The sequence below is a fragment of the Rosa chinensis genome, chromosome 2, assembly GCF_002994745.2.
Source record: "Rosa chinensis cultivar Old Blush chromosome 2, RchiOBHm-V2, whole genome shotgun sequence".
Classification (NCBI taxonomy): domain Eukaryota; kingdom Viridiplantae; phylum Streptophyta; class Magnoliopsida; order Rosales; family Rosaceae; genus Rosa; species Rosa chinensis.
Window position 1 is genome coordinate 66231855 of NC_037089.1, and position 72089 is coordinate 66303943.

At 38.1% G+C, this 72089-nt stretch overlaps 3 protein-coding genes, 2 long non-coding RNA genes and 1 pseudogene across 11 annotated transcripts; 3 read left to right on the forward strand and 3 right to left on the reverse strand.

Moving 5' to 3' along the window:
• The first annotated feature begins 4831 nt into the window (after window positions 1-4831).
• LOC112184791 lies at window positions 4832-6183 on the forward strand. Its single transcript, XR_005807436.1, has 5 exons — window positions 4832-4997; window positions 5168-5270; window positions 5738-5866; window positions 6014-6056; window positions 6137-6183. It is a non-coding gene; the product is annotated as an uncharacterized LOC112184791 (long non-coding RNA).
• A 4560-nt stretch (window positions 6184-10743) lies between these two features.
• LOC112188118 (beta-amyrin synthase) lies at window positions 10744-18209 on the forward strand. The gene is made up of 18 exons (XM_024327166.2): window positions 10744-10959; window positions 13576-13761; window positions 14013-14102; window positions 14226-14423; window positions 14602-14686; window positions 14936-15102; window positions 15192-15380; window positions 15470-15583; window positions 15701-15820; window positions 15947-16069; window positions 16165-16263; window positions 16424-16480; window positions 16584-16630; window positions 16717-16860; window positions 16998-17175; window positions 17379-17459; window positions 17587-17670; window positions 17766-18209. Exons 1-18 carry the CDS (start codon window positions 10744-10746, stop codon window positions 17871-17873), a joined length of 2286 nt encoding a protein of 761 aa, XP_024182934.1. The 3' UTR covers window positions 17874-18209.
• Window positions 18210-23275: 5066 nt separating this feature from the next.
• On the reverse strand, window positions 23276-43807 carry LOC112184792 (annotated as a pseudogene).
• Window positions 43808-44720: 913 nt separating this feature from the next.
• Window positions 44721-46239, forward strand: LOC121051783. The gene is made up of 3 exons (XR_005806910.1): window positions 44721-45259; window positions 45394-45446; window positions 45637-46239. It is a non-coding gene; the product is annotated as an uncharacterized LOC121051783 (long non-coding RNA).
• Window positions 46240-51883: 5644 nt separating this feature from the next.
• Window positions 51884-52411, reverse strand: LOC112184794. The gene has a single exon (XM_024323034.1). The coding sequence runs from the start codon at window positions 52409-52411 to the stop codon at window positions 51884-51886; it is 528 nt and encodes a 175-aa protein (XP_024178802.1).
• A 5644-nt stretch (window positions 52412-58055) lies between these two features.
• Window positions 58056-63234, reverse strand: LOC112183886 (proteasome subunit beta type-6). 7 transcript variants are annotated; one of them, XM_024322202.2, is made up of 9 exons: window positions 62698-62761; window positions 62151-62224; window positions 61019-61277; window positions 60462-60610; window positions 60128-60382; window positions 59298-59492; window positions 58896-58963; window positions 58584-58667; window positions 58056-58394 (listed from the first exon to the last, which is right to left on the reverse strand). In XM_024322202.2, the coding sequence occupies exons 3-8, from the start codon at window positions 61227-61229 to the stop codon at window positions 58655-58657; spliced, it is 891 nt and encodes a 296-aa protein (XP_024177970.1). In that variant the 5' UTR covers window positions 61230-61277; window positions 62151-62224; window positions 62698-62761; the 3' UTR covers window positions 58056-58394; window positions 58584-58654. The 7 variants fall into 7 exon arrangements, with proteins under 7 accessions (XP_024177970.1, XP_040371049.1, XP_024177969.1 ...); XM_040515115.1 differs by having other exon boundaries at window positions 58881-58963; XM_024322201.2 differs by having other exon boundaries at window positions 58824-58963.
• Between the last annotated feature and the right edge of the window lie 8855 nt (window positions 63235-72089).

Consider the following 72089-nt stretch of genomic DNA (forward strand, 5'->3'; position numbering starts at 1 on the left):
ATTTTGCCTCATGTTATTATCATAGATATATGGTAGTCTAAGGTCCACTGAATTAGATGGTCCCTTGTACTCATGCTTTTATTTATGAGTTTAAAGCATTTGTAAGTGTGGACAATTGTTTCCTTGGTATCTGTCTAGCTGATTTGGTGTTTCCTTAAAGCATTTCTTCTGCTAATTACTTCTTCTAAATATATTGCAGAGAAACTGGGGCCTTGTGTGCAATGAAGGAAGTTGATCACATTCCTAATGATCTTAAATATGCAGAAAGTATAAAGCAATTGAAGCAGGTCCTTCCAAGTTTTATTGAAGCCAAAGGCAGTTGAAGGCTAAGAGCCATTGAGAATATGAATGTTTTTTATTCATGTATAACTAGCTAGGAATGCTCTTGTTTGGTACATTATCTAGTCACAGTGATAATTGTGATGTTTCTAGGTTACATTGGCACAGATGGAATACCAGCTACCTCGACTAACAAAATTGTGGACTCATCTTGAGCGTCAATCAGGACATCAAGTGAGGGATATGGGTGAGAAACAAATATTTATTTACTTTCCATTAAAATTAGAATTCTCTCTTGAAATTGGTTGGCTTGCAAACATGTTTGTGATGCTGGATTTATGTTCTCAAGGAGCTAGAATCTGTTAGAAAGCATAGAAAGCAATACCGGAATCAGCGGCTTTCAGTACCAGTCCCAGTAGTATCCTTGGTAAGTATATTTGTAGTATGCTGGATTCACAATTACGTACTAGTAAGTCAAATGTGATGTTGTGCATTATTTTGTTAGACTTCGTCTTGACCACATGCATTTGGTTTACTCTAATTGATTCAATGAAGACATAAAAATAAGGTCTTGTGCATGCATGTATATCGGAGAGGATGCAAAAGCATTAAAAATAAGGTTTTCAGGTGTCTAACATCACGTTGGTATTGTAATGGATCATCTGCCAAAAGTTAGAAACTAGACCTAACTTTCTTTGTTTGTGTTTCTGCCATGTTCTTTTTTTTCTTTTCTTTTTTTGCAGAAATATGATGTTGACACAACAACAAAGGCAACTGTCCTTGGCATCCAAGTTGGGTGTGGATTCAGGCCTAAGATTCCATGTAGGAGATGAATCTAGAGCTAATGCTGCACAAGATAATGAACTTTTCCATCAGAATCCTCAAGCATATGCTGCACAAGATGGAAATTGGATTGCTCGTATTGCAGCATTGCTTGTGGGTGAGGATCGAACACAATCTTGTATAGCTTATGAAATTGAAAGGCTTAGTTTAATGAAATGTTTAAATGCTTATAAAATTGTATATAGTGAATCGATTGGAGTTTGTTTTGATGTATCAAAGTTACTTTTAGCATTAATATAAAATTATTGTTCATTGGTAATAATCTCTAGCATTGATTTTGTATGATTTCACCTGGCATTGATCTCATACAACACAATACAAAACAATGTATCGTATGATTGTAAACAAGTGCAAAATTAAGGATTCTCCTACAACAGTAATTGGCTATTAGCCAATCTGATTACAATAGTCACAGCACAACAAACCAAATATAGTGGTTGTGTGAACTAACAACCAACAACAAAAGAAAACAAAGTTCTGTTGTGTGAGATTCATAACACACAACAAAAATGAAATCATCTCTGTTGTCTGAGTAATCAACAGACAAGGGAGATAATTTCACTTCAGTTGTGTGTTATTAATCTCAGACAACAAAGAATGAGTAATATGTTTTGTGTGTTACATACCTTAGACTACAAAGAATGAGTTATATCTGTTGTGTGTTATGAATCTCAGACAACGGCGGATTCCTTCTTCTATTCTCTGAATGTGTCGACACATCCCTACGCATGCCATGCCAGGCACATGCCTGTGCAGAATTCACACAATGGAAACAGGTATTCTGTTAAGCAAAGTATTGTCACACAACAGTGAAATCACCGTTGTGTGATTTTTCAATCACACAACACTCGTTTAGACCACAGTGAGGCTGGTCATCACACAACTCAAAATATATGTCGTCTGATTAACTTATTGTAGTAGTGTTTGGTACATGCCGTCAATAACTCCATTAGTTGGCATGCCATGTGGCATATTTTTAAGGGTAAAGTTGTCTCTTGACTATCCGTCTTTAGAAAATTATTATTTTTACATAAAAAAGAAAAGAAAATTGGTGGTGGAATCTTGACTGTAGATCCATCTTTGAAAAATCATTTTTGTTAAATAAAAACGAAAAAAAAATTCTGGTCATCATGGGTTGTCCATCTCACGAATCGGACCTCCCTCGGATGTAGAAGCACTTGTTGGAGAAGGCTTTGCTGGAGGTAGTGGTGAGGATTGTGGAGGCACTACAACAGAAAGTCTTTTTAGCGACTAAGTTTTTTGCGAGGAATTTATTTTCCTCAATAAATGACACATTTTACGAGGAATATTTCAGTTCCTCACTAAATGCTATTAAGTTTTCTACGAGGAATATATTTTCCTCACTATGTATCACTTTCTACGACGAATATTTCAGTTCATCACTAAAGGTGACCATAAGTTGGTCTCCCAAAACGTCATGTTATTAGCGAGGAAATATGAGACTTAGGTGACGAATTGTTTCATCGTGAAAACGGCATTCAGCGAGGAAATAACGATTTGTCGTTATTGTTTTGGCAGAAAACTGTGTAAGACCCGCCAAATTCAAGGGCGACAAAACTAGTTTTCCTCATTAAAAGTTTGTGCTCTACGAGGAATCATTTCCTAGTCAAATGCAGCAATTAGCGAGGAAATAACGCTTTCCTCATTATTAGTTTGGCCGAAAATTGTATAAAACCCGCTAAATTCAATGGCGAAAAAACTATAGTTTCCTCGCAAAAAGTCTATATTCTACGAGGAACCATTTCCTCGTCAAAAGAAACAATTAGTGAGGAAATAATGATTTCGTCGTTATTAATTTGGCGGAAAATTGTGTAAGACCCGCCAAATTTAACAGCGACAAAACTATAGTTTTCTCGCAAAAAGTCTATGTTCTACGAGGAACCATTTGCTTGTCAAAAGAAACAATTAACGAGGAAATAATGATTTCATGGTTATTAGTTTTGGCGGAAAATTTAGTAAGACCCACCAAATTTAATGACTACGAATTTGAGCAGTCGTCGCTAACAGTATCATTTAAGCGATGAATGATTTCCTCACCCCTTATACATTTAGCGAGGATCTATTTATTTAGTCATTCTAGGTTTTGTAGGGGAAAAATTTGTGGTATTAAAAACGAAAAGAGTGGGCATATCTTTTTTTAAACTTCCCTTGCACACAATACTCAAATAGAAAATGTAAGTTTCAATTAAAGAAAAAGGATGCAAAAAAAATGAATAAAAAAAAACGAAAAAAATAGGCCTGGTTAATTCACAAAAGGGACTCGAACCCTAGATAGCCACAGGCCCACAATTGCTTAACCAACTCCCTTGAAATTTTTATGTTGCATTAGGAAGACCTTTTTTTATTTTATATAAGTAATTGACTAATTACAGGAACAGAGACTTGTTGCTACTACGTTACCCGAACCACCTCAAGGACCCTGCTAATAATAAATAAGAAAATTTGAGATGAAGAAATAGATTAACCTGCGATAAATAAATATTTAAGTAATATTATACTACAAGTAAGTTTAATAATGAACCACATGTGCTACGTGTTCGTATTTGTTGTAATCAGTTTTTTTTTGCTTTTTAAGTGTGAAACGTGCTATATGATATATTTGATTTCACACTCATTATTCACATATATGAGCATTATTCATATTTTTGCTTTTAAAAATATGATTGAATATCATGAACTTCTCTAAAATCATAAGGCGTGTCTGTAGGAATGATTTCATAGTTACTAAACAAGTTAATAAACATCGATGGTCCTTCAGGATACTAATTTGGTACGTTAGTTTGTAAACATTAATATGAATGACTTATTTTCACTCTCCAGCTTTCTACAATTGCATGAGCTTCACTCTACTTTGTTTCTCTCCTACATAAGAATCACTACATTCCACATAGACAATAATACGACAATAACTCATTACATGACCTATATTGTATGTATGTGGATAAATTGTTGTTCAATAATGGAATTATGGAAGTCTCCCTTTTTGCAATTTTAGGGACCACACATGGAACTCACTATAAAATAGAATTCTGACGATGTAACCACTAATTTGAGAGATTATACGTTGGACATATTATGCAATACATACTTGACGATGCAAATTATGTTTAATTTAAGTATTTAGTTATAAATTATAAAAAGAAACATTTGAATCATTAAGCTATATGTTTGTGAATAGACACTTTATACCCTAAACCCTAAACCCCAAACCCCAAACCCCAAACCTTAATTCTATCTTTTTTTATTTTTTATAAACGGCATAATTGAGGATTAGAGAAAAATAAGGGATATATTCACAAATGGTGTATGAACTTTAGGCCATTCTACATTTTGGTGTACCAACTTTCAAAACTATCAGAATGGTGTATCAAGTTTGCTCCAATATTTCATTTTGGTGTACGCCGTTAAATTTTCCGTTATTTTTGCAAAAAAAAAAATTCCGTTATCTTTCCTTTAGCTTTGTCAGTTTTTTTTTTTTTTTTTGTAAAGATAACGGAAAATTTAACGGCTTACACCAAAATGAAAGATTGGAGCAAACTTGATACACAATTCTGATAGTTTTGAAAGTTGGTACACCAAAATGTAGAATGACTTAAAGTTCATACACCATTTGTGATATTTTCCCGAAAAATAAAAAGAACTTCTTTAAGCGGGATATTTGGGTTTTAATTGATCAAAGGCCGGGAGAAAAGAAAAGGCGCTGATCCAAAGGAAAAATAAACGAAGATAAAAAACCTAATCTTTAGATAGAGTTCTATCTTTTTCACACTATTCCATCTCTGACGGCATTCTCGTGTTGAAGCTCCGTCTCTGGCTCCCTCTCTGAATCTACCATATTTGAAGCTCTCATATCTGTAAGTAGGATTAGATTCATCTATCTTCCTCCCTGAATCTCATTCTTGTATAGCTTGATTAATCAAGGTCTTTTTATTTTTTGCTAAATCTAAATGTGAGATGTCGTGGTTTATATATTTGGTTTTATTTCAATTAAATGCACCCCAATTGAAGATCAATAGTTACACAGATTGAAGGGCAACTATTCAAGATCAATAGTTACACAGATGGGTATGCCTTCACCTCTTAATACAGACTTGCCATGAATGAGAAGAAGACAAGAAGCGTGAGAGGTATAGTTTCTTATTGTTACCGTCCGTGGTTGCATTAAATAGAATGGTCCAAGGTTGTTCCCCTTTAGTTACTGGGCTATCTCATCGTTATGTGCTACAGAAAAATGTATTAATCTGATCACATCAATTACTTGAGAGTGTATTGTGGTGACCTTAATTGTAAGGCTGCAAATAGTTATCTTGACCGGAGAATCCAAATCCTTTTCTAGTTCATCAGATGGGCTATGCAATGAATGGTTCTAAATTGTTTGCAGCTAGAAGATTTCTGTTCAATAATAAGTTGTGGCACTGTGGATACTTTTTATGAAAGGGCAACGTTTTTGAGGCCTAAAAAAGCTTTCTATCTCCCCCATGTTTTTGTCCAATATTATAATCCACGTTAAAATTGCATAGTGTTTGAGAGAAAACAACAGTTACATACTAGTTTTAAATTAACAAAGATTGTTCTGGTTTTCTTATGAGTCTAGGTCAAGGAGTTGTTGATTCAAGCTTTTCTCTGGCTGCACCACCAATTGCTCTGTTATTCTGGGTTTCAATTGGGTCTGTGCTACCATATTTTAGTTCCATGATTCAAGTTGGGTCTCAACTTTCACAAGGTCAGTTCGTATTCTCACTCTCTAATTTGGTGCCTGCATTTTTGGATTTCTGATTTTGGTGTGGTTTGGGTGATTTGGTATTTTGGTGCGTTAATTCTCAGTGACTAATGATAATTGGGCTATGGTATTCTTCTTCATGAATGACAGAGATTGTGCAAAGGGAAATGCAGGACAATTTTCCTCAGATATGGTAAGTCCAATGCTTATTCTCATATTGACTATTTTGTTATCTTTCTTTAGCATCATATCGTGTCCTTTTTAACATGTCAGGAGGTCTCTTTTCTCCTTTTCAATACCTAAGCAGTGGAAACTCTGTTGCCTACCTTCAAATCTGCTAAATATGCATAGTGTATGAAGTGAGTTATATTTGAACCCTGAACCTCCTTATTTATCAAATTTACAGATAAAGTATTTGTTAAGAGTCTATGAGTCAAGGATGGAACTTTTGAGAGCTGTAATTGTTGGAGCTGGGTACTATTTTGTCATCGCTAGCTGTTGCTAGTGTTTTTTGCTTTTTGTTTTTTACTTCTTGTTTTCAGACGTTTATGTTGCCTCTTTGTATAATGAAGTTGCTTAAAGTATATTTTGTTGCATTCTCCTTAACATTAAATCATATTTCTTTATCTTTTGCATTTGCAGAGTGGTGCTGGGTGGTAAAAATTCAGAAGTGTAGCACTGTAGCATCTCTCAAATAGTTAGGGTTCTTCACATATGGTTTCTTTTAGTGCTATCTCTGTTAGCTAGGTGTTCTTTTGAAGATTATTCATTACAAATGTTCAAGTGTAATGGAGACCAAAATTAAAAGGCTTGGAAATCCTATTTGTTTTTTTATTCGTAGATTTATATTTTCTTTTCGATGTTCAATGTGTTAGCTGTCTGTCAACATTTTCAGTAATATATGCATGTCAATGAGGTTTAGCGACCAAAAACCTGAGAGCTATTTATAACGACGAAAATATTTTTGTCCCAAAAACTGTAGTCCATACACCGACGAAAAACACATTCCTCATTGTTGAGTATCTTTATCGAGAAAACCTTTTCTCATAGAAAAGATACATTTTACGAAGAAACAAAATTTCCTTGCTAAAAACAATTTATAGCGAAGAAAAACTTGGTCTCCCAAAGCTATTTATAACGACGAAAATATTTTCGTCCCAAAAATTGTAGTTCCAACGTCGATGGAAAACATATTCCTCGTTGTTAAGTATTTTTAACGAGAAAACTTTTTCTCGCTGAAAGAATACATGGTACAATGAAACAAAATATCCTCGCTAAAAAAAGTTTACAGCGAGAAAAAGCTTCCTCACCCAAAGCTTATAACGACGAAAATTCGTCGCAGAAAAAGTAGTTTAAATATTTTATTTATTTACATTTTTTAATTTTAGTTATCATTGGCGAGGAAATAATTAATTTCGCGATGACATCTAGTATGTCGGAAAATATATTTAACGACTATTTTCTAATCGTTGAACTTTTTTAACAAGAAAAAAGTATGGGTTTGAGTGAGGAAAGAAATTGTCGCTATAGAATAACAACGAGACAAATAGATTTCATCACGGAAAGGGTTTGACGAGGACATTGTTTTTTCGTCGCTAAACCTTTTCTTGACGAGCATTCTCCGACGAATTGAAGACGAAAAGAATTTCCTCGCGGAAGTACTTCCGCGACGAAATGTCTGTTTTTGGCGAGGAATTTGTTTCTCACAAATGAGGTTTTTTGTTGTAGTGAGGTACTTCAAGGCCACGAGGCGAATAGGTGAAGGACAGTAGCCATATCTGCAGTGGATTGGAGAATTGTTTTCATTAGCGATTTGGAGGAAAGAGGTCGGGGCAGGGCTTTAATAATTTATGTAGCAAAGAACATATTTTTCGGTAATGTCGTTCGCCGGCCGCAGGAGGAGGAGGTCTCTGATGGTGGTGTTGATCATTATGGCGGTTTTACAGATTTGGATGGGCTAGTATAGAGGAGCTGTTTCGTAAGTTCTTCAGCGGTATATCATCGGCTTCAAAATGCAACAAAACTAAAAGGGATTCGAAGATAGCAAATGAAGAGTGCCCAAATCTTCTCCACAAACTATTTTATGCTAAATTCTTCTCTTCACCTTGATTTCAGACCATACAGCTGCTTCTTTTTTCTCACCTACACACAAATCAACTATACTAAATCAATTTCAACAACAGCAGAGCATGTTATCACCCATGAATACCAATGGTATGTCACCCAAAAATGTTGATCATCCTCTTTTACAAGCTCAATTTGGAGTTCAATCTCCTGGAAGGATGTTACTGAGGAGCGTGGAGCCAATCTCCCCAATGGGCTCTAGGATTTCAGCATTTGCCCAGCTTGAGCTAGCAATTACGCAGCCTCAGCTCAAGGGGTCTTGGCAACAACTTTTCCTCCATGGCTGGGTCTTTTGTAAATTCTGGGTCAAAATGGGATCTCCCAGTGGAAATCAAATTGAGAGAGAGAGAGTGAAAATACCAAACTACCCTCTAAAAATTGAATAATGACATAAGATTAATGGAGTTATTAACGGCGTGTATTTAAATGTAGTCGGGCTTTATAATCCAGGTACCAAAGTGCAGTTAGTGTAAAGTGAGGCACGTTAATTCACAGTGACCTTTAGTTCAGGTGTTCGAAAAATTCTCCCCTTTAGTTATTTTGGAGAGCATGTATAGTTTTTTTTTAATTTTTTTTTTATCTATTTTAGCAGCTAAGAGCATCTTTAGCAAAACTAGCCATTTTTTAGTCAAATTTTAACCAAAGTAGCTAAAAAGTCATTTTGACTAGTCACTTTAGAAATACATCTGTATCAGTGCTCTCTATTTTAGCATGTTTTGAATTTATATTATTTTTTAAATGAAGATTAAATAGTTTATATGTATTTACAAATTATATTATTTTTACAATATGAATATTGTAACTAGAATGGTTCTTTAATTAGAGCCCACTGACAAGCAACCTATTAACTCAAGATAGTTTACATCTATTCGGGAAAATGTTGTTAGCTGCTAACTCAAGATAATTTACGCTAGATTTAACCTAGCTGCACCAGACTCTTAGGTAGCTCTCTATTATAACTTTTAGCTATCTCGCTTCTAAATATTGAGAATGAGTTGAGGCTCTCTATAATTTAAAACATTCATTTTGACTTATTTTATGTAATTTATAAATACATTTAAACTATTTTAATATTTATTTAAAAATTAATATAAATTCAAAACTAGTTAAATAGAGAGCACTGATGCAGACATATTTCTAAATTTGCTAGATTTAGCGGTCACTATTCTAATTCCTTAGCTATTTTAGAGAGCATGTTTAGTTTTTTATCTATTTTAGCAGCTGCACCATACTCCTAAGTGCCTCTCTATTATAATTTTTAGCTATCTCTCTCCTAAATATAGAGAGCGGGATGAGACTCTCTATAATTTAAAACATTCATTTTAAGTTATTTTATGTAATTTATAGATACATTTAAACTATTTAATCTTCATTTAAAAAATAATATAAATTCAAAACTAGCTAAAATAGAGAGCATTGATGCAGACATAATTCTAAAGTGGCTAGCTAAAATAACTTTTTAGCTACTTTAGCTAGTTTTTGTAGATCTTCAATATGCCGCAATCATTCATTATGTCGCAGCTAGTCAACCGCGTCTATTCATTATGCTGTGGCTATTCAACTGCGGTTATTCATTATGCCGTGGTCATTCAACCATGATCGTTTATTATGTCTTGTGGGCCTGATCCACCTGTCTGCCACATCGGCTTTGACAAATTTATGTTCAAAATTAAAATTGTATAGCTCGGTTAAATCTAGGACCATAACGTAGATTAAAATTATTTAAACTTTAAGTGATTCCACACTTTAATTCTTTGCCTAAGGCTTTTACAATCTCAGGACTGGCCTTGATTCATAAAACTCTTTATCAAAATTGTTGTGCCAAAGTTGGACATATAGTTTGTAATTAAGGTAGTGATCATATGTAGTTGATAACAATTAGGAACAGTTTCTAATTTCATGGAGTTTGTGAACACAGCTAGGGTTCAGTCCTAATAGTTGGTCTTCTGCAAACCAAATCGAGGAGAGAGGATTTCTTCGCTTCAATTTCTAAATAGGAGGAGACAACGACGATTCTGTGAAAGGAGTCTTCACGTACAGGCAACACGTTATAATAATTCAATAATCACTTCTAGTGCTGGGTGATGATAAATCCACAATCATTTTAATGATTATAATTCTAATAAGGACTAGTTGAGAACTTTCTAATCAACGGTTTTGGGAGACTCACTTTTCGATTACATCATGGTAAATCAACCGTTAGATGTTTATGTATGCATGCATGAGTAGATCACTTTTGAAAATTTTCTTTCAAATTGCTAAATGTTACAAATTTGTCAAACATAACAGTTCATGTTCATAACTACTACATCACGATTGTTAATGTCTTAACAATTTTCAATTGGGTTGAAAATTGCATAAATGATCTACACAAATATCTAAACATCTAATGGTTGATTTGCAAAAATATGATAAAAAAAGTAGGTCTCACACAAAAGTCCTCATTATAGTGGTTCTCATTAGAAAGGCTCCCATGGGTGAAGTAAGCAAAAAAAAGAAATATAATTATAAATTCAAGAGGTAGAGAAGCTACAGACCTACACATGAGGCTCCTTAATGGATTCATATCGGAGATTCAAGTAGTGCCGGCCTATACGTACTCGTATCTATTTCCTACTCCTCTAGGCTCTAGCTATATATACCTATATGTCCTCATACTTACTTCTATACCTCTAGGCTCTAGCTATATATATGGAAGGCTAGAAGCTTACCTGCTTGTTCTATCACTAATCATTGCAGAGAATTAAACTAGAAAAATGTGGAAGCTTAGGTTTGGAAATGAAGGTGCAAATAATGACCCTTACAGTCCTTACTTGTTTAGCACAAACAACTTCTATGGGAGACAAACATGGGAGTTTGACTCGGCTGCCGGCACACCTGAAGAGCTAGCAGAGGTCGAAGAAGTTCGACTAAGTTTTTACAACAATCGTCACCAGGTCCAGGCTTGTAGTGACCTCCTCTGCCGAATGCAGGTAGTTCATTATTCGAATATGTTAATCAAGTTGTCTGTGTTATTTCTAATGTCTATCTGATTGTTTTTATGAGGCAGGTCTTTTTTCTCCTCTTAAGTTGTAATTTTTTTTTTCTATTTTTCTCAATAAATAAGGGTTGGAGAGTTTTCTCTTTTCAGTCCCCGTTCTAACCAAAAAAAGAAAAAGGAAAAGATTATAGATCGTGCATGCACCTCTATCTGTTAATAAACAATGGTGTTCACCTTGTCAATGACTGATCGGTCAAGAAAATTATGCTCAACCACATTTGGATGTAAATTCAATGGTGGAAATAATTATTTTTTAAGTTGAGTTATTTTGTTTTCCACTGTTAGATTTACAAGCAATGGTGATTGAGCATAAATTTCTTGATCAATTACTGACTAGGTGAATAATCTTGTGCTAACATATACGTAATTCATTATTGGATTTGCTGATAGAGTGTTTCCTAAGCCATTCATCTTGAGGTCTTCGCTTTTATCTTTGTTTAATAATATATTTTGATAGCGGCTATTGCCACCCTACCATTTTCTTTGTTCACCCTACAAATATTTGAATTATTGAAAGACTATATTTCCCAAATGCAAAATGACTAATAAGTACACTAATTTTTTAAAATTTAAATCTTTAAGTAAAACTAAATACATAACTAATTAAATACAAAACTACTTAATTTCTCTTCTGATAACATTAATCTTCATCTTCTCCATCCAAATTTCAATTTATTACAATTTTCTTTTTTATCTTTTTGTTGTGTTCTCATCGTTAATTCACTATTCAATTCACAATACCATTAGTGTTAACTTCATCAAAATATTTATAATACCTTTATAAACACCGAAAGTAAAAAATTTAAAACATGAAGAAAAAAAATCAATCTTTTTTTCATTGCTCATAGTAGCACTTACTAATTTTTTTATATGGATTGAAATAAACGAACATTAAAACTGAATGGAAAAAATAAAAAAAATGGAAGTAAATCCAATTATGATTTTATTAGGAAACTTTAATATATTTTAGGACGTCTTTTTAATTTATATAAATTAAATGAGAAATTTTCGTTAAACAAAATTTCTTTTTTAATTTGATATGTCATATGATAGAGGATATTCCTGGGAAGAGAAATGAGTTGGATAAGTAAATCTAATAATTAAAATTAAAATGTTGGGTGTAATGAGTAAGTAGGGTGAACAAAGAAAATTGTAGGGTGGCAATAGCCTCACCCATTGATAAATTGATTGAATTTGATGAGATACCATCTCCCTAAAAAAGATTTTGCAAAATCTTGGCTCATTGTTGATATTATTGTAACTAGCAACGTGCTTGCGTTTCTCGTAGGTGATATTGTGAGGTTCATGAAAAATAGGTTAACTAAAATAGTGGTTTTTTTTTGGGACATAAAATAAGTGTTGGTTTAGTTATTTTTTCAATTTTACACTATGTCAACTTATATTTTATTGGCTTAATTTGATAATTATGTTATTTAATGGTATTATTGGCACTTTAAAATTTGGTGAGGCCCTTTGACCCGAAAAGAGAGCCCGCTCCATTATTAATAGTACAAATAGAAACCGTCGCTATTTAATGGAGAGAGATATTGTTGCAAGGGATCCGGATTCTTTGCTATAATATTAGATGTTAGGATATACTAGACTTTTCACGTGAGTCCACCACGTCACCACAATGGAAAATTATAATATGTTCTGGGACCATATGGTACATGTGGTGCTTCATGTTGATGTCATTGACTCATATGGCTTGTATTTATTTATGATTGTTCTCTTCATTAAATTTTTTTTCTATCCCCTGCAAGGTCCCCACTTAATTCAAGTGATATTATTAGTTCGGATCACCACATAGCAATGCTATGTGGTAGTCCGGGATCATAGAATAATGACCTCACCACAGTGTACAGTACAATTGTAAGGCTCAAAATAAGAAAGATTTTGTAAATTGAATTTTGTATCTTTGTAAACCAACCCAAATAACAGGCGTGGGGCTGAGCCTCCTAGTTAGCCTGGGTTCTAAACCCTCTTTAAAAAAAAAAAAAAAAAAAACTCAAATTTTATTGAACACCAACCCAAATTGTATTGAACCACGCAAAGCATGATAGATTGTATTTAATAGCCATTTGAGTAAAGACACATTAGAGCAATGAAGGAGAGAGTGTTACGTACGTCAGCCGTACTACGTGGCGGTGCGGATGACCAATCAGTGCCCAGCATAAGGATATTTTAGGTATTTCACTTTTAAAAAGCATGGATAGTTTCGGAATAAGGAGAAAAATTTCTGGCTTTTAATTAGTCAGACATACCACATGTTTGGTACGCCTGACGTATGCAAGAATTTCTCGCACTGAAGAATTTAGAGATAACAAAGCAATTTTGTCCATTGAATCATTCAAAAATCTTATATCAACATCATTGGAATCAAACTGAATTCTCTATTTTATTCTTCTTCCATTTTTGATGTATCATTTTTTAGGGATTATTTAGTGAAATAAGCTTAATATGAGATCATGCAATCTCTCATCTACGTCCAATCTTTAGGATTATTTAGTGAAAATACTATTTTTATATTAACGAATTGAATTTGTAGCTTCTGGGAGAGAAAAAGTTCAAACAAAAGATTCCCCAAGTAAAGGTGGAGGATGGTGAGGACTGTACATATGAAAAGGCCACCGCTGCATTCAAAAGGGCAGCTACCTTCTACTCTGCCTTGCAATCACCTCACGGCCATTGGCCTGCTGCAAGTGTCGGTCCCATGTTTTATATTCCTTCCTTGGTGAGTGTGCAATGCAATTCCACAATATGCCTAAAACCTGTCTGATAAAATTCCTCAATAATGCACAAATTGTTAAGCTAAGGGCAGTTCTTCTGGTAAACCAGAAAGTTCAATTAAATCATTAAGTGCCTAACAATCAGTTGGAATAATAGTGCAAAGCATGCTAAAGATGAAACTAATACATCTGTCTTTTGAAGCAATTAGATTTGACTACTACTTTTCAGCTTTTCTTTGTTTGTATGAAAATGCAGGTCATACCGCTCTATATTATGGGGCATCTTAGTAAGGTGTTCTCTGCAGAGCATTATAAGGAAATGCTTAGATATATATACTGTCATCAGGTAAAGTACACAGAACTTAATTAAATGCCTTGTGAAATGAACATATAAGTTTGTTTAAATTTCTATATATTTATCATTTTTCTGTATGGTATCGGTAGAGCTTAAGAGTTTTGTTCGTTGCAGAACGAGGATGGTGGGTGGGGATTACACATAGAGGGCCCTAGTATGATGTATTGTACACTTCTGAACTACATTTGCATGCGTCTACTTGGAGAAGGACCTGACGGTGGTTTAAACAACGCTTGTGCAAGAGCACGCAAGTGGATTCTTGATCATGGTGGTGCAACACATTCATCATCCTGGGGAAAGACTTTTATGGCAGTATGAAAATTTTCTAAACCAGTACAGCTTAGTATACTATTCTCACAAGGATTAGCTGCTAAAATTCACGGCCGAACTATGTTTTTCTTCATTTGTAACTTTAAAATCGGATTTGTTGATAACTCTATAAACCAATGGCTTAATGCATTCTCTCTCAATTAGTTTTCTTCCACTGTAGATACTCGGTGTGTATGAGTGGGAGGGTTGCAACCCGTTTCCCCCAGAGTTTTGGATTTTCTCATCTTTGTTCCCTTTGAATCCAGGTTTGTTCAATTTCTTTTTACTGTAACTTGGTAAGTTCATCCATTTGATGCATGTTATAGTAATTTCCATCTTTAGCCAGTTAGATAACCGTAGGAAACTTGTCCAATCTATGTTGAGGAGAAAGGTAATTGTGACTTTGAACTGAATTATTTCCTAGCCTTGAAAGATAAGATTTTTAGTCCTTATTGAAGCATACATTTAGTTAATTTTATCTCTGTAGCTTTCTAATTTAGCTACTGTATGCTCAGCAAATATGTTCTGCCATGGCCGGTTGACTTTCTTGCCTATGTCGTATCTGTTTGGGAAAAGATTTGTTGGCCCCATCACCCCTCTCATTCTACAACTGAGAGAAGAAATGTACAATGAGCCATACAGTGAAATTCAATGGGGCAAAGTACGCCATCTCTGTGCAAAGGTGTGTATATATGATCTGCACCTTGTACTTTAATTCATAGTTCATACGAAAATGAGATGTTTGTAACACTCATCTATTTTTTAATACAGGAGGATAACTACTATCCCCATGGCAAGTTACAATGTTTGTTGTGGGATACTCTTAGCACAGTTTATGAGCCTCTTCTTTCTTGCTGGCCCTTCAATAAGTTGAGAGAGAAGGCTCTTCAAGAAACTATTGAAAACATTCATTATGAAGATGAAAATAGTAGATATATAACTATTGGATGTGTGGAAAAGGTAGTCACATATTTAATTGAGGAAAAGTTGGGAGACATTGTGTAAAAAAATCTAATTTTTGATAATGTAACCTCAATTGTTTTTGGCAGCCCTTAATGATGCTTGCTTGCTGGATTGAAGATCCGAATGGAGAATCCTTTAAGAAGCATCTTGCAAGAGTTATAGATTACATATGGGTTGCAGAAGATGGAATAACTACGCAGGTCTGCATAGCAATTTTCTACAGCTTTGAACTCAGGCTTTCACTTGTACTTCTCTATTGGAAGTGCTACTTGGGCCATCAAAGAATATACTAATTGTGATACTTCATATGTACGTAGAGTTTTGGTAGCCAGGCATGGGATGCTAGTCTTTCTGTTCAAGCTTTGCTTGCTGGAAATCTCACTGATGAACTTGGATCTGTACTTCAGAAAGCACATGAATTCCTAAACAAATCTCAGGTTTCCATGCTTAATGAGTCCTAAAAGCCTCCTCTTCTTGTTTTCTGTTAACCTTGAGCATCAAGCCTATATTTTCTTCTTCTATATTCGGCTGGCTATAATATTTATTCTCTTGTGACTCTATAGGTTAGGGATAATCCTTCTGGTGACTTCTTAGCTCGTTTCCGTCACATTTCTAAAGGTAGTTGGACTTTCTCTGACCAAGATCATGGATGGCAAGTGTCTGATTGTACTGCAGAGAGTTTGAAGGTGACTTTTCAATCCTGGGCTTTTCTGGAATTGAGGATTGAGCCTCATTTATAACGATCATATATTGCTTACTAGTTATATATGTGTTATAACAGTGTTGCCTACTGTTTTCAATGATGCCGACGCAAATCGTGGGTGAACCAATTGACTCTGAGCGCTTGTATGATGCTGTTAATGTCATACTTTCTCTGCAAGTGAGGACTAGATTGAAAATTCTACGTGTTTCTCTTGTTATGCATCTACATGTTTAACATTATAGATCTACATACTTACTCAAGCAACTAGCTCATTTGTATTTTTTTCATTAATTACTTGTCCTTTGTCACAAGTATTAATCTCTATGATTTGAATCAGAATTCAAATGGTGGTGTATCAGCCTGGCAGCCAACAGGAGCTCCACAATGGTTGGAGGTAAACCTGGAAAATCTTATATATGAGCAAAGAATTTAAAAAATTCTGTGATTTTGTTGTACGTCATTACATTGACATGCATATACTTTCCCTCCTTATTCAGTGGTTCAATCCAGTAGAATTTCTCGAGAATGTCGTCATCGAATACGAGTAAACTTCTTCACCCAACATTTCATTCTTTGAATCCTTATCTCTAGACATACATTCGTTGAATCCTAAACTATAGAGTCATGCAGGTATGTTGAGTGCACTTCATCTTCAATTCAAGCGTTAACTTTATTCAGGAAGTTATACCCTGGGCATAGAAAGAAACATATCGATGATTTCATCACAAATGCAGCATGTTACCTTGAAGACATGCAAACACCTGATGGCTCATGGTATTTTTTTCCCTTTGATTAATATATTTGAGACATGTTTATGTTTGAACTTTGTTAATTAAAGAAAAGAAGTAGATCGGATCGTTTCCAATAAAAAAAAAGAAAAAGTAGATTGACTAGTGCTACTGCTTTCACAGGTATGGAAAATGGGGAATCTGCTTCATCTATGGAACATGGTTTGCAATTCTCGGGTTGAAGGCTGCTGGTAGAACTTACAAAAATTGTGAGGCGATACGCAGAGGTGTTGAATTTTTACTCAAAATACAGAGAAATGATGGTGGTTGGGGAGAGAGCTACACTTCTTGTACCAACAAGGTGTTTTTTCTTCTTTCTTTTTCATCTACCTCTTTACATGAATATGAGGGGGGGTCTATTGGCATATTCCTAAAGACTTTGAGTGTCGAGTATTTAACTGTTCAGCTATTTGTTCTGAGCTGTTAAATATATAATTGGCCAAAGGAAAGCATAATATTCTTCCTTCAGGTAAAGTCAAATTATTCTGTGATATGGTTGTACAGATCTATACACCTCTTGAAGGCGAACGGTCGAATTTGGTGCAGACTGCAATGGGACTAATGGGATTAATTCATGGTGGACAGGTTTGTATTTATTCATATCTTATGTGCTAGCCAATTCCCCAGTATCTAACTATCTATACTTCTTAAAATATGTCTCCTCCTAAGTTGACAAATTGATATATTTTTCTTTTGGTTTTGTTGGTAATAGGCCGAGAGAGACCCTACTCCCATTCACAGAGCTGCAAAGCTTTTGATTAATTCTCAATTGGAAAATGGAGATTTCCCCCAACAGGTACCATTCTGTGTTTTGTTTTTATATACTGTGCATTGTGCAGCAGGGATACTATCATATTTTACTCATCTTTCCTCTCTTTATCCTTTTGACAGGAACTGGTGGGGGCTTTCAATGTTAATGCCATGTTACACTATGCAGCATACAGGAATATCTTCCCAATTTGGGCTCTCGGAGAATATCGTTCCCTTGCCTCCTTCTAGATATATGTATAGATGACTAGACACTATACCAATAATGCATTCAGACGACAGATGATATATGTCGTCTCATGTTTTCTATTGTGTATCCGGTTGTCATCTCTTACGGCATCAGACAATAGACATCCTCCGTCGTCTCACCTTCTTCAGACAACAGAAGTTTCGCAAGGCTTTGTTGTCTGAACAACCCAACTTTAAAGGATTTGGGACTTTTTGTGGTTACTAATCACATACAACGACACATTAATGTTGTTCAAATCAATTACACACTTCAATTTTAATAAAACCGCTGTTGTCTGAAATTAAATAAGAAGACATTTATATGTTGTCTGAGGTTACCAAAATAAAGGCTTGTTTAACAATATGTTGTTTGAATGTATTTTTAATGACATTTAATTGTTTATATAATTTGAAAATAACATCACTACGAAATCAAATTCTGTTGTTTGAAAGATCTTGAACAACAACAAAATTTACTCACTGTGGTTAGATTGGTTTTTCAACCTCAGTTCTACATGTTTGAAATTCACTTAAAATTGGGTAAACTATGCTTCATCTGTTGTCTAAATAGTTTTAAGAATTTAGTTTTATGTCTTTTATCTTGTGTTCCAACCACTGTTTTAAGTATTTCTGTTGTCAGATGGATAGTATAACTATGTGTAATCAACTACTTGTGTAGTTTGATTGAGGTCAGAAACCCACTCTTTTGTTGTTTGTATCAAGCTTTGTTATTGCATGATAATTAAATGACCTTTGCTTTTCTGTTGTTTATTAGAAGTATTTCTATTGTTTGATAATGAATTGAACTTCAGTTTTATGTTGTTACATGTAGTAACGACAAACAGTTGTTCGTTTTTGTTGTTACTGTATTTGTGGTACAACATATCATAAACCTAGATGTATTCGATTTGAACCATATCAAACCTCATCCATTTTGAACAGTCATCAAAGGCATATTATAGAACCTAAAATTAGCAAATTTCTCATTGCATCAATTAACCCACCAAAATACAATCCCATCAGTACCATAATACTAAACTAGCTAGCAGCTAGCTTTTACATTAGCCAATTTCAAGTATTGCTGTAATACCCCGAAAATCAGAATTAATTTCCGACAACTTTCTGAAAATGATTTTGTGGTTATGAGCACAAGTACGAAGTCAGGAGATGATATGAAATTATTTTCGGACAAATAATTTTCAGAAAACGTCATTTAGAGGCTTGCGAAAGTTGATTTTCTATACGTTCGGATTCTGTGAAAACTTTTTTCATGAAAACTGTAGAGCGTGCTGATATGAGTTCGTGGACATGTGGAACGCGAGAATCGGAGTTCATATGAAGAAGTCATGGCCACTAGAAAAAGTTTCCATTTTAGTTAAATAGGAAAAAAAATCCAAAAATACCAAACTTTCCATTTTCGGTAAGGGTCATGATCATTTGGCCCTTAGGCCCTAAACCTGCCCGACCCGGGCCTTGCATTAGGGGGGCCCGGCCCTACCCTTTTTAAAATAGGGTAGGGTATGGGCCATGAGAATGAAACCCGGCCCGGCCCTCCGGCCCTACCCTTTTGTGCCCTTTAGGGCCAAGCCCGGCCCGGCCCTTTAGGCCCGCCCGAATAAGCCCTAATAATTTTATATTTTTTATATTTTTCAATTATGTTTCTCTTTTTTCTATAATATGCAATTTATCTCTTCCTTTGTAATTGATTTCTTAAGTTTTGTTTTCTTTAGTTTTTATTTTCTTTGTTACATAACAATTAATATTAGGAGATTTAGAGAGATAGTTAATTGAATATAACCACCTTAACTAATAATAATAAATGTTATAAGTTAATTCCGGCCTACTCACAAACACACATATGAAATATGATCAACTAAAAACAATGTCTTATATTACCTATATAACCATTGAACCACATTTTGAGGAAAAAAAAAATAACATAAGTTTTTTTTTTATTAAACAAAATAAGGGCCTTTTCGGCCCTATTTGGCCCTATTTGGAAGGTCGGCCCGACCCGGCCCTTTCGGCCCTAATAGATCGGGCTTTTAGGGCGGGTAAGGGTTAGGATATTTAAGCCTCGGCCCGTCCCTACCCGGCCCTAAATTTTGTTGAATTTGACTAGGGCCAGGCGCCCGGCCTGGCCCGATCCTAAGCCCTAAAATTTAGAGTAGGGCTGGCCCTAGCCCGGCCCATGATGACCCCTAATTTTCGGAAAGCTTTATCTCTTTGTTCCCAAGCCCAAGTCGGGGACAGATTTTCACCGGTTAATTTCTTCCTCCTCTGGCCACCAATCGGAGCGCGACTTGTTCCATCTCTTCACCTCACTCCCCTCTCCAAGTCTGTGGAAGCTTTGTCGCCTGGGTCTAGCTGTGGATGGTGCTACGACTGCGAGAAGTGGTGGGGGCGCTGCAATTCTTGGCCTCATTGAAACTCACGTTTCCAGCCACCTTAGGCGAGGATTCTTGGGGGCTTTTGGAGCCCAGAGGACGTACAAGCTTTCTTCGAAGGTGGCTTGCAACGATTCAACTTGTGAAGATCAAATTTTGAAGATTGGGAATCTAGGGTTCTTCGGATTTCAAATTTTTTGAGGTAAATTCCGGCGAAATGACTTTGATTCAGACTTTGTGCTATATATGAATGTAGATGTACATGTTGAGAGGAAGAGTTTGACATAGGTCTCGCCGAGCAATTTGGAGGTCGACTGCAGCTCTGCCATTTTCTGTGGCGGCGTTTTCCGGTGGCTTCCCGCCATCTCAGAGGTAGTTTATGCTTCTCCTTATGATCTACTCGTCGATATGAGCATTTCGATATATAGTTTGTAATTTTTGGAAATCGTATGAGCATGTACGGATTTTAGGGTTTTCAGTTCGATCGGTGTTCAATCCGTCAGGATTCGGCCGTCCGATTGACTTGTAGCCTTGATATATTGATCCTAGAAGTATCCCAGAGATCTTAGGTGGTCTCTGATGAAGTTTCGCCTCAATTGGCATTACTTAATTTTGTGATTTTAAGTAGTGCAAATGGGGGTTCGAACTTTAATCATTTTTTATTCGTGTACTAAGTTAAGATCCTATTTTACGTAGGTGATTGACGGAGCATATTCAATACATTATCTCGGCTGTAAGAGAACACGCAGCAGGATTTAGAGGTGAGTAAATCTCACGTGGTTCATTTACGAACAGAGTTGCTTATTATTCAGAATTAATTGATAAATTGTAAAATCGTTTTCGTAAATGAAGATTTATTTTCAAATGATATGAACTTGATCGACTGCGATTCATAGGACTGCAGTTCACAGGTATGGTAAAATGAGTTTTCAAGTATAAAAATGATTTTCTCAAGTTTTGTGATCGTGGACTATAGTTGATATTAGTAGCATATATTCATGAGCGGATGACTACGTATATTTAGATATATGTATATATATATATATATATATATATATTTACGAGGAGTGTATATTGGGGCAGTTGTGTAATGAGGTGGAATTAACATGTTTGGTGAATTCGATGTTGTTACTGTCGTGATTTAATTTTCCAAGGAAATGAATGAGTTTTGGTTCTTTTGAATGGAAACAATTATATTATTGACGTTTCGTAATTGAGAGTAACTTGTTAAATTGTGTTGGTGGTTTGCGGTGTGAAAAAAATATTTTGAAATTCATTTCTATATTGTTTTTGAAATGGGAGTTGAGCTTTGAAAACAATATTTGTTGCAGTCAATTATATTGTTTTGGAAAGTGTTGAGGTTGTGTAATATTTTGAGTCTTGTGTGACTTATGTTTGGTCTTTGTATCGAGGGCCACAGTAGTGACCGAGGGTCGGTTATCGGAACCATGCCCTTGGCCAGGGTATGGTTACGATTCAGTTAGAGATCTAGTCTATCTGCAATTGTATGTCATGGTGGGTAACAATCAGGTTACTTGCAACTTATGAATACACGTTTTTAAAAGTGAGTTCAAGTGGTTTCTTTATTTTATTGTCCAATGAGAGACTTGAATTTCATATTAAATTGTGAGTTGAAAATAATATGATTTTGTCACTTTAGTGACGTATGTTACCCTTATGAGGTAACGTTGTCGAGTTTTGAAAACGAGTCATTGTATGATCGTCTTAATGGAGTTGAAAGGGTGATTTCTGCTTTATTTAAATTGTTTGATTTTATTATTGATTTCGGTTTTATTTGAATGGTTTGATTTTAATGTAATCTCTTGAACTAAGTTATATGCATGGATTACTACCTTTTGAATTGTTTGTTTTAATGTAATTTCCTGAACTAAACTCTATGCAGGGATTACTATGGTTTCTATTGATTGTTTTTAATGTGACCTTCTGAACTAAGTTTTTATGCAGGGATTACTGATTTTACTTATTTCAAATTCTGAGTGCAGTTGTGGTTTGAGATTTGTAGCGAGTAGTGAAATGAATTGTGATGTCATAAGTTTGACAAATGCTTTATGTTGAGAGGAAATGAGTGTGATTTAGTAGTTGTGTCATTGAGACAAATGAAGGATGATCTAGTAGATTGTTGTGTTTCAAAATGTTTAAAATGTTACTGGAGTTTAATTGTAAAATTGAAGTTGTGCGAAATTAGATGCATGAATCGAGAGTCAAAGCATGTGGGTTTTAGTTTGGGTTAACTTAAGTGAGCATGATATTGAGGGATATGAACTTGATGTTTTTATTGTGATAATTGCATAGTGATTCTGCTAGGCTGAGATGGTTAAAGCATATGTTATGTGGTTTTTTAGGTTTACTCGTACGAGCTTGCAAAAGCTTACAAGGTTTGTTGTTTCAACCCGGTGCAATATTCCAAGGTGTAGGGGTTATTGTGCAGGTCAGAGTTACAGTCATCGAAACTGAAGTTTTATAGTTGTTGTATCTTAGACGTAGAAGTGTATTTTGTTTTAGCCTTCCACTATGTAGAGAGTTGGTGAGCATGTTTACTTATTGAATTGTTGTTCAGTTTAATTTATAAACTCTTTGTAATGTAACATGTGACTCTAGAGAATGAGTATGTATTGCTATCGGTGAGCTCGATCGGTTGTTTATGGCTTAGTATAAAATGAAAAATCTTCTATGTGTTTTCTTGTGCTTGTTAAGTTTTCGAGTTTCGGATTTGAATTTATTTATTCGAAATTCGGGGCATGACAACTGCTATTGTTGTGATCAGCATAATATCTTGATCCTAATCTAACTAAGGGAAAAACCTAGTAGGCTTCATAGAGTAGATAGAGCAACCGCATACATAATATTGTTCAACACTTTCCATCAGTTTTGTCAAAATGCACAAAAGCAATTCCTAAACACTACTGCTCAGATGCTACCAGAAACATAAGCAGCTATATAAAGTCTGATACTAAATTTTCTGGAAATCAAACTTCAAACATGTTTAGCCAATTCCTCTCAGATCTCATCAATCTCCTTGCCTGTGTAGACCAGATTTGACCTATTTTCCCACTGCAACAAGGGAAACACAGAATGCAGTAAATTAAATATGGAAGGGCATGGGGCATGCACTATATCATTAAACAATAAAGTCGATATGAATGCAGTTGATCAGTCCTATCTTGATACCAAACTCCAAGTTCGATCTTGTCCTCTACAATATCTTTCATGTAACGCATATAGAGCAAGTTGGTGGACATAATAAAGCAGATTTTCAGCCATTAAGGTGACCAGTTCTTTCATGAAGCTAGGGTATAAGACCAATGCTTGTAAGGAAAAGCTCGACCCCTCTAATCATACTTGTAAGTATTTGCTTACTATATATTTGAGAACATTTGGTCGATCCACCAATGCTTCTTTTCTTTAAGCTGGGCAGAAGACTTCTGAAGACAAAATCAAAAACATGAGGAAAGATACAAGTTAACACCCGAAAGAATCTTTCTAGTAATCACACCATACACTCAAATGTCAAAAATAACCTTTCTCAATCTATACAATCTTCTACCCTGAAGCGCAAATAAGCATCGTACTGTAGGAGACGGAAAAAGCATTGCATAAAATGGCAGTCCAATGAGGAGAATCATATGTAATGTGTCAAAATGGAGGCTAATACAATAGAGAAGGTCATGAAGCAATCTAGAAACTAACAACTACTTGACTGCACTAAGTGATCAATTTTGTTTATATATATATTAAGTTTACAAGATAGGGTATTACCCATGGAAGCTTCCCAGCAGTTTCAAAAGCAGAATACTTGTTGATGGTAAGCCTGTGGGACTGGGAGTATGTTAGAAGTAGCAACTTCATGGGTGATGGGTTACCTCCAATCAACTGTTGGGATTGGATTAGCTCTCCAGGGAATAAAATATGTCTTGCTCCTACAAAGAAACAAATAGTGAGACTTAAAAGTTAAAACCAAGTTTCAGCTCATCCTCGAGATCATGCATACCTACATGCCCTCTGGAAATATATAACCTAATACTAATATCTTCAGCTTTTAATCACTCAAATTCAGAATGAATAGGCTTCCACCAAGAGACAAATAGGCCATCTAACTAAACCTTTTGTGTCCACCAAATCATGGCATCATCAACTCCCTCACAAATAATACGTAATAATAATAAAGCTGTTATTATTTAGAGTCAGATATATGACATCATTTGGTAAGAGCTTTGCAATATAACCTCTATATTCAATAAACACAATGTAAGTAACCAATTTGGCAGTTGCAATAGAATGATTATTTTGATAATCCAATCTCAACAAATATTAACTATAAAATTAAGCACAGAAATCATTTGCAGATTGAATCGAACTTGTTACATATATTAACCAACCAATTCAAGATATAAATAAGTTGCACCAAAGCAGACCATTACATCTCTATGCAACCATGATTTGGAGAAATTACAACAACATAGATAATTTGGTCTTCAGCTTTTTCCTATACTACTGATCCTCAGTTTTGTTACAAGAAATCATAAATCACTGTTAAAGCCAACATGAGCTCAGAATATAAGAGTAAATAACTTAATGACACTCTGAGGACAAAGATAATGGGAGTGGGAGACTAATACCTTTGGATAAGATTTTGTACCCCAAGCCATAGCAGATATCACCTGTAAGAAGAAAATAGTTCAGAGTAGTGTACTAATTTATGTAATGAAATATCTAGGTGAAGTTTGCAGTGTTTGTATACCTGAGCACCACCAGCTTTAAGGATGTGAGTTACACCAGCCTTCTTAGCACAGTAGAGTACTTCTATAGGGGTAAAAACAAAAGGCAATCAGCTCTCAAATTAGAATGTCCTCACGATGCATAGCCCCCATAGTAAAGAATCATACCTTGCATATACTGCCATCCTGACTTGGGGGAGTCACAGGTACAACGGTTTTAGATCCAGCAATCTGAGCAGGCTGGTGGACATAATAAAGCAGATGTTCATTAAATCGTTGTAACCTCATAATTGATCATCCTGATAAACAGGATGACCCACTATGAAAAGAAAAGTTTTAAGAAATACAATCAACTTACAACTGCAAGCACTAGAGCAGTAGAAGGTAAAACTGCAGTTCCTCCTGGAACATAAAAACCTACAGAACCAATACTTCTTGCCACTTGTTTACATTTAACACCCTGAAAAGTTTTGAGATACATCAAGGATTTGTTTACATAGAAGGATTTGGAGTAAATTATAGACTTGCCTTTATATTCTCAACAGTTTTCTCTGCTGACTTCTGGGCAAAATGAAATGCACATACATTGTCATATGCCACGTCAAATGCTTCTTTAATAGATGGATCAAGCTGAAATGCGGAATTAATGATTAGTTTCACCAAATTACAAATATACAATTATATGTTGTAAATGGTAATGACTATTCATGCAATAAGTATTGCTTAATATATGCGATTGACAAACTCGTAATGTATGGGATTGACAGACTCATAATGCATGCGATTGACATACTTGTAATGTGTGATTGATTAGTATAGCTATTATGTATTGCCTTTTGTATACATGATGTAACCCTATATAAACCTCATGGTGAGATGAATACAATACAATCATCCAATTGTCTACAACACGTTATCAGCACGATACTCTAACCCAAGTCCTAGCCAGAAAAAAACCCTAACACTTGAAATTTCTTTCACCAAAAACTGCCGCAAGCTCCTAGCCCTTGCTAGCCATACCGTGAGCTGCTCCTGCAGCCCTTGAGCACCCGTGTGCCTCCTACTGCCCCTGCAGTATGGTAGCACGCCTGCTGCCCCTGCAGCACAGTAGCACGCTCGTTCCTGTGCAGATCAGCCTGTTTGCACGCCCCGAAACGTCTTGATCAGGACTTCAGATCAAAATCCTTCCTTCATCAAAGTTGTTCGTCTCTGCCTCTTCTATCTGACCTCAAAATGTAGCCCTATTAGAGTCTTTTTGAGACATGTACACCATTCGAAGTGGGAGCTGTTCAGAAGCGAATCTGCTCTGAATTTCAACAAGTAAGTTTTAAAGATTAAAGTTCCTGCTTTCTTGTCTTTTAAATTCCTTTATTTTCTGCAGGATTTTTAATATACGAACATGGGTTTGATTATTTAATAAAGCGGAATTGTGGGGATTCACGCTTAACGAACTAAGAGTGTTCGTATGAACTAAGAGTGTTCATAATGCTCGAACTAAGAGCGTCCGTAAGCATCAAATTGTGACCATATTAAATCATTATTGTTTGGTCTAATCCAAAAGAGATTCTTGGAAATTGTTTTCTTGGTAGTATAGCTCGGAAATCTTAGTATTTTAGTTTTCGTGGAAGTTTAGCTCCGAAACTAATATATCTTCTCTTTTTATTTTCAGGATGTCAAATGAACCTAGACTCGACTTTCCCATGCTTGACTCAACAGGCACAGATTACTACAGTTGGGTAACCGATGTTGAGAACCACCTCACTTCAAGGGGAATATTACCCATAATCCAGGCACCTAACCTGGATGGTGTGTTCGTGCGAACACCTACAAAGCATGCTGAACCAGTTATCTTAATGCTACACCTTATGGACAAGGAACTCAAATTGGAGTATATGTCGATCAAGAATGCAAGAGAGCTATGGGTAGCGCTAGAAGAGCGTTTTGGCAATGTCCAAGATTCCCTCCTCCCTGACTTGAAGATTCAATGGAACAATCTGCGCTTTGCTGATTTTAAGTCTGTTGCTGAATATAATTAAGAAGATCTTCGCCTATAGTCCATGTTGAGGTTTTGTGGACAACCTATCACAGAGCAAGAGCTAATTGAGAAAACTCTCTCCACCTTCCCCGTTTCAGCCATTGTGCTATCAAAACAATACCGCACTAAAGTCAATGCTGGACGGATCATGAGGTTTCATCAGCTTATCAATCTCATATCTGTAGCTGAGAAACATGATAACATACTCATGAGGAATTATAATTCAAGGCTCATTGGAACTAAAAGCGTTCATGAGGCAAATTATAATGCACCCAAAAGAGGGCACAAGGAGCGGAACCCTAAGAATAAGGGATATGAGGGACGTATGGGTCTATATAACTGCCCTAACAAGGAAGAAAACCACAGTTTTGGTGCAGATACACGTGGTGGCAATGCCACATGTGGGAGAGGTGGTCGTGGTGGTGGCACCAACCCTCCTAGGGAACGCCCAAACCGTGCACCTCAGTTAAAGGGAGGCAACCACAATGACATGTGTCATCGATGTGGATCAAGTGAGCATTGGTTCAAGCAATGCAAGGCAAGCGAGCAACTAGCTTCAACATACAGGGCATATAGGGACCTGAGGGAGCAAGAAGTGTACCTTGCAAAAGAAGAAGAAAATGGTGGAGACATCCATCTCACCATAAAGGACTTCAAAGCTGACGATGAAGTGCACAAGGATGCCGTAGACTTTGATTAGATTAGTCATTTTATTTTTCCAAGAATTTTTGTAATGGCAATATGCCTTAGTCAATAAATGACAATTGTATTAAACTCTTTCTTATGTGGTGCACCCAATGAAATATGATGTCTAGGAAAGTCATTGAGATTAATGGTACTTAAGAGAGCCTCACTCCACCAACATCTCTCTCTACTTTCCTGGTCATATTTGATTGGAGTTACCAAACTGATAGAGTGACTACAATGTGTCTTAGTTTGATTTTATTTTGGATTAGACTTTTTAGGACCTTGGATGTAATCATTGGTTATCTTTATTTTCAGTATGTTTCCTGCAGAGTTGGAATGCCTTGTTGATAGTGGCACCACAAATACTATATTGTGACATAGGCAACTATTTCTATGGATGACACCTAGTCGATCTTCTGTGACTACAATGGCTGGACCATCACAATTGATTCATGGTCGAGGACCAACTCAATTTATGTTGCCAAATGGCACAAGTATTAATGTCACCGAAGCTCTATATGCTCCTAGGGCTGGAAGGACCCTATTAAGTTTTAAAGATATAAGAGCCAATGGTTTTCATGTGGAAACACATTGTGAGAATGGACAAGAGCTCCTTTGCATCACCTCTAATGACTACAGACATAAACGAGTATTAGAGAAACTTTTGTGTCGATCTAGTGGGTTGTATGCAACCACTATTCAAATTATTGAATCCAACCATGTCATGAGAGATGACTTATGGGATTATGACACATATAGGCTTTGGCATGACCGTTTGGGACACCCAGGTCGTGATATAATGATCCGTATATTAAAGACTTCACACGGACATCCTTTTTTCAAAGCGAAAAGAAGTTAAAACCAAAATTCGATCCAAGGTAGGGCTGGCGCCAAAAGTGGTATTGACGCCACCAATACCTCATTGGTTCCTTTTTCTACTTCTAAAGTCAATTGTGACTTCGTGGCTCAACCGAATACTTCTCTGGTTGCTTCTATAGCCCATCTTTCATTTTACAAAGCCAGCTCTTTAGTAAAATTAGGATCGAGACCATCCTATGCAAAGGACACTAAAGAAAATATTCCACTCTTACAAAGAATCCAAGGTGATATTTGTGGACCTATTCAACCAACTGGCGGACAATTTAGATATTTTATGGTGTTGCTTGATGCATCGACACGATGATCACATGTCATGCTATTGTCCACAAGAAATGCTGCATTTGCTAAACTCCTAGCACAAATCATTAAATTAAGGGCTCACCACCCTGATCATCCCATTAAGTCAATTCGTCTTGACAATTCTGGAGAGTTTACATCAAAAACGTTTGATGACTATTGCATTTCCATTGGGATTGAAGTTGAACACCCTGTTCCTCATGTTCACACCCAAAATGGTCTTGAAAGACTTCAAATGGTCACTAGAGCATTGGTTATGCGCACCAATCTCCCTGTTTCTGCTTGGGGCTATGCAATATTGCATGCAACTATGCTCATTTGTCTGAGGGCTACTGTCACTCAACCCTTTTCTGCGTCCCAGATGGTTACTGGATATGAGCCTAATGTCTCACACTTACGCATATTTGGGTGTACAGTTTATGTGCTAATTGTGCCCCTACAACGCACCAAAATGGGTCCTCAAAGATGATTAGGCATTTATGTTGGATATGACTCTCCAACCATTATCCACTACTTAGAACCCTTGATAGGCAATTTATTTACCGCTAGATTTGCTGATTGTCACTTTGATAAGACAGTCTTCCAATCGTTAGGGGGAGATAGGAACAATAATGTTCAACAGGAACGACAGGAATTGTCGTGGTCTGTCCCCACTTTGTCTCATCTTGATCCCCGAACCGCACAGTCTGAAATTGAAGTGCGGAGAATTCTCGATCTTCAGAACATAGCAGACTTTATGCCTGATGCGTTTTCTGATATCGCTAAAGTGACAAGATCACATATACCTGCTACAAACTTGCCTGCAAGGATTGATGTCCCTAAACATGGGAGGCCCAAAAGTTTGATGGATTTTCGCCCGAGAAAGAAAGCGAGTTTGGCACAGAAAGATCCATTAATCATCGACATAAATAGCCCGTCTCATGAAGATATTCCAGATTATGGTTATGTCCAAGAGACATCATTTGGGGATGCTCCAATGTCAGAACCAATTCCAGGGAATAGGGAGATCTCCATGAATTATACTAGTGTACATGAGACGTTGAATCGAGATTCTATTATCCTTGATGATGTGTTTGCATATTCTATTGCTCAAGGAATTATAGAACACAATGATATCGAACCTCGCTCCGTTGAGGAATGTCAACGAAGAGCAGACTGACCTAAATGGAAAGATGCGATCCAGGTTGAATTAGATTCACTAACAAAGAGATAGGTATTTGGGCCTATAACGCTGATACCCCCAAGTATAAAGCCTGTTGGCCATAAATGGGTCTTTGTTAGAAAGCGTAATGAGAAAAATGAGGTTGTTACATAAAAAGCCCGCCTTGTGGCGCAAGGTTTCTCACAACTCCCTAGAATCGACTATGAGGAGACATATTCTCCCGTAATGGACGTTATAATGTTCCGCTACCTTGTCAGTTTGGTAGTTTCCAAAAAACTTGACATGCAGCTTATGGATGTAGTTACAGTATATCTATATGGATATCTAGATTCAGAGATATATATGAAGGTTCCAGATGGTCTTCAATTACCCAAGTCAAGTGGCTCTAAACCACGGAGCGCTTTTTCAATAAGATTGAGACGCTCACTATATGGATTGAAACAATCCGGACGGATGTAGTATAACCGTCTAAGTGACTACTTGCTTGGGAATGGATATGTCAACAATGAACTATGCCCATGCGTGTTTATAAAGAGGACAAGTTCCGGATTTGCAATTGTAGCAGTTTACGTAGATGACATGAACCTAATTGGAACTCTAGATGAGTTAAAGGAAACTGCTAAGTACTTGAAATCCGAATTTGAGATGAAAGATCTTGGGAAAACACGGTTTTGCCTCGGACTAGAACTCGAGCACTGTAGTGATGGGATTATGATCCATCAGTCAGCATATACTCAAAAATTATTTAGAAGCTTTAATGAAGAAAAAGCAAAGCCTATAAGTACTCCCATGATCGGTGTAGTCTTGAGCCTGAAAAATATCTGTTTCGTCCAAGGGATGAGAACGAAGACTTATTAGAGGCTGAAGTGCCCTATCTAAATGCAATAGGCGCATTATTGTACTTAGCTCAATGCACAAGACTGGACATCTCATTCACAGTGAACTTGTTAGCTCGACACAGTTCTGCGCCAACACGCCGCCATTGGATTGGCATAAAGACAATCTTTCGATACTTGAGAGGTACGATTGATATGGGCTTGTTCTATCCCTACAGAGAGAAAAGAAATAACAAAAGTGTGGGATCGGACTCCACAAGGCAAAAAGCCACCTTCCGTGCTCCTCCTCCCTTCCATCAAAATGAAAATGATGTCTTGATGGGTTTTGCTGATGCAGGGTATCTCTCTGACCCTCACAAAGGTCGCTCCCAAACGGGTTATGTCTTTACCATGGGAAGCACTGCTATATCTTGGAGGTCTACAAAACAGACCCTTGTTGCTACTTCCTTAAATCATACAGAGATTATCGCTCTACATGAAGCCATGCTAGAATGCATGCATATGGCTAAGGTCTGTAGTTAGACACATTTGAGGAATTTGTGGTTTGAAGTCTACCACAGATTAACCTACATGCATTTATGAAGATAATGCAGCTTGTATTGAGGAAATGAAGTTAGGTTTCATCAAGGGCGACAACACCAAGCATATATCGCCTAAGTTCTTTTACAATCAGCAACAACAAACACCTCTAAATATTGATGTGAATCAAATCCGTTCAGAGGATAATGTAGCGAACTTGTTTACCAAGTCGTTACCTAAATCCACCTTCGAGATACATGTGAAGAGCATCGAATTAAGAAAGTTATCCAAACTCCCATAATTGTAGAAATCAGGGGGAGACCTTGACATCAGGAGGAGGTATGATGTCTACATGTTCGATCTCGAAGAGTGAATGACGTGTTGTGCTCTTTTTGCCCTTCAACCAGGGTTATTTTTGTCCCACAAGATTTTTGCTACCTGGCAAGGTTTTTAGTGAGGCAACCATCAAAACGTCATCACCGAGTTTGAGCGGCACAAGGGGGAGTGTGGAAGGATGTCGACTACTCTACATTCACGTGCGTTGTGCTCTTTTTCTCCTTTGACCAAGGTTGTTTTTTCCCACAGAGTTTTTATTACTTGACGAGGTTTTTGATGAGGCAACTTCAAGAGTATAGCAGAGGCAACACTATTGACATGGAATATCCAAGGGGGAGTGTTGTAAATGATAATGACTATTCATGCATTAGGTATTGCTTAATGTATGCGATTGACAGACTCGTAATGTATGCGATTGATAGAGTCGTAATGCATGCGATTGACATACTTGTAATGTGCGATTGATTAGTATAGCTATTCTGTATTGCCTTTTGTATACATGATGTGACCCTATATAAACCTCATGGTGAGACGAATACAATACAATGATCCAATTCTGTACAACATTATATTAGTTGTATTATATAGGCAATCTTGAAAACAATGACAGCTCAATGGGAAGAACACTTGCAGTTGAAGGGAAACAATCAGTTGGATTTACGGCTGCTATTGCAGCCCTTGCTCTCTTCTCTGTGTTTGCCAACTCCCCATTAAGGCTTTCAAAAATGTAGTGTAGTTGATATTCCACGGCCTAGAACTTAATAACACATTGCATTAATATTTCCATTACAGTAAGGCTCTCTGTAACTTAAAATGACATGGAAAAAGTAAGACACCGACTCTTTTATTCCATAACTGCTCAAATGAGTTAAATCTCTTAAATATCAACTTGGCAATTACAGATATAAAATGAAATCAAACTATGAACACCATAAATCTTTTTTTCTTCTTTTTTTTTTTTTTCTAAACAACATCCATTCAACTTTGCAAAACAAAAAATGCCCAGATCCCCAAAAAGGCAAACTTTCTGCAAAATCTACCAAACCAATACCACAATTCATTGCAAGCTCATATGAGCTAATTCCTTAATTCCAAAGAGAACAACTTACAAGGCGTCAATCTAGATCGAGTATGAGATATAGCAACAGATCCAATTTTTTAAATAACATTGTTTTAGAGAGAGGGTCTTACGTACGAGGAGACACATGGACACAGAATCACTGAGTGAGGGTCGGTGCCTGTAAAAGGTCGAACAGAGATGTGAGAGAGACGACAAGACTGAGTGATGGACTTCAGATGGGAAGAGAGACCGAAAGAAGAGTCACTGAGTGGATTGTGCCGCCAGACTGCCGTGCTGCTGACTTCGACGATCGAGGAGACTGAGAGTCCTAGAGAGAGGTCTGGGTTTTCGTCGAAGTGATAACAGCGTTGAGAGATGTACACATGTTGTCTATGTTAGGAATATGAAAGGGTGTTAGTGTAATTTTGTTATGCCTATAAATAGTTTGTTGATGTATTGTTCACAATTAATAGAGAATACACAATGTAGCCCATTCAGTTTTATACGCTTTCTCTCACCCCTTCTCTTCATTTTTCTCATCTTCTTGTTCCTTCGTCTCTGGTTCAATAGATCAGCTTTCAGTCTAAAGAGATTTAAAAAATGTAGATAACAAAAAACGAATTTTATCGTTTGCAGTGTGTCGTCTGAAGGCATTATTAACATAGTGAGATGTACATGTTTGCAAAACACTAATATATACTTGGTGAGAAATAAATATGAGAACGAAAGAATACCTATTTTTCATATCAAAAAATAAAGTTTTTTCAATCTAGTTTCTTGTGTTTAAGATTCTTCTTAATGTAGTCTTCGCCGCGCTCATACTATAACTAAGATTTGTTTTGAGTTCGTAACTTAGTATAGTGTGTTTTGTTTTCTCTTGAAGGCGAGTCTGCTTGACAAGAAAGAATTCAGCTATTGAAGTTGCTTGTAGTTCTTGAAATTCAACACTAGGCATCCAAGACAAGGAGGACCGAGGCTAAGCTTAGCCATGGAACAACAACCATGTCCAATTGCACTTAGAGCTTGGAGATCCTCATAATCTTGTAGGCAGGGAACAAGTGTATACAATACATGTATGTTTATGTAGAATACATGTATCTTATATATAAATTAAACTCCATCTTCAAATGGCCAGTTAAATTATTTTGATTGAAATAGCAATTTTATTAACTCAAAAGCAAATACATCAAACTGGGCAATGCACCTCACCTATTTGAACTTGATCACAAAAATGAAGAGAAAAAGAGAAATAAAAACTACATTCTTTTCCTTTTTATTCGAAAGGGTCCTTGACCCATAAGGACAAAAGTGCTTAAAATCTGTGTATCTCTCTCTCTCTCTCTCTCTCTCTCTCTCTCTCTCTCTCTCTCTCTCTCTCTCTCTCTCTCTCTCTCTCTCTCTCTCTCTCTCTTTTCCTGTATTTCATTGTTTATTTACTACTTTAAATATATTTTTTGTAAATAAAACAAAAAGCAAGGATGTATGTCAAGAGGCTAGTATATACAAATAGATTGTTGTTGAAGGATATCGACATTTAGTGTGCCTCTTCAAACTAGGGTTTAGTTCTAGAGTTGTAATTGGGGAGAAGGTTCTAGATTTCCTAATTATTCGGATTCTATTTCCTTGCATGACAAGATTATGTAATTTGTAAATCCCTATATAAAGGGCTCCTATTATTAATAATAGAATACAAACAATTCTCTCTACAATTCTCGAATCATATTTTCCTTAAACACGATATCAGCACGAGCCATAACCCTAACCCTAAAAGCCAAAACCCTAAAACAAAAACCAGAAAAAAATTTCTTACCAAATCTGCTGCAAGCCCCAGCCCTGTAGCCCCGTGCCTGCTGCCCCCGCAGCCCCTGCACACCATCTGCTAGCCCACGCTAGCGTCTGCTCTCCTACAACCCGCAGCCCTACAACCTGCCCTGCTCCGCTGGCACCATCTGCCTCGCAGCAACCCGTGAGCCTGCCTTCCCCAACCAGCCTCGCAGCCGTGTAGCACCGCAGCCTCGCAGTCCTATAGCCCCTCAGCACTGCAGCCTTGCAGTCCCGCAACCCTGCAGCACAGCAGCCCCGCAGTTCTGCTATTTTGCGCACCTACTGCCACTACAGCATCACTGCAGCCCCTGCTGCCCCTCTCATCCGACACTGTTGCAAGCCTCGCTTCACCATCTCCTCGGTTAGCTTCTCTCCATCACGCCTGCATCAACACGAGCGTGACTCAAGCTCCGAATTTCAACAAATAAGTTTTAAAGATTAAAGCTCCTACTTTCTTGTCTTTTAAATTTCTTTATTTGCTGCAGGATTTTCCATATACGAACATGGGTTCAATTATTTAATAAGCAGAATTGTTGGGATTCACGCTAAAAGAACTAAGAGTGTTCATAATCAAAGAACTAAGAGTGGTCATAATATTCAAACTAAGAGCATTCATAATCAATGGACTAAGAGTGTTCATAATATTCGGACTAAGAGCGTCCGCAAGCATCAAATTGTGACCATATTAAACATCATTGTTTTGGTCTAATCCAAATTTCTTGGAAATCGATTTCTTGGTAGCATTAAGGCTCGGAAATCTTAATATTAGTTTTCGTGGAAGCATTGACTCCGAAACTAATCCGTTCTTGTTTCTCCTTTTTAGATATCAAACTTAAACGAGCTCGATTTTACTCCATTGGATTCTACGGTCATGGGATATTTATTGCCTACAATCCAAGAACCCTGTTCTAAAGGAACAGTTCAAGACTCACAAACTGAGATAGATAATTCCAGGGCACTTACCCTGATGAAGCGCCACATGGAGATGACACTCCAGTTTGAGTACATGAATGAGAATAGCGCTAGAAACCTTTGGGTAGCGCTTCATGAATGTTTTAACAACATTCACAATTTTATGAACTTAGAAGCATGATGGAATTGTCTCTGCTTCTCTAACTTTGACAAAGTTATGGAATATTGTTCGGAAGCTCTCCGCATCAGACATTGATGCATGCCTGTGAAAAACTATCACAGAAGAACAATTGATTGAGAAAACCCTCAATACCTTCCCTGTCTATGCTATGAGGTCCTTTGATTTATTCCGGACTCATGTAAATGCAAGACGGATCACAAATTTCCATAAGCTAATTAGAGCTATGGCATGAGTTGAAAGGCACAACCACGAACTTTGTGAATGAAAAATATGGTAGGCCTCAAGATGGATACCATGAGCACTGTTCAATGGCTAGAAGAAGTCGCCATAGATGATATGATCAACATGCTCATGAAGGTAATCGCCAAAGTTGGCAAATACATGACCAAATGAGTCATGACGTTGAGGGTTGGGGGTTGGACACCATGGCGCCACTTTTGGCCATGGTAACACTATTCCAACACCAATGGTCCTAGGGACCATTTATATTGCGTCAATACGCCTCAATCAATAGAGCATCCTCTACATTATATTTTATGGAGTACTTGATCAATGGTGATCAAGACATCGAGTTCAAAAAGACTTTAAATCTGGCGATGAAGACAAAATGCGGCAGATTTTTATTTCGAATAGTCTTTTATTTTTCCAAAAATTATGCAATGGCAATTATGCCTTATCAATAAATGACAATTTTGTATTAACTCTTTCTCAAGTGGTGCATCCAATGAAGTATGATGTCTAGGAAAGTGATTGAGATTACTGGTACTTAAGAAAGCCTCGCTCCACCGACATCTCTCTCTACTTCCCTGGTCATATTTGTTTGGAGTTACCAAACGGATTGAGTAATACGATTTGTCTACGTTTGATTTTTATTTTGGATTAGACTTTGGTTAAGAAACTTTGATGTAATCATTGGCTACTAATAAAGTGTCGATTCTTTTACTTAATGTCTTGGACATACCTTAATTCGAACTTTATTTGAAAGATATAAAAGCCAATGGTTTTCATGTGGAAACACATTCTGAGAATGGACAAGAGTTCCTTTGCATCATCTCTAATGACTACGGACATAAACGAGTATTAGAGAAACTTATGTGTCGCTCTAGTGGGTTGTATGCAACCATTATTCGAGTCATTGAATCCAACCAAGTCATGAGAGATGGCTTATGGGATTTTGACACATGTAGGTTTTGGCATAAACGTTTGGGACACCCAGGTCATGATATGATGATCCGTGATACTAAAGACTTCACACGGACATCTCTTCTTCAGAACGAAGTGAAGTGAGAATCAAAAGTCGATTCAAAGAGAGCATTGCACCACCGCCGAGCCTTGGGGCACCGCCCCCATGCACCACCAGCCAGCCAACGCCAACGCCGTGATCCCCCTACGGCAAAATCATGGCTTTGACGCCATGTATGGAGACTTGGCTCCTCTCTCTACTTCTCAAAGTAAATTGTGATATTATGGCTCAACCAAAACCTTCATTGGTTGATTATAAGGCCAACCTTTCATTCTGTAAAGCCGGTTTTTTTTTAGGATCAAGACCATCCTATCCAAAGGACACTAAAGAAATAATTCCATTCTTACATACAATCCAAGGGATTTTGTGGATTGATTCAACCAACTTATGGACTGCTTAGATGTTTTATGGTGTTGGTTAATGTGCGGACACGCTGGTCACATGTCGTGTTGTCATCCATTGGTAATGCTGCTTATGATGAACTCCTAACCCAGAACATATGGCTACGGGCTCACTACCCAGATCATCTCATTCAGTCAATTTGACTTGATAATGCTAGAGAGTTTACATCGAAAATTTTCGATGACTATTGTATATCATTGGGTATTGATATCAAGTATCATATTCCCATGTACGCACCTAATTGGTCTCGCAAAAAAACCACCATCAAAAGTCTACGATGGTAGCTCGAACTTTGGTAATGAGCACCAATATTTCCGCTTGGGTTATGCAATATCTCATCCAGCTATGCTAATTCGTCTACGACTCATAGCAGCCACTCAACTTTTATTTTCATTACAGCTAGTGACTGAGTTCGAGTCTAATATCTCGTACTTATGCATATTTGAGTGTGCGGTTTATGTGCCAATTACACCGCCACAGCGCATCAACATGAGTCATTACAACGAATGCATATATATATATATATATACACACACATATATATATATATATATATTTGTGTTAGACATAAGTCTCTAACTATAAGTCCGCTATGTAGAACCCTTGACATGCGATCTCTTTTTCGCTGGATTTGCGAATTGTCACTTTGATGAGACAGTCTTCCCGTCATTAGGGGAGATTAGAATGTCAATGTTCAACAGGAACGATAGGAATTTTCGTGGTCTGTCCCCACTATGTCTCATCTTGATCCCCTAAAAGTGACGAGATCACATATACCTGCTGCAAACATGTCTGCAAGGATTGATGTCCCCACAAGAGGACATAGTGCCACCCAAAGGAGATGGGTACGACACCACTACCATGGATGGTGGTATGGTGACTCCACAAAGGTGGCATAATGGCGTCATAGGCCATGGGTTCCTCTAGAGAGCGTAGGAGACCCATAGGTTCGATGGATTCTTGCCCTAGGAAGAGAACGAGTTTGACACAACTTGATCCATTGATCATTGATACTCAAAATCCGTCTCATGAGAATATTCTGGATTGTGGTTATATCCAAGAGACATTGTTGGGTGACGCCCTCAATGTTAGAACCAATTCCTGAGAATATAGAGATCTCTACGAACTACACTAGTGTACATGAGGACGTGGAATTATTGAGACCAATGACATCGAACCTTACTCCGTTGAAGAATGCCAACGTAGAGAAAATTGGCCTAACTAGAAAGATGCTATCCAGGTTGAATTGGATTCACTAACGAAGATGAAGGATTTCGGACTTGAGATGCCAACACCTCCTAACATAAAACCTATTGACATTAATAGGTCTTCGTTAGATAGTGTGATGAGAAAAGGATATGGTAATCTCGCCTTATGGCGCAAGGCTTCTCACAAAACGCTCTGAAATCTACTACGAGAAGACATATTCTCTAGTAATGGATGTCATTGCACTCCATTACCTTGTCAGTTTGGTAGTTTCCGAATAACTGAACATGCAGCTTACGAATGTGGTCACTACGTATCTCTATGGGGATCTAGATATGAAATATAATGAAGGGTCTTGTGTACTTCATTTACCCAAATCAAGTGGCTCTTGACCACGGAGCGCGTTTGCAATGAGGGTGAAACGCTCACTAAAGTGACTACTTGATTGGGAAGAGATATGATGAACTATGCCCTTGCGTTTTCATGACAAGTTCTGGATTTGCAATTGTCACGGTTTATGTTGATAAACATAATTGGAACCCTTGAGAGTTAAGGGAAACCACTGAACACCTGAAATCCGAGTTTGAGATAAATGACCTTGGGAGAACACGGTTTTTTCTAGATTTAGAACTTGTTTACAGTGTCAATAAATGCTTTGCATTTTGATAAAGTCAAAGATGCACCCCCATGGTCATCTGTAGTCTTGACCCTAAGAGGGATAAGTTTCATCCCAGGGATGATGACGAAGACGTGTTAATTGCCAGAAGAGTCTTACCTAAGTGCAATAGGCGCATTACTGTACTTAACACAATACAAGACCGGACACCTAATTTGTTATGAACTTGTTGGCTAGATGTAGCCCTGCGCCAACGCAACGCCATTGGGCTGGTATAAAGACAATATTTCGTTACTTAAAATGTACGATAGATATGGGCTTGTTCTATCCCTGCAGAGAGAAAAGAATGACAGAAGAATGAGAACGGATCTCATTAGCCCAAGTGGCACCATCCAAGACGCTGTGATCGGCAAAAATCGCCGGCCACCCATCCTCCTCCCTTACATCAAAACGATGATGATGTTTTGATGGATTTTGTTGATGTAGGGTATCTCTCTGACCCTCACAAGGTTCGCTCCCAAATGGGTTATGTCTTTACCATGGGAAGCACCGCGATATCTTGGAGGTCTGCAAAGTAAACCCTTGTTGCTACTTCCTCAAATCATGCAGAGATTATTGCTCTACATAAAGCCGTGCGTGAATGCATATGGCTAAGGTCTGTAATTAGACACATTCGAGCAGCTTGTGGTTTGAAGTCTACCACAGATGAACGTACATGCATTTATGAATTGGGCAAATGAAATTTGATTTCATCCAGGGCAACAACACCAAGCATATATTGCCTAAGTTCTCTTACAATCAGCAACAACAAGCACTTCTAAATATTGAAGTGAATCAAATCCGATCAGAGGATAATGTAGTGGACTTATTCATTAAGTCGTTACCTAAATCCACCTTCGAGAAACATGTGAAGAGCCTTGGATTGAGAAAATTATCTGAACTCCCATGATTGTAGCAATCAGGGGGGGGGGAATGATGTCTACATGATCGATCTTGAAGAGTGAATGACGTGTTGTGCTCTTTTTGTCCTTCGACCAAGGTTATTTTTGTCCCACAGGATTTTTGTTACTTGGCAAGGTTTTTAACGAGGCAACGATTAAAGCATCATTACCAAGTTTGAGCGGCACAAGGGGGAGTGTTGAAGGATATTGACTTTGAGTGTGACTCTTCAAACTAGGGTTTAGTTCTAGAGTTGTAATAGGAGAGAAGGTTCTAGATTTCCTAATTATTCCGATTCTATTTCCTTGTAAGACAAGATTATGTACTTTGTAAATCCCTATATAAAGGGCTCCTATTATCAATAATAGAATACACACAATTCTCTCTACAATTCTCGAATCAAATTTATCCTTAAACAATTGTTCTATTTTAAGTTATTCTTTCTACATCCATTGATCTTCTGCTTGTGAGTCAAGGTTAATTCAAATCCTTTTGCTAAGGCAACTGCTCCAGAGTACGTACGATACTCTCCGCGAGCCCACAATGGGAAAACATTCCTATATCCTCCATAGTGTAACATTGTATTCCTCGTGAAAACTCCCACCAGTTCCTGCAAACCATACCAAAACTAACCATTAGTACTTGTCACTACAAATATATAAGATCATGGGATGGATAGTAATGTACTAAAAGAAGATCATGTCATTTTTCGTTTATGGGAAATTAGTTCCTAGCTACCTGTTGGGGAAAATCACCATCATCCAACTGACCGTTCATCAAGACCCTTGCAGCACGGTGAATAGGAGTTGGATCTCTCTCACCCTGTAACAAATAGAAAAAAGTAGCTATATTGAAAAATCAAACTTTATAAGAGAACTTCGAAGGATCAAATAGCAAGATGGGGCAAGGTTAATTGTTAAGTTGTTTATAGCATGCATGTCCAGACCTGTCGACCGTGAATTAGACCCATTAATCCGAGGGCAGTTTGCACCAGATTTGTACTGTCTTGAGCTGTGTATTTCTATATAAAATACAAAGCAGAAAGATAATGTCATCGGTTGTTATTCATGAAGAGAAACAAGAGAGAGTATCTAAAGATTTGAATTTAGTTATACATACAGTAGTAGAAGAATAGTACCTTGTTCGTGCATGACTTTGTGTTTTTAGCAAAAAGTCAACACCTTTGCGAACTGCCTTGCAATTGTGGTAGGTTCTTCCTGCAGCCTCTAACCCTTTGATTGCAAACCATGTTCCATAGAGAAAGTAGATATACCCCAGTTTCCATACCATGAGCCATCAGCGTATTGTATGCTTTCAATGTAGTTTGCAGCCCTTGTGATGAAGTTGTTGATCTCTTTCCTTCTGTGATTAGGATACAACTTCCTAAACAAAACTAAGGCCTGAATCGAAGATGAAGTGCACTTGACGTAATCATATTCAATGACAAGATCCTCAAAAAATTCGACGGGGTTGAGCCACTGAAAAGGGAAAAAAAATGATGAAAATATAATGTTATGATACTTGGACGATCAAAACATTGAAATTCTTTGTACTGCAAGATTTTCAGTATTTACCTCCAACCATTTAGGAGCTCCAGTTGGCTCTCATGCTGATACACCACCATTTGGACTCTGTAGTGACATTATGACATTGACAGCATCATACATACACTCGGCTTCCATTGGCTCGCCAACAACCTCTGGTGACATCATTGCAAACAGACAGCAGCACTGAAACGAAAAGATTATAAGGTCAGCTATAGATGAGGCTCTCAACTTTCTATTTGAGTTGAGTGAGAGTCTTGAATAAGTAAGCTCAATTACCCTCAATGCTTCTGCAGTGCAATCTGAAACTTGCCATCCATGATCCCGATAAGAGAAAGTCCAGCATCCTTTGGAAATGTGACGGAAATGAGCTAGGTACGTAGTCACCACAAGGATTGATCCTCACCTAAGAGGATTTATTATAGTAAGGATTTCTTATAGTAAACATACCATTAATTAAAATAAAGAATGTCTTTAGAGCTTAAATAGTTAAATATGATGCCTGGGATATCTTTAGGAAGTCGTGTGCTTTCTTAAGTACAGGTCCAAATTCATTATGGAGATTCCCAGCAAGCAAAGCTTGGATTGCAAGAGAACAATCCCAAGTCTGGCTGCCAAAACTCTGAATCTTGATTCCATCTTCACCGCCCCAAATATAATCATCAAGTCTAGGAAGATGCTTCTTAATTAAAAGCTTATTATCCGCTAGGATCCTCAACCCAACAGGCAAGCATCATTAATGGCTGTCCAAATGAAATGGCATCCATTATTAGATCATTAGAATTAACCAGCAGGAACATATACACCCAATCACCCATGACTAGGCCAGTTCACACCTTTTCGATACATCCAATGGTAATGTAGCGACTGTTCTCATCTTCATAATGGATTTGGTCAATGGTAAATTGAATAGCATTGTCTCTGATCTTCTTAAAGGGCCACCAAGCAAGAATAGGCTCACAAACATGGTAAAGAGTGTCCCACACAAAACGTTGTACCCTTCCCTGAGGATAGTAGTTATCTTCCTGCATTAATCAAATAATATGTATACCAGTCAGTTTAAGCTTGCATAATGGTATGGACTAAGCCACCAAAATATAGACTCGCCTTTGTACAATGATGGCACACTTTACTCCACTTAATTTCACTGTAAGGTTCACAGTAAATTTCTTGTCCCAATTGTTCAACCAGATGAGTGATTAGGCCAACAAATCTTTTTCCATAAAAGTAGGATATGGGTAGGTAAGTTAACCTACAGTAGCACAACATCTTTGCTGCAATGCACATGTGAAGTGGTACTAATAAGAAACAGAAAGTACTGAATAAAATTTTGCAGACTAATTAATTATATTTGTTTTTACATGGATAAAAAGGAAGCAGAGTGGGGTAAGTCCAGAACTCCGGGGGTATAGGGTTACTTCCTTCCCAATCATAAACACCAAGTATCTGTAACGCAACAAGTAAACTCAGCCAACGATATCATGCATGACACAAATCCAGCATAAAAGCTAGCTAGCTTTCGAGTATTTCATACCGCCATCCAGGTCTTTCCCCATGAAGCAGAATATTTTGCATCACCACCGTCAAGAATCCATTTCCGGGCCCTTGCACATGCATTATCTCGACCACCCTCAGTGCCTTCTCCAAGAATACGCATCATACAGTAGTTGAGACATGTGGTGAACATCATACTAGGCCCTTGCTATGTGCAATCCCCACCCACCATCTTCATTCTGATGATTGTACGAGTAGCGCTAGATTTCATTCTTATGCTCAGCAGAGAAAACAACATTGAGATATCCCATTGTGTATAAACTCATTACCTGCATATGAAGAACAAGGATCATAATCAGTCAGCTGTGAAATAAATTTTCACCAGAGACCCAACTTTTACTGTCATCTACTCATTTTTTTACAGTAAAAATCTATCGACTTTTTTTGCACGCTTACCAAGGGAGGACAGAAAAAATTTACACCAGCATTTTCAGTAGGCCAATGACCATGGGGTGATTGCAAGGCATTCCAGAAGGTAGCATTCCTCCTATAGGTAGCTGTGGCCTGATCAAATGTAATGTCATCACCTTCCCCAATTCTTACTGGAGGAATTTCTTGCTTGAAGTTTCTCTCTCTTAGCATCTGCAATTGTTCAGACAAATTTATTTAGTACATGTACTTTTCAACAAAGTGATGTCCTCGCCAACTTGTCAACTCTTTCAATCTTTGATCTACAAGTTTTTCGTAAAATTAAACACATGGCCCGGAAACCATTCTTCCTCTCCCTCCCTCTACCTCGGACTTCGTAAAACTCACCATGCACCCAAGCTAATTAGCTTGAACTAACTCAAAAAACTATATATCTCTAGGTTGAGCTGAACTTGAGCTCGATTGAAAAGATACAAATTAAGCATCAGCAAAGTGAGTTAAACTGATTTGCACACATCCACAATCAATAAAGTATAATCAAGGTCCAAAATATCAAGTCTCAAGGATATATCGATGGTTAATAAAACGGAAATTTCAATGGAAATATCAATCGATATCGGTAAATATTTGAAAAAGACAACGGAAATCTTGATAAAAGTATGGAAATTTTGAATGAAGCTATAAGCTAGAGATGCTTATTTGATCAATATTATTTTGTATTCTTATGAAAAGAATGTTGAACTAACTTCATTGCATATTTACTTGTTGTAAAATGAGATAAAATTGATATACGCTAACAAAATAACAATTATAGACATTTAATTTTATACATCTCATTTTTTCAATTATATGGATTGAAAGTTTGGAACACAATTTGAAAGCATGAAATTACACCTATAATCTTTAACACAACATAATTTATGTGTAAAAGTTAAATAGTTGAAAATAATTTATCTTTTTTTGAAAAGTAGTTTCATTAAATCCGATAACGATTACATCGTTTTGAATGACATCCCTTATAATGTTGGGAGCTAGTACAAACCATACTTGACTGTCACTATTTCTTAAAGCATGGGAAGCTAAAGTATGGGCAACTACATTAGCTTCTTGTCGACCATGAGTAACGCTAAAACCAGAATGGCCTTTCAACAATTGCCTAACCTCCTCGATCTCGACAATCTTGAGAATGAGAGTTACTAGCTTGAACCAAAAGTGAGCAATCACTTTCAAAAATTACCTCTTCATGGTGCAAAGACTGGGCAAGTAGAATACCATCTCGAAGTGCGAGAAGCTCGGCATGAAATGGTGATGTGAGTAGAGCATATGGTTTCATCTGTCCACCGATGAAACTACCAATGAATTAAAAAGCGCACCCTGAGGCTCAAAAAACTAAATTCTGGCTTGAAATTGAGGGTGTTTCAGTGGTTAGGCGACGACGCTGGTGAGGCGTCCTCCAAGGCGCTGAACGTGTACGCGCAGAAAAAAAATGAAAAATGATGTCGTTTTGAAACAGATTGAGTTTAAATCCTTTCTAGGTCGCGACCCCAGAGTATAGTGTTGGAGAGCCAATTTCAGCCCTCTCTGTTCCAAAAGGTAGCAAATTCGATCCCTAACCCAAAGTTCGAGTTAAGAGTTCGATTTCGATTCGCAGCAGGCTATTTGATGGTATGATTCCCGATTTCCCGTCTATTTATCTGGGTTTGAGTTGTTCCTGTCTAGACAATCATATATGTATCTGGGTCTGAGTAAATGTCTTGCTTTTGGGCATCATTTGTTTTGGGTTACTGTCAATTTTGCAGATTTTGGCCAAAGATAAAGTCTGCAGCAATTTCCTTGCTAGATTTTGGCAAAGGTAGTCTTCGTAAGCTTTGTTTTTTTTTACTTTTGCTTCTTTCTTTCAATTTTGCAGATTTTGATCTTTTAGATATTCTTGTTTGTGGGTTACTGTCAATTTTGCAGATTTTGTGATCCCATTGGAATTGATATAGATTTTGTTGGATTCAGTTTGAGTTTTAAGTAAAGACTTCAACTTTTTTTATTAGGTGATTTGATATTGTCAAGCTGAAATGGGCAACAGAAGTAGATTCTCTTCAGGAATGGGATTCTTCTTCAGCAGCGTTTGTGTGCTGTTCTCGGTCCTCTTTTGAAGTCACAGCTGGAAGATATTAAGATGGGTTGACAGTCCAGTTTTACCAATTATGATGGGTTGACTGTCCGGTTATAAATGGGAGTCCAGTACCATATTCCATAGTAATTGATACCAATTATATAATATTGTGGTGGGTTGTCTATTGTGTATGATACCACTTATATAATACCGGTAGAGTCCAGTACCATATTCCATAGTAATTGAGTGTTAATTTATATGCTCCACTTCAAGGAATACGGTGCGTAGGGAGATAGGGGGATTGGAGCCGCTAGAACAAGAAGATGCACATGTTCAAGCAGTGGAAAATATGGCTGCAAGTGAGAGTGGTAGTGCTCAAACTCCACTTGGTGCTGGTTCTACGAGTCAACCGAAGTCAAGTGGACCGATAGTCAAGCACCAAGTTCAAGTAAGTTTTAAGAAATGTCTATGTTTTTGTAATTGTGTAACTTTATGTGCAAATAATTTCTTTATCGATCTTTAGATCTTTGATTTCATATTTTATGTTGGAGATTTTGTTGAATCATATGGCTCTAGTACTTATTTATTATGAGTGAATGATAATTAATAATGTTCTTTTGGTTACTCTTAATGTGGTATATATAAGAGTAATAATTACATTAATATATGTCTTTTATACGTAAGGCTTATGCCTCACGCCTCAAGGCGAACGCTTTCTTGAGGCTCACCGAAAAACTCCTCGGCCTACGCCTTAGCGTTTTAAAACATTGGAAACTACCCACATCATTTCGCAGAACACAACCCATTCCACCCCGTCTGGAAGACGCTTGATACGCTCCATGGCAATTCATTTTATACCGGCTTGTTGCTGGAATCTTCCAACGTGCAGGTTGCTGGCTTTGTCCCTGAGGGCTAGCATTATACTTCTTAAACTCTTCATACCATCCAACAATTAACAACAAAGTTTCAGATGCATGTTTACGTTTCTGCTCCCACACTTGGGCACTCTTATTCTTCCATATTCCCCAAAGCAACATCAGAACCTTGTTTAGCTCTTCTTTAGATAGTGTTGGTACTATGCCCAGAAACCACTTTGAATAGAAGCAATGGCCCATCATTGCCAGCTCACACCAGCTCTACTCCACACCTCATGTGCATGTGGACAATTAATGAACAAATGCAAACTGCCTTCATAATTATGAGCACATACACTACAATCCAAAGCACCAATATAGCCTTTAGTACTAAGGCTAACTCGAGTAGGTAAGATATTGCTTACCAATCTCCATGCATGCAAAGCCACCTTACCGGGTACTTTAGCACTCCAAATTGCCTTCCTCATGTGCATCTGCAATTGTTTGGTGTGCGTATCAATAGTGTAAGAAAGACTTAACTTGCCGGTCTTCCTGCAAGCAAGGTGAGTGTCGACAACCGGTGTTTGAATTATTAGCTAGAAGTTGGTTATGGCTCCAGCGCGGGAATGAGCATTGGGGGATGGTCGTGAGCTACCGTCATGGTCCAAATTCAAAATTGTTGTTGGCGGTTAATGACTTAAGTGGGTGTTAACGAGCTGCTTCTGTGAGTTAACGAGGGTGCTGCACTGCTGCGTTATGAGCAAGCACAGTATTACCACTGGAGTGATTTTTTGTAGTCCAGAGCCTTCTCTTGTGGAAGTGATCACTAAGAGCCATGAGCAGAGATTGACGGGAGGTCGTGACCAAGCGATGAGGGGACTGATGTTGAAGCTTGCTGTTCTTTGGCATTGACCAAGAGCTAAACCCGAGGAAGAGGTGATGACCGCGATATGCTGTGTGCGGTCTGGCGGTGTACAGTCTGGCGGTGTGCGGTCTGGTGGAGGTCTTTAGCCAGCGGTGGAGCTTTGGCTAGCGGAGGAAGCTTTAGCTAGCTGAGGTGACCAGCGGAGGAAGGTTTGGCTAGCGGAACGGAGCAATTGACCGGTGGAGAGGAGCCATGGCCCGCGGTGCGGATCATTTGACCGGCGGAGCAGAGCCATGGCCAACGGTGTGGAGCATTTGACCGGCGGAGCGGAGCATTGTCCACTTGTTGTAGGTTGGCGGAGCACTCTCCAGCGGTGAATCTCGGCGGAGCGGAGCTTTGCTCAGTGGAGATTCTCAGTTATGCTGCCCAGCGGTGATGTGGCCCAGCGGAGGATGCCAGCAAGCATGGTCAGCGGTGCGGTGCCGCTGAAGGATGGTTAGCAGTGCTGGTGATGGATGGCCCACAGTTTTGCTTTCTCTTTCATTCAGTAACCTATTGTGCCGAGATGGAGAAATGGACGCTTGATGACCGGTTTGGCCGAGCGGAAGGCGCTTAGCTTGCTGTGCTTAGTGGTGGGTGTGATGGGTTTGTGCTATGGGTGCACAAAGATATCGCTAAGGTTTTTTTTTTTAGTTGGTGTTGACCTTTTTTGAGATTGTCGTTGACCATTGTTTGACCACTGTTGACCAACCTTGTCAGCATTGACCGGAGTTCGTTGGCGTTGACCGGTCCAAAGTTTGCGTTGATGGGAGTTGGGTGTTGACCAGAGTTGACCAACCCCTATTTGATGTTTACCAGAGTTCATGGTATGTGACGAAGCCTTTGTGTTGGCTTCCCACAGACGGCGCCAATGTTAACGTTAGAGTCCGCGGGGTCTCTAGTTAGCATAAAGAGAGAGAGAGAGAGAGAGAGAGAGAGAGAGAGAGAGAACGACACAAGCGAAGTATAGTGGTTCGTCTCCCGCCTTGGCGGGAGACTACGTCCACTTGAATATTGTACTAGTGTGTTGAGCCTTGCGGCCCAAGTGGGATTACAAAGTGTGAGCCCCATAAAAGTTTGTCGAGTTAAGCTGAGATCATTGGAAATTAATTTACGATCTCAGTAATGATTAAAGTGCTTGAGAATATTTTTGGAAATTTTCACAAGGTGAAATCCTTAATTTATGGATTGGATAATAAAGTACACGTCACGACGAATTCGTGGAAATTTTCGGAGAATTTTCTGGACACCCGAGCTATTTATAGCTATTTTATGAAGTTGTGGAATTTTAGAAAATAAAATAAAGAAATAGGATTTTCTGCAGTGCAATCCTGGCCGTTGATCTATCCACCGCTTCATCCTGGTCCTTGATTACAATTTTGGTTCAGGTATATAAAGCCCTTGATCAGATCAAGGACAGAGATTCAATCAGAAAACACAAGAGAGAGAGAGAGCTGGGAGCTCTGACCCGGACGCAGCGACCCGGCAAGTGACCCGACCAGAACTTCCACGTCCGGCCACCCCCCGACGGCGCGCGGCCACCAATAGCTTCGTCTCGTCATCGCCGTCACGCCTGTGGCCTTTGATCACCCATGCACCGGACGAGGAGGGAGACTCGACGGTGAGAAGCAGCGACTGCTCCGGCGAGTTTATGCAATTTCCGGCCACCTCTTGGGCCGCATTCGGTATGGAAGTTGCTCCTCTCGCCTTCCCCTACACGTTTATGTAACTAGTTTTTAAATTGGATCACGTTTTGATGATTTCGTTTCTGGGTTCATCTCGTTTCTGCCGTGTTCTTCGTTACCGGCGACTTTTCCAGCTCTTCTTGGCTTGTCCCGGCCTCTAATGCAACTGTAGACAAGGTATTTAGCAGCTAGCTAGGTAGATCATGTCGATACCCTCAGTTCATCCCCAACCCAGTTTCGACAGTGAGCTCGGGAAGCTGAGTTTGGGTTGGTTCAAGGGATTTCCTATTTCGAATGTATAATCTCAAACTAGATTCTTGTGTTAGTGATCAGAAATTATGCTACTGAGCTTGGTTTGATATGATGAAGTTGAAGGCTCTGTTATCGAATTGGTTATGTTGTCTAGAATTTTGATTATTTGAGTTGATGTCTACTGTGGACTATGTCAATTGTAATGGTGAATGAGTTTGGAAAGGGTTGCTTAAGGTGAATGTGTTTTGAAAATGGTGAATGTAGTCGGTCGATGTTTTGCAAGGTTTAATTTCCCATCGCAGTTAGTATTGAAATGATTATGTTGATTTAAATTGGAAGAGATTATATTTTCAGTTAAGGAGAAAAGTTAGGGTTGGGTGCCCTTAGTAGTTTTGGGCACACCTTGTGTGAAATGGAAGTAAGTAAAGAAAGGAAAATAGCATATTGGGTGGCCTTAGTAAATTTCGGGTACACCTAATATGTTTGAAATTAAGTCGTTGCTTGATTTACTTCGACATAGTCATAATTGGTCATATCGTAATTTCAAGTAAAATGTTCGATAATTAGCCCTCAAGTAAAATGTTCGATAATTTGGGCTAATTATCGAACTTATTATGGTTGGTCAAACAATGGTCAACTCCTGGTCAAACCAGGAAAAGTTGTCGAGATTTAATATAATTGTTCAAAAGATATTAACTATCGAAATGTCGGAACTCAGGACTACAGTTACCCGAGGAACGGAAGGTTCGCGACTCTCGTAGTATGTGAGAGAAAGCATTGGAATCCAGGTAAGGGATTCAGGACTCTCCTCAGTTAGTGATTTTCTCATATTGTTATTAAATGATGCATGTTAGTTGGTATGGTTTGGTCATGTTCAAATGCAATGCATACTAACCAAACCATGTGAGAAATCTGATGGCTTGAGAGCGAAGGGTGGCTCTGACTTCCTTGGGCTCGATCCCCAAAACCTCCAGAGGGTTAGTTACACCGGTCGGACGGTGAGCAATCGCAATGACGACCCGATTCGTATGTGTAGCTAGGTAGCGGACGCTCTCGCTACGCTTACCTGGTGATAAATTAAATTGAGGTAAGGTCGTGTAGTGGGTCTATGGGACCGGCCATCAGGTAATATTTGGATTTGGCGCCGTATTTATTTAAGCATCATTCATCAGTTTTCAAGTTGAAAAACATAAAAGTTTGTCATTCCTTTAAAATATTTGGTTTAAGCAAGTTTTCATACTGGGATCCCAAATATATATTTAGTGGTTGCAAACCTAGTCGTGGTAGAGTTCCTGTAAGAGCAGCGAGGACGAAAGCTCACCCCTACAACAGTGTGGATGCAGGTACTGTGCATTGGTGACAGGACAATAGTAGACGGAGCTGGGTGTGCGGAACAAGTTCAGTAAATTTTGTCGTTTAGACCTTGTTCTAAATTCTATTTCTCGAACTTCGTATTCCAAGACTTGTTGATAGTTAGCCTTGTGTCAATTTTGGTTGAGTTCTCATTTCCTTGAAGTTCGTACCTCGTGTGTGAGAATTCATTTCAAGTTCTAGACGAATGAAATAAATTTTAGCAACTCAAGGATTTTCACCTCAAAAGTATTTGTAGCTTCCGCTGTGTTTATACAAAAAGTTTTCAAACAAAATGCCTAGCGGTTCTCTAGAATGTAAATCGAGCGTTCGGTTTATGTTTTAGAGGCTCGCGGCACTGTGACATGCTTAAGATGGTGAGGTGTAGCTTGGGGCGTTACAGAAAGTATGTAATGGGATGGATGTTTAAGTGGGAGGAGGCATTCCTTTTATAGGTGAAGGAATGCTCTTCCTTTACATGATTTCAGATGTGGGACTCAAATATCACTATTCTAGTATAGAAAAGCTATGTTGTGAGGGCAACTTGGCAAGGCCGGAAATGTGGCTTCCCGGGAACGTATTTGCCACTTTCGGATACCGTAGCGTAGCTTGAACATAGAGTTACGGGATGCATGTCTCGGTTGGACCTCACCATGGCTTGTGGGTGTCCCAAAGAAGGTGTTGTTTATGCTTGGTGAGGTAGCAAACTAGCCTTGCTAGTAGAGATATCTACACCCACATTAATTCTCAGAAAGATTGACGAAACTGATTTTAACCCTAAAATTCAGGAGAGTAAACTGAATTTAATCCTTATAATTATTAAGGTATGGCTTGGAAGTGTTCCATCTTGTTGTGCTATTCGAAATGGGTTGTTGATTTGTGCGCACTGCGCACCCTCTCACTCATGGGCATCATAATAATTTATTGAAGTCAGGGTGTCGTCTTATTGGTATAAGCTTTTGGGATCTTGCAGTCTCAAGCTCCTTATATTAAGGTTCAAAAGGATTATTATTAGCCCATTATGAAGCATCATTGGAATTTTTTTTTTTTGTCAAAGAGGAAATTCATTAAATATGAATCAATTACAACGAGTTGTGGAAATAGCAATCACCAAAAGGTAGAAATTGCGTAAAAGCTTCACAAACTATACTTCACATTGAAAGTCCATATTGACACATTAATAGAGCCAATCAGGACCGACTCCAAACAAAGAGAATGTTGACTAATTTTTAAGGCTTCCTTTGCTAACCGGTGAGCAACTCTATTGCCTTCCAGTTTCACAAAGTGCCCACTACAAGAATTAAAATATTGAATCAGGGACTTGACTTCATCAATAATATGTCCCTCATAACTTAAATCATCAAAGCTATCATTAAAACTATTAATCACTGAGAGTCCATCACCTTCCACTTCAATACTGAGGAATTCCATGTGCAGCGCAAACCGGAGACCATGCAATAGTGCCAAAGCTTCCACAGATCTTGGTGGAAGCTTCCCAACTTGTGGGACTGCCATGGCACCCTTCATGACTCCTTGGCTATCTCTGAACATTACTCCCAGCCCACTCAGTCCATTCTTTAGATCACAAGCTCCGTCGAAATTCATTTTGAGGCGTTCTTCATGAGGTGGTTTCCAATTGACCCGAGTAGGAGAGGTTGCGGTCATTGTTTTCTGGGATCAAACCAACTTTTTCAAACTCAAACTGCCAGTCAAAAGCTACCTGGAATAACTCTCCTGGACCCATGCTTCTCTCCCCGTGTCTGTGGAGATTTCTATTACGCCAAATCCACCGTACCTGTTTGAGGCGTTCTTCATTTTCGTTTTAGTTATTTGTACATGTACCTCGTGAATGTAATCAATTAAAGACAGCACATATTAAAAAGGACCGAAAGGCTCTCCATGGCTCCTACTACTCCATATCACCATTCTACATTTTAAATATTGGATCGAGTTTTCTCCCAGCTGCGATTTTTTCAAGTTTTCTCCTCAATTTTTTGATCAAGTTCCCTATTTGACTCGAGACCTAAGGAGCACAAACTCCAACTAAGTTTTTTTTTTTTTTTTTTTTTCTCTCTTCTTTAAAAGATGATCAAAGGATTTCACTCATGCCCCCATGGTGACTCGAACTCATGACTTCGTACATAAGTAGTGGAAAAAAAAAATTAGTTTACTCAATTATGCTCGATTGCTAGTGAATTTAAATCTAATGATGGATACTGATAAGATTCTCAAAATTAGTTTACTTATCTCGTTATTCTTGACCGTTAGATTTAAATCTAATAATATATTAATAATTGTGCACAATTGAATAAAAAATTGATAGGTATCTATCTTCACTTGAAGTGATAGAATAATTACTTGTGAAGTTATAAGGCTTGTTAACTTGGAATTATTCTATGCACAGAGGAAGGCTTTTAGGTGCAATTAAGGTATATATAAAGAAACTTATGACAGCGTTTGGTCCCAACAAAGTTCTGCCAAACCCCATGAATGCAATAATGTTGCTCATGTTCTAGCAAAGGGGGTGTGCTAGGCTCACACTCATTTTGAGTGTGTATGAACCACATTCAGACATGTGTCAAATTCTAATTGATATTTAATATTAAATTATACAGTAACAATAAAAGCTGTTTTTAGATTTATTGTGTTCTTTCTATACCCCTAGTCCTTTCTTCTCAAAATCCGAGTTGCAGTTTAAACACAATTTCTCTCCCACTCAATCAAACACAACTCTCTGGAGAGAGTCAACTTCTGGAAAACAGACAAGACAATATTGGGGATACCAATATGAGATTGTAGCTGGGTCATATGGACACATTCGAGAGGGTGTTGATTATAGATTTCCCTTGGTACAATTCCTAGATACACCACCCTCTGCCTCTTTATTAAACCCATTTCCAGATTCTGGGTTTTCTTCCTTCTAAATCCCAATTCTTCAAACCCTAATAATCATGCCTCAATATTTTTCCCACCAAACCCACCTTCCTACAAGGTCATTAAGGACCACGCAATTGGGTTCTTGCTCATCGAACCATTTCCCCACCATGAAAACGTCGATGTTTTGAAGTTTCAGACCCACCATGGCAATGAGATCATGGCCGTTTATGTTCGCCACCCAATGGCCACCTCCACCGTTCTGTATTCTCATGGCAACGCTTTGATATTGGTCAGATGTATAAGCACTTTGAATTGAGAAGTCACCTCTTTGTAGAATCGCTGTAAATCTGTATGTAATTAGGATTTTATTTAATTAGGATATCCTGTAATTATGGAAAGTTTGTTTCCTAAAGGAGTTAGACTACTCCTTTGTGCTTGTATATATACGATGAATAGAATTATCAAATTAACCCTGAATTGAAGTATTCTTTTCTACTTTATATCAGAGTAGGTTCAATCCTTTGAACTTGTGCTACATCCTTTGAATCCTGAATCTCGAAGAACACCACAAACCGCTGCGTACTACCACTGTTGAAATCAAAGCATCCTGAATTTCAAACCACCATCACCCTACCTTTTTTAGGAAAAAGAAAAAAAACTTTTTTTTTCCAAAACATTCATATCCATCTTGAAACCCTTGAAAATCCAATCCTGCAAAAATCTTGAATTCCTCAATGATGCAATCAGAGAAACAGGCTATGGGGCATTCAGTGACTACCAAATTTTCTGTTATGGCTCAACGTAAACAGGGTCCTCCTCCAGGCTTCTTAGGACCTTCTCCACGCCTTCCTTTGGGTAAAACAAATCCATATGCAAATAAAAGGTTCGTTATCTGTGGGGAATTAGGTCATAGCAAGGAACGGTGCTATGAAGTGATTGGTTACCCTGATTGGTAGGACTTCACCAAGAAACTGCGAAAGAATCTGGGCAAGGCCGCTGTTGCTACTACAGAGGAAGTTTACCTAGACAATGCCTCTGCTAATGTAGCGCAGTCAGGTATGAAAGGTAAGGTTACTTTTAATAGTACATGGATAATTGATGGGTAAATTTCGCAAACAGTACACCAAGTAAAGGTCACTAATAATTCTTATACACAAAGTTTCAAACCAAACATTTCAGTACACGAAATCTGAAACTCGACCCACTATCAGTACACGACGTCAATTTTTGACACCAAAATATCCATTATGCCCTCAGTTATTTTTTTTTTTAATAATTTTTTAATCTGTTATTTTTTTTTCCTTCGTTTTATCTCTTTCTTCTTCCTTCTTCCGGGCTCACTCCCTCGCTTCCAACGCCGCCTTCCTCACCTCGCATAACAAAAAAAAATGACTCGAGTCATTTATAAATGAAGGAAAAAAATAACAGAAAAAAAAAATTATTAAAAAAAAAGAACTTAGGGCATAATGGACATTTTGGTGTCAAAAATTGATGTCGTGTACTGATAGTGGGTCGAGTTTCATATTTCATGTACTGAAATGTTTGGTTTGAAACTTTGTGTATAAGAATTATTAGTGGTCTTTACTTGATGTACTGTTTGCGAAATTTTCCCATAATTGATATAGGTGCATCAGACCATATGACCAATGACCCAAGTCTTATGAAAAACCTTAGACGTTCCCCTCAAGTTGTTGTCTCTACTGCTGATGGTACTCCAACTCTGGTCACCAAAGAATGTTCTATTGCTTTATCTGATACCTTAACCCTTGAATCTGTCTTAGTTTTTCCATCACTAGCTTATAATCTCTTATCTGTGGGTAAATTATTTTAGCTCTTGCATGTATTGTGACCTTCTATCCGTCTTTCTGTGTGTTTCAAGACATTCTGACTCGACGGATTCTTGATTATGGTGTTAGAAGGGGGAAATTTTACGTACTATCTGGATCTAACAGAGACTGGAAAGAAACAGAAGCATCTTTTGGGACACGCAAATCAAATCAACAATGCGAAGGAAGCTGTATGGTTATGGCATCGCCGTTTAGGTCATCTATCATTTAGTTATCTTAGGAAGCTGCAACCTCATTTGTTTTCAATTGTTAGTGATTTGGATTTCCACTGTGACAGTTGTGAACTGGCCAAGAGTCACCGAATTTCATATTCACCAAGTCTTAATAAAAGTCCTGTCCCTTTTATGAAGATTCACTCTGATGTCTGGGGTCCTGGGAAAATTCCTTCTCTTTCTAGAGCTCGGTATTTTGTAACATTTATTGATGATTGCACTCGCATAACATGGGTGTCATTACTGAAGAATAAGAGTGATGTATTTGGAATGTTTACCGAATTTCACAAAATGGTGGCAACTCAGTATCAACAATCCATCAGAGTGTTTCAGTCTGACAATGGTGGAGAGTTTGTGAATGGCCCTATGATTGAGTTTTGTCGGTCACATGGAATTCGTCATCAAACCTCCAATTCTTATACTCCTCAACAGAATGGTTTAGCAGAACGGAAGAACAGGCAGTTGATGGAAGTTGTTTGTGCTTCCTTGTTTGGCATGAATGGACCTCGGTCCTATTGGGGAGAAGCAGTGAAATCAGCAGCATATCTTATCAACTGTACTCCTTCACGGGTGATTGAGTTTCAAAATCCTCATCAGAAGCTTCATACACTTTTGACCATCCCTTCTATGCCTAATTTGGAGCCCCGGGTGTTTGGGTGCACAGCTTATGTTCATATTCCCAAGCCTCAACGCAGCAAGCTTGATCCCAGTGCCCGTAAGTGTATATTTGTTGGTTATGCTGACTTCCAGAAGGGTTATCGATGTTATGATCCTCTTAGTAGCACTATACATGTCTCTCTTGATGTTGTTTTTCGTGAATCCGAGCCTTATTACTCAGGGGGAGCTTCTCAGTCTTCCCTTCAGGAGGAGAGAGGTTGTGAAGGGAATCCTCATTCTATTATTGATTTTGATGTCTTTGAAGACTTGAAAAATTTGGAGGAATGATTTGAAGGTAGAAATTCGGAAACAGAAAACGCAGTTGCCGAACAGAGCATTGTGAATTCCGAAACACAAAATGTGACTACTAAACAGAGTGTTATGAATTCTGAAACAAAAAATGAAACTGCCTAACAAAGCGTTGTGAATTCCGAGACAGAATAGACGACTTTTCTGGATAGTTTGAATCAAAATCAAGACGTATCTGAAGCTCACACACAAGATATTCCCCCTTCTACATCACCAACTGAAGATCCTAGTCAGAATGATCCACCTCAGGTACCCCTAAACTTTAATGAGTCTTCTAGGTTAGAAAGTGTCGAACCGAGGAAATCACAAAGGGTTATCAAGGGAATTCCTAAGAAACAATATGAACCAGATATCAAAGCCAAAGCTAAATACCCTATAGCTAATCTTATGTCTAACCATAGGATTTCTGGGTCACATGCACTTGTTGTTGATAAATTATCTACTGTATCTATTCCTAGAAACGTGCAGGATGCATTGAGAGATCCAAAATGGACAAAGGCGATAAATGAAGAATTGGAAGCTCTTCAAAAGAATGCAATATGGGAGCTAGTACTTTTGCAGGTTGGAAAGAAGACTGTAGGATGTCGTTGGCACTACTAGAATTTTGTTCATAGACATCGGTTCTGGACCGATGTTAAACTAATTTTCGACCGATGTCTTAGTGGGTGTAGAGAAAAGTATAGACATCAGTATAAGCGCGTTTTCAACCGATGTCCCAGACAACAACCAACATCGATTCTAAAAAACAAATCGATGTATAATCGTTATAATCATCATATTTTTGTATGTTAGGTATGTTTAATTCTTCATATTTTCACATTTTATGCTTAATAAAGTATATGTCGAACAATACCTACGTGAACATTTGCATCGATTTCTATTCCAGAAGCGATGTCCAGTACACTTGTAGACATCAGTTGCCATGAGTATTGTTTGTTTGTGGGCCTTTTTACATGTAGCTTGGCACATTATTTTCTTAGGAACGATGTCTGTATCTTTAGGCGTCATCGGTTTTTTTTTAAGGACTGATGTTTCATTTAACACAGCACATCGTTTTCATTTAAGCAAAACGATGTTCAATGGTTTTATGTACATCGCTTGCTTTTTCTAGAACCGATATGTTGTTTCATTGTAGACATCGCTTTTGTTTTGTAAAATCGATGTGCACTGGTTTTGAGTACATCGATTCTGTGGACACAACTCGATACATTAATAATCATAAGACATCGATTTTCATTTTGATACTGATTTCTAATCTCTCAAGTGACTTCGTTTTCCTTGGCATTACTGTTTTGTTATGCTTTTATATACTTCACTTCATTTTGACAAGCGTGATGAGCTAAGTTTGCATCTAGCTACTGCTAGGAAAAGAAATGCATTTCATAATCATCCAAAAATTGAGGCTTTCCATTAATTTTCTTTCCAAATTCATGATTGAACATATGTCACAAAAGAAAACCCCAAAACCTACAAAGGCTAGCCTAGAAACATATGAGCAACAATCTACAAAATTTCAACACCAAACTTTGCTTCAAAGCAAAAACTAGCCTTGCTCAAAATTCATCTTGGTAGTCAAGTGCAAGAGAAATATGTATTAAGCTAAAGGTTCACATGAAGTGAAGTTAACAGCGGTAACCAGACCAATGTGACTAGATCACCTTAGCAGGCTTGCCCATCCATTTCACTTTCACACCCTAGCTCTTCATATTTGGCGGCCAAATATTTCACAACTTGTAATCCAAGGCCCTGCAAGAGAATGACAAAGTCAGTTTCACAGTGCAACATAAACCTAATGACAGTGATTTTTGGTATTACTAAACTAAACAAAAAGAAACACCGACATGAATGAACTTAAAAGGTACTAAAAAGGCAGTGAATCTCAATACACATAATTCACATCGGAATACCAAGTGAGAAAAAGCATGACCACTTTACCTTATCACTATCATATCTCATCACATTAGTGGTCAAAGCCATCAACTTTTTCTTGCTACGCTCTGGCATTTCTACCAAGCTAATCTGCACAAAACCCAAGAGAACCAAATGCAAATGCAAATGCACATCAACATTCAAATGAGTATTATGCAAAGATAGTCTCTATAATACTCAAACATTCTAAATCTGCACAGAAAATACTGAAAATTTCCACTCCAATTAAGATGCATGATGCCTCACCCCTCCAATTAAGGTAGCGAGGATACTGAAGAGGAAGGGTAAGATATAGAATCTAACTGAGAGTAGGATGACCTCAATCCGGTATCCATCCTGCCATAGCTGCTTGGAATTTGATCCTTGTTGCTGGTTGCTATAACTTCCTGAAAATATAGAAGAAAAGAATAGTGTGTTTAAACTCGAATCTTTTCTTACTAAAGATATTACTCAAAAAATTTGTTGTTTCAAACTTGTCAAAGACTTAACTCAGATACTGATATTTGATAGAAAAATATAAATTCAGTGATACTGATATTTGATAGAAAAATATAAACCCAACTGATAGTAGTGATATAAGTGCGAAAACAAGCAATTATATGAAATTAATAATATTTCATCCAAAAAAAAAAGGAACAACAAATTAAACCTCTTTGTCCTTTATTTATCTTTTATTTATTCAGTATAGATGGGCTTTTTCTGTTCCATTGGCAAGCATACCTGAATCAGTTGTTGAGCCGCTTGAACCTGTGATGAGGTGCCTTTTATTTCCACTGTAATTTCATCAGGTAGTCCCCTGCTCTCTTGTACAGTTAACAAGGCTCCACTACTACGACAAATAAATTCAATACTCCTTCCTTCAACCCCAATAATGTCCTCAGCATAAGACAGAGGAATTTGCATTGTTTGCGTAATCTGATTATAGAATGCAGCAGAGAAAATACTGTTAACATAGAACAGAAAAATACCCCAATGATGTCCTCGGCATAAGACAAAGAGGATTTGCATTGTTTGGGTAATCTCCCTATAGAATGCAGCAGAGAATATATTGTTATCAATATTTCATACATAGAACAACAAATACAAGACTGAAACAGAATCAATCTCAAGATTACAGGGTTCTTATTGCTTGTGTAGCCCTATTCACACTAATAGTTGTTTCATGAACAACAACAGAAATTCAGAGTATATATAGAGAAACTGGCATATGCAACACAGCCTGACACATTCTGGCACTATAGGTTTCCAATTGACAACAATGATTTCACAATATCCCCTACATCAAGACATTTGTTCTCAAGTACACCGAGTTCTTTTGTAAAACATACAACTTCATAGTGAGTGCATGACCTCAGATTTAGAGCTTAAAACATGACACAAATATTACTAATGATACCATGTAAATCAGGTTTAGGACTAGAAAAGCTAAAGCTAAGAGAATAAAGTCGACTGTGGTTGTGTGTTATAGTGCAAGTCAAGACATAAATGAGCTTTGTTACTGCAACGTAAGAAGTATAAGCTAAAAGGATGAAACAGTAAGAAAGACGAACCTGAGTAACAATAGGAGCACTAGGACGGCCAAGTCCTGAAGAATGTATTGAAGAAAGAGAAGCCTCTTGTCCATAAATGGAAAGTCCAGAGGATGGGAGTTGTGATTCCAATTGCGACTCACGGCTGAGAAACAAAGATTCCCGTGTAGCTGTGAGAGGATAATTAGTGCCACCTCCAGTTTGAGTTGCAGTATGAAGCAACGACTTGTCAGCCCAGGGATCTGGTTGGCGTTCTTGAGAAACTGGAGCAGTGTACTGAAGATGCACCCATAGTCAATAAACAACAATGCGAAGAAATTAAATCACAGAAAACATCAGCAGAATTTAAGCTTACAATTTTCTCAAAAAGAGGAAGAACACTATGATCAACCAAAAACTTCCTCAGGTGAGACACTACTGCTTCTAGAGCTTTGAGCACCTTTAAGGTTTCTCCCTGCATTTCAATAATCCTCTCATCAGCGGCAACATAGAATGGAACCTCTTCTGCCAGAACAAATATTAGGTATCAGATGCCTTGTTTAGAGAAGTAAGAATATCATTCATTCGAAGAGGCAAAAGAACTTGAGAACAAACGACAACTAAGGATAACAGGTATAGAAAATACTGGAATCAAGATCACCGATTGCAAATCTAAGCTTTAAAAGTAAAGCACAAAAGAAAAGAATGGAAACTTAAATACAAGAATCATTTTAGTTCCAAATTTCTGTAAGTGACTCCTTGCTAATTTGAAACGGTGATAACCACATAAAATAGCTACATGATAATTATACTCTGCATTGGAGAAAAAAGGATAAGACTTGAACACTGGTAAGACAATGAAGATAAGATACAGAAACCACTAATATTTTACTGATTAGAGAAAATCAACACTGTGCCACACTAAAAGCATACCTCCAGACAATACTCGCACAGAAGCAGCGGTACTCTCCTGTATAGATTTGATTAATGATCCTTGTTTTCCAATTAAATTAATCCCTTGTGTGGATGCTACCAACAAACGGATGGAACAGAATACAACTCCAGCAGCACCAAACAACTCTGCCGTGCCTGCACTCTTAGATAATCCAGCGACACATTTGAATACTCTTATTACAGCATCCATTGCAGGGGAAAGAGGAGCCTCTGGCTATTCCCTTCCGGAGATCAGCACCTAAGTAAACAGATTGTATCAGAAATGTTGTGACACAGAATGATACCAATGTAGACATTTAAGTCAAATTGCTAGTTGAGGTGACATGTATCCATGGAAGGTTGCTAACGTGTCAATCTCAGACGCAGAGCATGAAAAGCATTCAATACACACCCTTATTAGTTTTCTAAACTCTTGAAAAGTGCAACTAGAGAATTGCAGACTTGTCAAATCTACAACAGAACTGTAACTTTTGGAGGTCTTTCCTAAACTTACTAATATCTTGTCTTCAAGTAAAAAAGTTGATATAACAAATAATTATGTAAGCTAAATAACCTGTTCAAAATCAGATTTATGTTATACCATTTTGGAGTACTAATATAATTTGATGATAACGCCAAAAGTAAATACATCATCAGTTAACTAAGCAACCTGCAAACCAACTAACCAACAAATGAAATCACACACAATTGTATCTCAATTCCCACGCAAGTACAAAGAACTACAGCCAGAGAAACAGTGATAGGACCACATTGAGATTAAGGAATTAAGTTTCCCATGGGAAAGGAAGTATAAAGCTAGAGATTAGCTCAAGTCTTTAATCATGCACAGAAAGCAATCTTTTTTTTCCATTAGCTTAATTAACTACTGAACATTAGCTATCACAGCAGAAGCTTGAAAGATATCATCACTACCTAAATGTAGTGTATCAGATCCATAAAAATGAAAAAGTTTAGAATCTCCTTTAATTTTTTTCTATGTAAAGCATTCAAGTCATTTAGGGGATTAAAATAAAACCAGGTCAAGTCCCATGAAACTCAAGTACTTTTCATGACCAATTTGTTTCGAGCTAATTACTGAACAAATAAACTTCAAACATCAAGAGACTCATACCTCCGCTTCGTCCTTGGTCATTCCTTCTCTCCATGCTTGATCAAAGAATCCATACAAGTAACTGGAGCCAGAACCTATAACACAGAAAAATATGTCAGGTCAAACCACAGGCAAAAGTATCGCATTAATTGAACCTCCCTCATAAAGTGGAAATCATATCCAGTTAGAACCAAAGCATGCTATTGAAATCAGTTCTCACGATATAAAGAGAACAAGGCTATGACATATCCTGAGCTGAGCCTTCAATGCAGTAGATACAAGCCAATATAATTAACCACAAGATGAATTCCTGGCATGTAATCCAAACGTATACTAGCCAAATCCAAGATTATGACAATCCATAAAGTTCACAAGTATTCTAACTTGAGACCATAACTCACTAAGCATCTAATTCCAACCAATTAACAATATGCTGTACTGTTTTGCACAAGTACTAGATTTTACACACCCAAAGCAAACAAAGACAAATTCACTCACACAATGTCTACTCCCTATATTGAAACTGAAATTGTAGAACTAGGTCATAAAAAAGCTTTAGCGTGCATACCTCCAATGGCAAATGGCGCTTTTATGACTGTGCCGCCATATGACAGTAGCCTGATGAGATTAGCAACAACTTTGACAGTAGCAGGCTGCCATAGCTGAATCCTGTACAAACACAAATACACAATTAAATCCAGTAAACCATTAACCCGAAACAGCAACACAAATCGATACGAATCAGTGAAATAAAAGGCACAGAGGCTGAAAAAGACTCACGTGTGCTGATGAAGAAAGTGCCTCACATAGTCGGAAACAACCTGAGAATCTGTAGCCTGCAAATTGCGAAAACTCCACATGCTCAAAAATTCGATCAAAGACAAAAAATTAAATAAGGTCTAGGCAGTAACGAAGATGAGAATCGTACCGATCCAGAGTGATAGACGTAGACATTATCCATGAGCTGAGTGATTTTATCCGAGCACCGATTCTCAGCATAGACACCTATAAACAGCACAAACAAGTATACATAATTATAAATCAAACAACAATGGCGACGAATTTAGAAAATTTCAAGCAGAAAAAGTTAGGGTTTTGATGAGAGAGAGAGAGCGGCGACTAACCAGTGGAGACATAGTTCTAATACAGTTTCTCTACAACCGAACGATTTCAAACAAATCTGAAATCTGAAATCGGAAATCGAAAAATCCAGTTCACGATAGAGCTTAAAAGAAAAGCGAAGTATCACGAAGCTTACCCTTTCTACCGGCGAGCTTTCGCTTTTCCCTGCAGAAGATCCTATAAACCTTGTCCTTCAACGAGCTCGGACAAAACGCTTTGGAGGGCGAACTGTGAAGAGTTGAAAAGGGTTTTGGAAGAAGCAAAATCAACTCGAATCCCTCAAGCATAAGAAATCGAATTTGGGTTTGGCAGGGGAGGGCAGCAGCGGGAGTTGATGAGGACGTCATCACCGTCGTAGTGGGAGGCGCGTAAGATGACGGACTGGACGGAGTCAATGTCGAAGAAGCCGAGGACGTAGAAGAAGGAAGCAATGAGGAGCCCAAGAATGGCGGCAATCGAGTTCGAGTAAGCTTAGGTTCTGGAGGTTGAGTTTGGGAGGAGATCCAGTTTGGGGTGCGTTTAGGATGAAGGAGTCTCGCTAGGGTTTTCTGTTTCAGTTTTGGGGTCGGGTGCAAATTTTTTTCTAAGTGCGAAAGTTTTGAGTTTTAGTACCCGCTTCCTCATTTCACTTAAAAACTTAGCGCTTTTTGCAAAAATAGGTTCCCGCAAATTTTCAAACAAAACTTTTAACACCGGTCATTTTAAGAACCGATGTTAATGATATACATTTAAATCGGTATTTTCGTAAAACGATGTTAGATTACTTTTTTACATCGTGGGCAAGTCTGACCGATTTAAAACATGCGATGTCTATGAACAGATTTCTAGTAGTGTGGGTATTTACTGTGAAGCTTAATGCAGATGGAACTATTAATAGATACAAGGCGAGGTTGGTTGCCAAATGATATACACAACGCTATGGGATTGATTATGAGGAGACTTTTGCACTTGTGGCAAAGATTAATACTGTCCGGATTCGAATCTCACTTTCAACAAACAAAGATTGGCCCTTGCACCAGTTTGATGTGAAGAATGCATTTCTTAATGGGAATTTGGAGGAAGAAGTGTATATGGATGTGCCTCCAGGTGTTAAGAATTACCCAAGTGACGTTGGCAAGGTGTGTAAATTGAAGAAGTCTTTGTATGGCCTGAAGCAGTCTCCAAAAGCTTGGTTTAGAAGATTTTCAAAGTCCATGAAAGCCTTTGGATACAGACAGAGCAATTCTGACCATACCTTGTTTATCAAACGCAAGAATGGTAAGATTACAGCTCTTATTATGTATGTTGATGACATGATTGTTACAGGGGATGATCCAAAAGAGATGAATGAATTGCAAAAGTATATGTCAAAGGAGTTTGAAATGAAGGATCTGGGACAACTGAAGTATTTTTTGGGTATTGAAGTTGCAAGGTCTAAGAAGGGGATTTTGCTTTCACAAAGGAAGTATGTCCTTCATTTACTTGCTGAAACAGGGATGCTGGACTACAGACCAATGGAGACACCCATTGAGATGAATCACAGACTTGCTATTTATCCTGATCAAGTTCCAACTGATAAAGGGAGATATCAACGTCTTGTAGGAAGGTTGATTTATCTTTCACATACTAGACCTGATATTGCTTTTTCTGTGAGTGTTGTTAGTCAATTTATGCATTGTCCTAGTGAAGAGCATATGGATGCAGTCTTTTGTATTTTGAAGTACTTGAAGATGGCGTCAGGTAAAGGGTTACTATTTCAGAAAAAAAGATGAATTGGAAGTTGTTAGGTACACAGATGCAGATTGGGCTGGTGATAAAACTGACAAACGTTCTACATCTGGGTACTTCACTTTTGTTGGATGGAACCTTGTCACTTGGCGTAGCAAAAAGTAGAAAGTTGTTGCCAGATCAAGTGCAGAAGCTGAGTTCCGAGGTATGGCACACGGAGTCTGTGAAATGTTGTGGATTCGTAATGTCTTGAAAAACCTCGGTTACGAGCTTAAAAAGCCTATGGATTTGCATTGTGATAATACAGCTGCTATTGAGATTGTACATAATCCAGTTCAGCATGATAGAACAAAGCATGTGGAGGTTGACCGTCATTTTATTAAAGAAAATCTTGACAGAAAGGTTATTCGCTTTCCATTTGTAAACTCATAGGAGCAATTAGCTGATGTTCTTACTAAAGGAGTGTCTAGGAAGGTATTTGACAGCTCAGTTGACAAGTTGGGCATGATAGATATCTATGAACCAACTTGAGGGGAAATGTAGAACCGCTATAAATCTGTATGTAATTAGGATTTTATTTAATTAGGATATCCTGTAATTATGGAAAGTTTGTTTCCTATTAGAGTTAGACTACTCCTTTGTGCTTGTATATATACCCTCATTGTGAGATTAATAGAATTATCAAATTATCCCTGAATTGAAGTATTATTTTCTACTCTCCTTTCTCCAATTTTCCCCAATTTATGGTTTTTTCAGATTTCCGTTTTCCTTTTCTAGATTCAGGTTTTCTTCCTTTCTTCAATTCTTAAATGCCCATGTTCCCTGATTAAACTGAAAAACACTCTTCCTTTCTCTTATTTTCCCCAATTTCTATTGCCTTAAAATTCTGGGTTTGACAATTCAATCATGGAAAGTGCAATTTTTGTGCCTGCTCCGTCCACTCCTTCATCATAAGCTTCTCTACCGACTGTGATTTTTAACCAAAATGAATTGAAGAAAATTGCAGACTACAAGGTCGTCGAGTCTGGCATAGTTCCCGGCCGCAGAGAGAGAGGAGACTTCATTCAGGGTGCCCAGATCATTTTCAGGTGTGCTGGGACTGAAGGGAGGACTTTGGGAGTTAGGGGTATGGATGGAAAAAAAACATAAATCCAAAACCAACTTTTATTGTTACTCTGTACTTTAATATAAAAAAACAATGAAAACGATGATTGGAGCGATTGGTTTCAGGTGAGGATCTTCCCTGGTCCGGTTGGTTTCAGGTGAGGATCACAGTGATTGGAGCGGCTTTCCGATGGCCGGATGACGAAGCTGAGTCCACGATGGTCCGGCGCCTGTGGAGGGCGGGGCGATGCAGACGTTCATTTGGGCCGAGAGGGTGGGCAAAGATCCACTTGCTGATTTGGTTTCTTGGGCTGGGATTATGCCTTTGGGCCCAGCCTAGGCTGGAGCTTGGGGTTGGGTTCACTTTGTGGGCCTTACTCAGATTTTATGTTATTTATAGTTGTTATTTACTTATGTTGCTTAGTTTGTTTGCGCTTTTTGCGAGCAATAAGTCCCTGCAATAGTTATGTAGTGCTAGTTGGGCTTTGTGCCTATGTGTGCACTATAAGTACCTTGTCTGCTCTGAGTAGGCGGCAAGTTCCTAGCTTCGTCAAATGGTCGCTACCGCCTAGTGGCAGGGTGAGACTAAGTGTCACTGGATGTATTTTCCAGTGGCAACATGATGGGAAAGCTGTGAGTATGGAAATTATGCTATGTTATAATCGAGTTGCAAATCGAGTTATCTTTCCATTGTGTCACTACTGTAAAGCAAATAGAGTCTCTTGTAGAGCGTTCTTTGCTAGTTGGTGCATAATTGAATACAATTGTTTAGTAGAGAGTCATGATATTATTTCAAGATATTCTCTAGGTGCCTTTTGTAATAAGGGGTTTAGGCTTAATGTCCCCCCCCCTTGTATTCGCCAGTTTCATTAATCAAGGCTTGAGGACAGCCGCACCAGCCCTTTATTCAAAAAAAATAAAAAATAAAAAACAATGAAAACATGACACATGTAGCAAAGTTCATTTTGAGCTAATCTGTGTACTTCTCCTGTATTGAAGAGGGGCCGATCTTAATTTTGGATTCCTGTCACTGTAATTTGTAACCATTCTGCAGTTTATTGAATGGATTAGTACTGCTTTCTTTGATATAAAAAAATAATAATAATAATCTTCGGCCGATATTTCTTGTATGTGTTTATGAATATAGGTTGATGATCAATCTCCCACCTACGTGCCATGAAACTGTGATAATGAAATATGTTGATATGTACGTTGTTTAGAGAAAGAGGAGGACAAATTTTTTTTTTTTTTTGAAGAGAAATCATATTAAAGTTTCAGCAAGCAGTGTAAAAATGACCCACCCTAAGAGATCATCAGAAATAGTCATTTCTCAGAGCATAAAAACTTATTCTCATAGCTAACACTCCCAATTCACAAGCATTTTTATTAAACAAAAAATCTAGCAGCCGTCTCTCTCTCCCTCTCTAACTAGGGTTAGGGTTTCTCGACTGCGTAGCTTCTCTCTCACGTCAATGGCAATTGATGCAATGGCAGACTGCTTGGCCTCCTCCCTAGCGCTGGCTGATGGAAAGCAACCGATGGACTTGTGTCCATCAAAAGGATTGAGACAACCTGAAGCATTCATGGTAGGGAAGCTACTCACGGCAAGGGAATATTCCCGTCGCTCTTTCCTTGGCATGTTTCGATCTGCATGGAGAATCAATGGCAGATTGAATGTTGAAGAACTCAGAGAAGATGATAGGGTCTTGTTCACTTTCACAGATCCTTCTAATGTGTATAGGGTTTGGAAAAGAGGACCATGGGGATATAACCGGGCTCCTATAGCTTTAGCACCGTATGACTGTGTCCGTCCGACAAGGGAGATACCACTGAAGAAATCATCCCATTGGATGACATTGCAAAGAGTGCCACCGGCCTTCATATTTGAACGTAGTATGCATCTGATTGGGAGTACACTACGCAAGTTCATGGAATTTGATAGCCCGGCCTTTAGGACTCGAGTCTTGCGCATCAGGGTTGAGATCGATTATGTCAAACCTCTCCTGTTTCTTCGACGTTTCTGGGTGGAAGATGAAGTCCAGTTCATGGTATAGTTTCGATATGACAAGCTGTTTGGCAGGTGCTGCACCTGCAGCCTCGTTACCCATGTTGGCCGCCCTTATTCAGGGCCGGATATGGTGGAAGACCGTGACATACCTGTTAGTACGATGGAGCAGTCCAAGGCTTTGGCCGTGTTACTGGGACAGGTCCTAAAGTCACTAGGGTAACGGTAAACAATCAAACTCTGATCTTCAAGGCTCAAATACCTAATAGCATACCCGAAGCTATGCTACCTCAATCTATGATGGCCATGCATCAACATTGAAGACAAGTGCAGATTACAGAATTGAGTGAACCAAGACTCAATGAAGATCCAATCACAGGACAATGCCGTAGTAAGGAAAATGATGAGGTAATTATCTCTCCAAAAAAATTGTGTTTAAGTCTTGCTATTAGAAAGAAAATTTGGATGCAGTGACTATGGGCTTGTTAGAGGGACCTTCGAACAACAATGATCAACCTAAGAGAACGAGAGGATGTCTTGTTGGAAGTGTGAACAAGCTACCATATGGAACAGCAAGAAAAGGAAGAAAGAAGGATGGAGAACAAGAAAAGACAAAGAGCAAAAAGACCAACCTGATGCCGAGGTTGTTAGCTGCTGATGAGCCTGAAACAAGTACTAACTCTAACCCTAAGGGGAAAGAGAAAGTGCTTGCTTAAGGTACAAAATTTCAAGACATTCTGAACTTCAAGTCTTCTCAAGTGGGAGTGATTTCTATATACTTTCTAAGATGTTTCTAGTTGATATGTGTACCACAATTGAGTGCTGGCAGATTAGACTAGATGAATTGATTTTGCCTTAGGAAGTGAGATTACTTTTACTTAATTGTTGGCTTGTTGTTTCAACGAGAGACCATTTTAGTTTTATTGAGTTTAGGTGTGACTTAGATAGGACGCCTGGTTAAATTTCGGATATTCTTATGTAAGTTCTGTTAGACTCTGGCCTGTTTTCATGGCTTTGATATCTAATAACATTAAATCCTTTCAAAAAAAAAATTAAACAAAAAATCTAACCCTCTGAAAAATAGGATAAATTTGATCAACAGAGCAACTAGTACTTTTGCGACCTGAAAATTTCTCTCTATACTAAAAGGGAATGGTTTCTTAGCAATAGTGTCGTGACTCGTGACGCCAATGCCCCTGCTAGCCCTCCCCTATGTTGTTGCCCATCTTCTTATGCACTGGCAGTACTTTGGTCCCAACAGAGGTTTGAGAGTCATGCACACTATGCCAATAATGCCTTCAGACGACACACTTCAGATGACAGAATTTTTGTTTTCTGTTGTCTGAAGTTTTTAAACTTCTTCAGACAACATATAAATTAATTCTGTTGTCTGAAGAGCATGAGAATCCATACTATTTTGCTTTTTTCATCTTTTTTGTAAGTTAGAAAATTAGGACAACAGATAACTGTCGTCTTAAAAGACTGAGGATTTCTTATTAAAATGTTGAAAATTGGGATGACATTTATATGTTGTCTGAGCAAATGGAGGAAAAATATACCCAAATTTGGCCAAAAATAGGTTTTTGACACCACTAAATCTGTTCACCCCTTTTGCCCTAAGACCCCGTGTTTTTCCCACACCAAGCTAAAATTTTCAAAAGCTTACCTTTCTTTCCATCGGTCTCTCCCAACCTGGCATAGCAAGAGCTAGCTATCAACTCCATCGATTCATCTCCCCCAGCTAGCTTGGCTTTCATTAGTTTCCTATTTGATTCAATTCGGATAAATCCAATCGAAAAAGCCCCAACATCCCCAAATCGAGATTCTCAAACCCTAAAATTTCAATCTTTATATCTCTCTCAATTTTCTGTGTAGCAACGGCTACACTTACTTCGGGAGTGGAGTAATGGGAAGCAATGGCCAACCTCCAATCCAAGTACATGATGAAGATGAGGAAGAAGACGAACAATCAAAGACCACCACCATTGCCGCCGTCGCAATCACCGAGCTCGTTGGTTCTTATACATTTGTCGACCTAACAGTTTAGCACTCTCTTCCTCCTTTGTTAATTCATTCAGCCTCATTCACTTAGGTAAATCATGCCACATGGTGAGATCTGAGGTTCGGGTTTAATTTGAGCTTCTATTGTTTAATCTTGATTATCTTCAATTGTGATATTTTTAGGGTTTTCTATTTGAGAAATCGAGATCATCTTGGAGAAAAATTGGAACCTGTGGATTTATTCGATTTCCAGATCTTAGAAATTCAATTCAGTCAAGGCTCTGTGGAAGTCCAATGAGAACGAATTGGCTTTGTGTTTGTATTCTATCTCTTCATTTGCTTCTCCGCTAGTTGTGTGTCGTTGTGATGCCCCAGAAATTCGTATTTATTTTCCGAGGATTTCCGGAATCTAATTTATGGTTGTTGGACGGTTTCGTGGCTCGTTGACGGAGCGGAAGTGTTCCGGACGAATTAATTATTTGAAAAGTATGACTTTAGGGGGGTTAAAGGTTGACTTTTTATTCTTTGGGATTATCCAGAAACTTCCTTCACGAAAGTTGTAGAGCGCGTCGATACGAGTTCGTGGATATGTGGAACGCGGAAATCGGAGTTCGTATGAGAAAGTTATGGCCATTGGAAGGAATTTCTATTTTGGTATAAATAGAAGTTTCCCGAAGAAGAAACTTACTATTTTCATAAGTTTCCTTTTTCAGAAAACCATTTCCTTTCTCTCTCTTTTCTCTCGGCTGCTACCTTCAGAATCGACTGACCCGACCCGGACCCGGTCGATCCGACCTGACTTTTCCGGCGAGCTCCGGCCATCTCCGGCGACGAGACTTTCCAGATCAGTTCGCCTCCTCCGTGCGCTCCTCCCTGTGGTGTTCTCTAGCACCGATTCTCGGTGGTGGCGGCGATAGAAGGCGGTGCAGATTGGAGTTTTCGGACCCGGTCGGAAATCCTTGTTCCGACGTCGGCGGGTCTTCAAGTTGAGCTTGGGAAGCTCAGAGCAGCCTCCTTGATCGATCCTTGGTGGTTGTTTGGATCGATTCATGTGAAACTTCGATCAACTCGGATTGGATTACTGTTCACGGCTTGTGAGGTAGTTTTCGATCCCTTAGGCTTGTTTTCTGACTTCGATCCAGTTATGAAAGTTTACAAGCATGCTTAGATGAAGCTTTTTGATGTTGGGAGTTTTGTGAAATAATGAGTTTTGGCCGGCGGCGGTGCGCCTCCGCCTGTGGAGGCGTTCCGGCGGTGTTCTGGCCATGTATGGGACTGTTTATGGTATTATATGTCTTCTACTCGTCGATACGAGCGTTTCGATATATAATATGCAAATTTTGGAGTTCAAATGGATTTGTTATGATTTTTGCCGTTTCATGTCGGTGAATTTATTCAATCCATGAGGATTCGAGCGTCCGATCGACTTGTGGTTGGGTCACATCGATCGTGGGCGTATTCCGGAGACTTTGGGAGGTCTCGGATGTGGTTTTGCCTCGATTGGCGCCACTTTGGGGATTTTAGTTCAAAACAGGGGTTTCGAACTTAAATCAAATGTGAATCGTTACTAAGTTGGAACCGTATGTGATTAGGTACTTGACGAAGTATTTGGACGAGTTGTTGGTGATAGTTTTGGTCCTGTCCTGTATTGAAGACGCAGCAGGAGTTCGAGGTGAGTAATCTCACGAAGTTCATTAACGAACGGGTTCACCATACTGTTTTGAGAGTTATTTAGTTAACTGCAAACTATAGTTGGTATTAGTAGGCATTTCTGAGCGGATGACTACGTATATATATACATATTTACGTGAAATATATATGTTTTGGTGGTTTGTGGATTTTGAAACAATATGCATGAAATGATGCTTTTTATTGTTTTGGGTTGTGGCTTTTGGAAAACAAATTATTGTGGAAATGTTGATTTCGATTTGTTTTGAAAAGCGTGTGATTTGTGTTTTTGAGGAACATTTTAGTTCGCGGGTGGTTTGTTTAAATGTTGGTGTTGTACCGGGAGTAATTGA

Coding starts and splice junctions, on each gene's coding strand:
- LOC112188118 (XM_024327166.2), top strand. CDS start 10,744: ATGTGGAAGCTTAGGTTTGGAAATGAAGGTGCAAATAATGACCCTTAC. Junction 15,381..15,469: donor CTATTGGATGTGTGGAAAAG/GTAGTCACATAT, acceptor TGTTTTTGGCAG/CCCTTAATGATGCTTGCTTG. Junction 16,264..16,423: donor ATGTCATACTTTCTCTGCAA/GTGAGGACTAGA, acceptor GATTTGAATCAG/AATTCAAATGGTGGTGTATC.
- LOC112184794 (XM_024323034.1), bottom strand. CDS start 52,411: ATGACCGCAACCTCTCCTACTCGGGTCAATTGGAAACCACCTCATGAA.
- LOC112183886 (XM_040515114.1), bottom strand. CDS start 61,229: ATGGATGCTGTAATAAGAGTATTCAAATGTGTCGCTGGATTATCTAAG. Junction 60,611..61,018: donor TGTGCGAGTATTGTCTGGAG/GTATGCTTTTAG, acceptor TTGTTCTGGCAG/AAGAGGTTCCATTCTATGTT. Junction 58,964..59,297: donor CGGCTCAACAACTGATTCAG/GTATGCTTGCCA, acceptor CTATATTTTCAG/GAAGTTATAGCAACCAGCAA.